This window comes from Loxodonta africana, chromosome 18 (assembly GCF_030014295.1).
Source record: "Loxodonta africana isolate mLoxAfr1 chromosome 18, mLoxAfr1.hap2, whole genome shotgun sequence".
NCBI classification, from domain to species: Eukaryota; Metazoa; Chordata; class Mammalia; order Proboscidea; family Elephantidae; genus Loxodonta; species Loxodonta africana.
Genome location: NC_087359.1, coordinates 48554531 through 48626619, shown reverse-complemented (window position 1 = coordinate 48626619; position 72089 = coordinate 48554531). Strand labels below are relative to the sequence as shown.

The 72089-nt window shown below is 38.7% G+C and overlaps 1 long non-coding RNA gene and 1 other non-coding gene across 2 annotated transcripts; one reads left to right on the top strand and one right to left on the bottom strand.

Moving 5' to 3' along the window:
- Positions 1–23170: 23170 nt before the first annotated feature.
- LOC111751767 (uncharacterized) lies at positions 23171–71619 on the bottom strand. Its single transcript, XR_010318374.1, has 7 exons — positions 67908–71619; positions 60709–60811; positions 47831–47994; positions 34216–34354; positions 27185–27413; positions 24397–24467; positions 23171–23778 (listed from the first exon to the last, which is right to left on the bottom strand). It is a non-coding gene; the product is annotated as an uncharacterized LOC111751767 (long non-coding RNA).
- LOC111751807 (U6 spliceosomal RNA) lies at positions 23755–23861 on the top strand. Its single transcript, XR_002786889.1, has one exon. It is a non-coding gene; the product is annotated as a U6 spliceosomal RNA (small nuclear RNA).
- Positions 71620–72089: the final 470 nt, after the last annotated feature.

The following is a 72089-nucleotide window of genomic DNA, read 5'->3' as shown; positions in this document are numbered from 1 at the left end:
CCTTGTAACCATCAAAGATTGTTTCTTTTTGTGTGTAAACCTTTGAAAGAAGCAATGTTTGACTAAACAATCACTGAACCCAAGACAGGAAAAGTTAAAAATCATACACACCTAAACAAAGTGAAACGCAACCCAAAGGAAAGAGAAAATCTTAAAAGAATCAGGATAAAAAAGACTTCAAGCAAACAAACTACAATACACCATCAGCAGATATCTCATATACAACTCATAATCAGTCAAGGTGAGTTCACACTGGACTAGGGTGGGCCCTAATCCAATACGACTGGTGGTAACTTTCCTTTCTGTTCCAGGTGGAGGGTGGCACTGAAGGAAGAAAGAACAGTTAGACGCTTGTGTCTTGAGCACCCTTCTCCAGGGCAACTTTCTGAAGAAGGAAGATAGATAGCATGAGGAGAAAATAAAAGGGCTCATGCCCTGCTTCCATTTGGCTTGGTGCCACATCCAGTATTATGACTGTTCAGCAGTGACAGACAGAAGTGGGAAGATTGACGAGCCTGACGCAGCGGTCCTGGCTCCCTGCTAGCTGTGTGGCCTGCAGGGGATCCTGATGAAGGAACACAGAAAAGCAGAAGGTTCTAGTAGAAACAAAGAGGTTGCAGCACGCAGAGCAAATGGCTAAAACCACAGACTTCAGTGAGGATGCCGGCATACTGCCCAAAAGGCCAGGTAAGAGTTGCCATACCTCATTGGGGCCCTCCATGGCCACCAGTCCATAGAGATGCCACTCTGCCACAGAGACAGGTGAGCATCCTGAGACCCCACACGGATTTGTGGCCCATCCTCTCCTAGCCACCATGAGGTCACAAATTCTTCTCTACAGGCAGACGCTATTTTAAAGAGGAACAAGGGGAAGAGCAGGGAAATGTGAAACATTTTAACCACCCCAAAAGAAAATTTATTACTCAAAAGTGACTATTTAAACTGAAAGAGGGTGTTACCTTGAATTGGCAAGTTTAAAGTTGGTTTTATTCCCCCTCCCACTGTGGAGCAAGGTGGGAGCTTACAAGGAAAATGAGATCCATCATAGAAAATAACCGTGCTTTCTGTGCATTGGAAACCCTGGTGGCGTAGTGGTTAAGTGCTATGGCTGTTAACGAAAGGGTCGGCAGTTTGAATCCTCCAGGCGCTCCTTGGAAACTCTATAGTACAGTTCTACTCTGTCCTATAGGGTCGCCATGAGTCAGAATCGACTCGACAGCGCTGGGTTTGGTTTTGTTTTGGTTTCTGTGCATATTGGAATTATAGTATGGATAAATTTTTAACTATGCAAGTTCTTAAAAAATATTTTTAATTGCTCTTTATTTGCATTATAAACACCTGTTTTTCTCTGTTCATGCCTTCTTGTTTCTCTATAATTAGGCCCCTTTCCTCCAAAATGAGCGATGTAATTCTTTGAGGTGTCTTAGGAACATTAAGTGGTGACTACAGAAAATAGATTGTTGCTGCTGGTCTTTAAGCTGTATAATGGAGAGTGAGCTTTGTAGCAGGTGGCCAGTGCCATAGTAATCAGCAGTGTTCTCAGCTTAACCCGCTCCCACTATATCACTATGCAAACACAATTGGCATTATTTTTGTGATTACCTCTCCTTTTGTCAATAGTCAAAATATGTTTGCTCACCCTTGAGCATACATTATTACCCTAGATTCTAATCAATTCATCCAAATGCTAGCAGTTGTAGCTACAAGATCTACAAAACATTTTTACATAAACAGAGGAAAATAGTTCGTTTTTTCTTTTTGGATAACACGTACTGCTTTGTTTATTTTATTTACTTTTTTGTAGAGTGGAATGTGAATACCTTTGGGTGTATTGGGATTTCTCTGGACACAATTTTGGAATAAAGAAACTACTGAATACATCAAAAGAATACAAGGGAAAAAAGGACAGGATATTTGCTGCTCAACTGTCTTCAAATTTTACTTAAAAACTCCACCCAGAAACATAGAGGCAATTGAGTAGAGGGACTTGTTGTTAGATGCCGTCCAGTCAGTTGCAACTCATAGCAACCCTATGTGCAACAGAATAAAACACTGCCTGGTCCTGTGCCATCCTCACAATTGTCGTTATGGTTGAGCCCATTGTTGCAGCCACAGTGTCAGCCTATCTCATTGCTGACCCTCTACTTTACCAAACATGATGTCCTTTTCCAGCGACTGGTTCCTCCTGATAAAACTTATCCAAAGTATGTGAGACGAAGCCCCACCGTCCTTGCTTCAAGGAGCATTCTCGTTGTACTTCTTCCAAGACAGATTTGTTTGTTCTTCTGGCAGTCCATCGTATATTGAATATTCTTTGCCAACACCATAATTTAAAGGTGTCAATTCTTCTTCAGTCTTCCTTATTCATTGTCCAGCTTTTGCATGCATATGAGACAATTGAAAATACCATGGCTTGGGTCAGGCACACCTTAGTCCTCAAAGTGACATCTTTGCTTTTTAACACTAAAGAGATCTTTTGCAGCACATCTGCCCAATGCAATACGTCATTTGATTTCTTGACTGCTGCTTCCCTGGGCATTGATTGTGGATCCAAGTAAAATGAAATTCTTGACAATTTCAATCTTTTCTTGGTTTATCATGATGGTGCTTATTGGTCCATTTGTAACAATTTTTGTTTTCTTTATGCAGAGATGTAATCCATACTGAAGGCTGTAGTCTTTGATCTTCATCAGCAAGTACGTGAAGTCCTCTTCACTTTCAGCAAGGAAGGTAGTGTCGTCTGCATATCACAGGTTGTTTATGAGTCATTCTCCAATCCTGATGCCTTATTCTTCATATAGTTCAGCTTCTCGGAATATTGGCTCAGCATACAGATTAAATAAGTATGTGAAAGGAAATAACCCTGATGCACACTTTTCCTAATTTTAAATCATGCGGTATCCGCTCGTTCTGTTCAAACGACTGCCTCTTGGTCTATGTACAGATTCCTCATGAGCACAATTAAGTGACCTGGAATTCCCGTTCTTCAGAGTGTTACCCATAATTTGTCATGATCCACGCAGTCGAATGCCTCTGCATAGTCAATAAAACACAAGTAAACATCCTTTATGATATTCTCTGCTTTCAGCCAAGATCTATCTGACATCAGTAATGATATCCCTCATTCCACATCCTCCGCTGAATTCGGCTTGAATTTCTGGCAGTTCCCTCTCGACATACTGCTGCAACTGCTTTTGAATGATTTTCAGTACAACTTTACTGGCTAATGATATTGTTAGATGATTTCCACATTCTGTTGGGTCACCTTTCTCTGGAATGGGCACAAATATGGATCTCTTCCAGTCAGTGGACCAGGACGTGTCCTTCAAATTTCTTGACATAGAGGAGTGAGCACCTCCAGCGCTGCATCTGTTTGTTGAAACATCTCAATTGGTATTCTGTCAAATTTTTTTTTTTCTTCTTCTCAGTTCAGCTTGGACTTCTTCCTTCAGTACCGTTTGTTCTTGATTATATGATGCCTCCTGAAATGGTTGAACATAGACCAATTCTTTTTGGTACAGTGACTCTGTGTATTCCTTCCATCTTCTTTTGATACTTTCTGCTTTGATCAATATTTTCCCCGTAGAATATTTTAATATTGCTACTTGAGGCTTCAATTTGTTCTTCAGTTCTTTCAGTTTGAGAAATGCTGAACATGTTATTCCCATTTGGTTTTCTAACTCCAGGTCTTCGCACATTACATTATAATACTTTCCTTCATCTACTTGAGCCACCCTTTGAAATCTCCTGTTCAGCTCTTTTACTTTATCGTTTCTTCCTTTCCCTTTAGCTACTCTACTTCAGGAGCAAGTTTCAGAGTCTCTTCTGACATCATTTTGGTCTTTTCTTTCCTGTCTTTTTAATGACATCTTGCTTTCTTCCCGTATAATGTCCTTGATGTCGTTACACAACTTGTCTGGTCTTCAGTCATTAGTGTTCAATACGGGAAATCTACTCCTGAGATGTTCTCTAAATTCAGGTGGGATATACTAAAGGTCATATTTTGTCTCTTGTGGACTTGCTCTAATTTTCTTCAGCTTCATCTTGAACTTGCTTATGACCAACTGATAGTCTTTTCTGCAGTCCACCCCTGACCTTATTCTGACTGATGATATTGAGCCTCTCCATCATCTCTTTCCACAAGTGTAGTTGATTTGATTCCTGTGTATTCCATCTGGCGAGGTCCACGTATGTAATTGCCATTTATGTTGTTTAAAAAAGGTATTTTCAATGAAGAACTCGTTGATCTTGCAAAATTCTATCATGCAATCTTTGGCGTTGTTTCTATCACCAAGGCCAAGCCCTATTTTCCAACTACTGATCCTTCTTCTTTGTTTCCAACTTTCGCGTTCCAGTCACCAGTAATTATCAATGAATCTTGATTGCATGTTTGATCAATTTCAGACTGCAGAAGTTGGTAAAAATCTTCAGCTTGTTCATATTTGGCCTTAGTGGTTTGTGTATAAATTTGAATAGTAGTCATATTAACTGGTCTTCTTTGTAGGTGTATAGATGTTGTCATGCAATGGATCACTTTTATGTGGCCTTTCTAGCCATGGCATTATAATTCCCACCCAAAGGATTGGGCAGGACTGTGTGATAGGGTAATTGTGGCCCACCGAAGTGATTGGTCAGTTTTGCCATTCCACTGGGCTTAAAATGAGCCATTTCAGAGGCAGGAAAGAGAGGATCCCACCACCAGCAAGGAAGAGCAGCCAGGAGTGGAGAACGCATCCTTTGGACCAGGGACCCCTGCACTGAGAAGTTCCGGGACCCAGGAGACAGAGAATGAACTGTAACTTTGAAGATGTAACTTCCCAGCCCATGGAGTGAGAAAGTTGAGTGCCTTTGGGCATAGGCAGAGGACCAGGGACAGGCAAGCCTGTGAGCACAGCTAGGAAAAGGCTGTCCTGATAGAAGAACTGTGTCCCAAATGTTCCTGAACCTGAATTGTAACCTGTTACTTACCTAATAGACCCCATAATTGTGAGTATTGTCTGTGAATCCTGTGTGGTTATTGCAATGAATTATCGAATCCAGCAGAGAAGTAGAGAGTGCTGTGGGAGGGACAGTTAGTGTCAGAACTGGTAAAGGTAACGGAGAAAGGAGGCATGTCTGACCTCCGCCTCATAGGAATCAGCCTTGAGTTGTTGATCTTGATTCTCCTTCCCTCTTGTGAAGTTAGAGGAGGTCAGATACCTTCCCCATGCCATTTTTACAGATATTATCCTATCACTGACAGTTTTTTTGTTTTGTTTTTTTGACAGTGTTGTACTTCAGGATAGATTTTGAAATGTTCTTTTTGACAATGAATGCAATGCCATTCCTCTTCAATTTGTCATTCCTGACAGTAATCCATATGATTGTCGTATTCAAAATGACTAATAGTGGTCCATTTCAGTTCGCTAATGCCTAGGATATCAATGTTTATTCATTCCATTTCATTTTTTCTGACTTCCAATTTTCCTAGATTTATACTTTATACATTCCACGTTCCGATTATTAATGGATGTTTGCAGCTGTCTTTTCTCATTTTGAGTCATGCCGCATCAGCAAATGAAAATTCCTAAAGCTTGACTCCATCCACGTCATTAAGGTCGACTCCACTTTGGGGAGACAGCTCTTCCCCAGTCATCTTTTGAGTGCCTTCCAGCCTGAGTAGCTCATTTTCTGGCGCTGTATCAGACAATGTTCTGCTGCTATTCACACAGTTTTCACTGGCCAGTTTTCTCCAAAGCAGACTGCCAGGTCTTTCTTAGCCTGTCTTAGTCGGGAAGCTCTGCTGAAACCTGTCCACCAAGGGTGACCCTGCTGGTATTTGAAATATTGCTGGCAAAGCTTCCAGTATCACAGCAACATGCAAGTCACCACAGTACAACAAACTGACAAACGCATGGTGGAGAGGGACTAGAGCAAACAATTAAAAGATAATAAATGTGTATTTCAAAGTAGGCTACTATAGCAAGTTGGTAAGTGGGACTTTTTCTGTTCTTTCTGATTTTGGGTTGATGTCCGAAGCTGAGAACAAAGCTGAAGATTCTAAAGAGGGATGCCACCCCATCTGTGTGGAACTTGCTATGGCCACAGCCCTTATCAAGGAAGCATTTCTAGACAACTCCTTGCATATAGTGGTTCTGTACAGTGCCATGTGACTCTCCTAACTTGGCTAGCTGATTGGTGATCATTGGGTACGGTGCTCCCCCATTCCAATATGTAGCCTTGCCAATGGCCTATGAGATACTGCCATGAATATGCTCTCCATTAGAGGCAATAGCCTTGTCATGAATTGACCTGTGTCCCCCAGAAATATGTGTCAACTTGGTTAGGCCATGATTCCCAGTATTGTGTTGTTGTCCTCCATTTTGTGATAGATATAATTTTCTTATGTGTTGTAAATCCTAATCTTTGCCTGTGGTTCGTGAGACAAGATTAGATTATGTTAAAAAGGGTTAGGGTGGGATGTAACACCTTTGCTCAGGTCACATCCCTGATCCAATGTAAAAGGAGTTTCCCTGGGGTGTGGCCTGCACCACCTTTTATCTTATAAGAGATAAAAGGAAAGGGAAGTTGAGCAGAGAGTTGGGGGACCTCATACCATCCAGAAAGCAGCACCGAAAGCAGGACATGTCCTTTGGACCTGGCTCCTGCACAGAGAAGCTGATATCCAGGGGAAGATTGATGAGAAGGACCTTCCTCCAGAGCCAATAGAGACAGAAAGTTTTCCCCTGGAGCTGATGCCGTGAATTTGAACTGCTAGTCTACTAAAAAAAAAAAAACTAGACTGTAAGAAAATGAATTCTTCTTTGTTAAAGCCATGCACGTGTGATATTTCTGTTATAGCAGCCCTAGATGATGACTAAGACAAACCTTAGGCTGTGCAATGAGATTTTTTTTCTTGAGGGCTTTTTGTTGTTATTTTTTTGTTTCTAAATTTTATTTATTTTGTCGTTGAGAATATACATAGAAAACATACACCAATTCAACACTTTTTCGACGTGTACAATTTAGTGACATAGACTGAATTCCTCGAGCTGTACGACCATGCTCACCCTTGTTTTCTGAATTGTTCCTCCCTCAGTAATATAAACTCACTGCCACCTAAGGCTCCTATCTAATCTTTCAAGTTGCTTTGGTCAGTTTGATCCCATATGGATAGTTCTTAAAAGGGCATAATGCTCAAGGCAGACCTTTTACACTAGTTAAACTAAACGGTACAAATTTTATGGAATTATTTCTCCAGATTATTTTTTCTCCTGATGTTAACACCCTTCCTCAATTTGCATGTATTGCTCCTTTTGAAATTAACTGTAGTCCCCATTATATTGAACAAGGAGGCTCCAAATGCAAATACTAGCTTTGTCTGTTCTGGAAATGGCAGGTATAAAGCATAAAGCGAGGGGCAGTAAGGTTCAGAATAGATTTAAGTTCTTTGTAATCACAAAGAAAAACCCACCCAGCTGTTGTGCTCGTCTTTTTAATTTGTTCCTCTTCTGTAGTCTAAATACACTTACAATTAGAGCCAGAGAAAGCCACGTGCACCATGACCACCATTACTCAATAACTGACCATTACCCTGGGTAAAGTAAAACATTTAATAGGCCTGTCCCAGCATCTAATGACAAAAGAAAAAACACATGGCAGATCACGGTAATGATTTTGTGTCTTTCTGTAATAATGAAAGAAAAACGTGATCCTGCATAATAATCACTTTGTTATTCATGGAACTTGGCTGACATTTCCTCATGAATTTTAATGTGCCATCCGTTTTCTCACTATTTATCCCCACAATTCTGTAGGAGCCTTTGCAGAGCATTGTTCTCGTATGTCTTTCTTTCTTTCCATGATGCAGTTATTCTATTTAAACCAAAAAGCTTTAGAATGTTGCCTTTTTACTGTATTGGTCAGAGAGCTGGTCTAGGTTGACATTAAATAACCTGGAATGACCGAGTTGTACGCTTATGATTTCTACGTATTATACCGTGTGTTATTTAATTTTGAAAAGAGTTTACTTTTTAAAAGTCATCTGGAACATCTTGCAATCATAAATCTGTGCCTTTTAAAAGAAATAATAATTACTGGCATTCGTGAAGGTACATTATTGATTTTGTTCAGCATTCTAAAAGTTGGTTTGGGAAGCATTTGCTATTACTTTTCTTATTGCTCTTTAGTAGGCATAATTCATATTGAAATTCAGCCCCATGTTATTTGTAGACAGAGTAATCTCAACATTACATAAAACTAGACTAAATTTTAAGTTATTTAAGGACACAGACTGAGTCTTACTCATCTTTGTATTCTGTGAAGTACCTAGCTCAAGGTCTTCCAAATAGAAGGCCACCGTACATGTTCGCTTAATGAATAAAAAGCATTTTTGGCAGAAAGCAAACCAGTGGTTGCCAGGAACCAGGGGTGGAAGGAGGAGCTTTACTGTGGTGAGGTATGAGGGAACTTTTTAGGATTATGGAAATATTCTACATATTGACTGTGGTGATCATTACACAACTGTGTACATTTGTCAGAACTCATTAAATCATACACTTAAAATTGGTGGATTTTATTGCCTGTAAATTAGACCTCAATACAGCTGATTAAAGAAAGGATCTTGTGACAATATCAGGTTTCCTTATAGGAAATAAATTATAACAAATGCCATTAACAAATAACTAGCACATTTTTTAAATTAAATAACCTGATTTTAGATCAGCCTTGAAAATCTCTAATTTCTTAACTGAATGACCAGTGATTTATTACATACCTTCCCTGTGTGACCAAAGAAGAATTGATGCCTTTGAATTACGATGTTGGTGAAGAATATTGAAAATACTGTGGAATGCTAGAAGAACAAACAGATCTGTCTTGGACGAAGTACAGTCAGGATGCTCCTTACGAGGCCAGGATGGTGAGACTTCATCTCACATACTTTGGACATGTGAGGGACAAGTCCCTGGAGAAGGACATCATGTTTGGTAAAGCAGAGGGTCGGTGAAAGAGAGGAAGTCCCTCAACGAGATGGACTGATACAGTGGCTGCAACAGTGAGCTCAAGTATAGCAACGATTGTGAGGACGGCGCAGGACCAGGCAATGTTTTGTTCTGTTGTACATAGCGTTGCTGTGAGTCAGAACTGACTTCATGGCACCTAACAGCAACAACAACCATGTGGCTGGTCCTGCACTATATTCTTTTTAAAATCCTTGCATCAACAAATACTATCAAATAAAAATTGCTATTCCTGATTTAGAGATGGGGACACTGAAGCTCAGAGAGGTTAAGTAAATTGTCCAAGACCAGATATTTTTATTTGTAAAAACTCAGTGCATGCATAAAAATAGTTTCAAAGAGGCTGAACTAAACAGTTATTTGTGATTTAGGAATTGAGGAGTCAGATGATTTTATCCAAAAAGAGCCTCTGGTAATAAACATAAAAATTTCAGTTCAGCAAAAAATTACTTGGTTACTCTGTGACAAGCACTGTGCTAAATACTTCAGGGAATACAATGCTGAAAATATATAGACTTTGCTTTCAAAATGTATGTCATATTAAATGGGATATGAGATGCTAGATAAATAGCAATAATACTAGGCAAAGTATGGAATTAGAATAAGATTAGAAACATGCATTGAAGAGGGAAGTACCTTAAGCTTCAGCTAAACCAAGGAAATAAAACAAACCCATTGCTGTCGAGGCAATTCCTACTCATAGTGACTCTACAGAACAGAGTAGAACTGCCCCAGAGGGTTTCCGAGGTACAGCTGGTAGATTCAAACTGCCGACCTTTTGGTTAGCAGCTGAACTCTCAACCACTGCATCACCAGGGCTCCAGCTAAGTAGATTTAAAAAACACAACCAGCCACTAAGAAGGATTTAGGAGAGCTTCAGACTTTGAAAACTTAGATGATTTTGAGATGAAAAGGCAAACAGTTGTTCCTTCTCTTGCTCTATTTATTTATTCTCAGATTAAAAGTTATCTAACAAACTATCAGTACATATGGTAGGGTGCTATTCCTCAGACTCTCACATGGATTCCTCTTTGACCTCATTCAGGTCTTGCATAGATTTCCTTTGCAGAGAAACCTTTCCTGACCATGCTATCTCAAAGAGTATCCTATCACTATCTTTTCCCTCCTCTTTATTTTTCTTCATATCATTTATCACTGCCTGACATTATATTAAGTATTCATTATTTCTTTATCATTTGTCTCCCCCATTAGTACTTAAGTTCCTTGGGTAAGGGACCCGTATATCTTGTTCATTACTATGACTCCATCACCTAGGTTACTGCTTTACACTCTTGTTAAATAAATGAATGAAATTTACATGGATCTTTCTGACTATAGTAACTCACCTCCAGGTCTTTCAGTCTTGAAGTTCTACCAGTTTTTCATCTTATAATTATTTAACTTTTCCTAGATATTAATATTTTAACTACAGGTAATCCCCAACTTACAACAGGGTTCCATTCTGAGAACTATTCCATCGTAAGTTGGTTCTGATGTAAGTAGAATTCCTCTTTTTTTTTTTTTAGTTTTCATTATTATTGCCTTTTATTATCAGTGTCTATAAATCCAATCTTTATTTGTCTTTAGGGTTTGGAAACATTACATCTGAGAATGCTGATATCAACAAATTATGCATTGCACATTGTATGTAGTACATATTACTATCAATAAAATGTACCAAAACAAAAAAAATAGTTACAAGTGCGCTTCCCCATAACTCGAGTACGTTGTAATCTGGGAACTACCTGTATTTTGAAATGGAAACGGTTTTTTACTTGATATCACCTTGACTTCCTTTCCATTTGAAAGTTCTGTACTTACACTGCTTATTCCCTTTTATTGTTGTGATGTTGTCATTTACAGATTGATGTCTCTGTTTCCCTGTTTTAAGTCTTTTCGCTTTGTTTTATTATTGAGAGTTCTTTATCTAGGGTGGTTTCTGGCTAATGCTGTCCTGTGTCTTAGACTCTGGTTGTTGTCTGATGTTGTTGATTCTCTAACCAGAGGGCTCCCTTTAATGTTTCTTGTAAGTTTGGTTTGGTTTTTGGGAATTCCCTTAATTTCTGTTTATCTGGAAATATCCTAATTTTGCTATCATGTTTGAGAGAGGGTTTTGCAGGATATATTGTTCTTGGTTGGCAGTTTTTTCTTTCAAGGTGTTAATGTATGTCATCCCACTACCTTCTGGCTTACATAGTTTCTGCTGAGTAATCAGTTTTGTCTTATTGTTTGCCCTTTGTAAGGACTTTTTGTTTTTCTTGAACTGCTTTCGGGACTCTTTCTTTGTCTTCTGTTTTGGCAAGTGTGTTTATGATGTATCTTGGTGACTTTCTTTTAGATTCTATCGTATATGGGGTTTGTCGGGCTTCTTGGATGGTCAGCTTTTCATCTTTCATAATATTTGGGAAGTTTTCTGTTAGCAAATCTTTAACAATCTTCCCTGCATTTTCCATTTTGCTCTCCTATTCTGGAATTCAGATCATGCACAGATTTTTGCTCTTGATTGCGTCTCACATAATTCTCCATTTTCTTCATTATTTTCACTGATTTTTCCTCAAACAAAGTGGTGAACATGGATTTGTCTTCAATATCACTGATTCTGTCTTTCATTGTTTCAAATTTGCTTCTAAAACTTTCTATTAAGTTGTCAATTTCCGAGATTTTGTTGTTTATCTTTTGGATTTCTAGTTGCTGTTGCTGTGTGACTTTTAAGTGTTCATTTATTTTAACATTTTGTTCTTGTATTATTTTCCTGAATTCTTCTATTGCTTTGGCTGTGTTTTTCTTGGTCTATTTTTTCCTAGGTTTTGTCTCTGCTTTCCTTGATATTTTTCCTTGTCTCAATGGAGAACCCTAAATATTAGTCTTTTGAATTCCATATCAGGCAGTTCCACTGCCTTTCATCTATAGGAAGGTCCTCTGATTCTTTATTTTGGTCATTTTCTGGAGCCATATTGTCCTGCTTTTTTATATGTTTTGATACTGTCTGCTGTCCCTGAGACATTGTAGTTGTTAGGTGCCATTGAGTCAGTTCCAACTCATAGCAACCCCGTGTGAAACAAAATGAAACACTGCCTGGTTCTGTGCCATCGTCATAATTGTTGTTTTGCTTGAGCCCATTGTTGCAGCCACTGTGTCAATCCATCTTGTTGAGGGTTTTCTTTTTTTGCTGACCATATCCTTTACCAAGCATGATGTCCTTCTCCAGGGGCTGATCTCTCCTGATAATATGTCCAAAGTACATGAGATGAAGTCTTGTCATCTTTTCTTCTAAGGAGCATTCTGACTGTACTTCTTCCAAGACAGATTTGTTCATTCTTCTGGTAGTCCATGGTATAGTCAATATTCTCCAACAGCACCATAATTCAAAGGCATAAATTCTTTGGTCTTCCTTATTCATTGTCCAGCTTTCACATGCATATGAGGTAATTGAAAACACCATGGCTTAAGTCAGGTGCACCTTCGTTCTTAAAGTGACATCTTTCCTTTTTAATACTTTAAAGAAGTCTTTTGCAGTAGATTTGCCCAATGCAAGGCATTGTTTGATTTCTTGATTCTGCTTTCACAGGCGTTGATTGTGGATCCAAGTAAAATGCAATCTTTGACAACTTCAGTCTTTTCTCCATTTATCATGATGTTGCTTATTGGTCCAGTTGTGAGCATTTTTGTTTTCTTTATGTTTAGATATAATACATACTGAAAGCTGTAGTCTTTGGTCTTCATCAGTAAGTGTTTCAAGTCCTCTTCATTTTCAGCAAACAAGGTTGTGTCATTTGCATATCTCAGGTTACTCTTAGACCACTGAGCAAATAATTCTGTCCCCCCTGAAGGGGCTCTTTTGTTTATTTACTGAAATAATTATAAGTGCTTAAAATGTACCAAGTACTTTCCTAAATGTTGGAGGTACAGAGGTGAACAAAAATTGACATGGGTCTTACCCTAATAGAGTTTATAGTTATAACTGTAACTCTAACAAGGGCTATTAAGAAAAGCTTCATGTTATGCTGAGAGCTTGTGGTCAGGGAAATGAGGCTTGGGCTGAGATCTGCAGGCTGGAAAGGTAGGCAGGAGACTGAGCATTCAAGGCTTTGTAGGTTGTTAGAGATTTTGATCTTTACTAGAAATTAACGGAAAACTGTTGCAGGCTCTTAAAGAGAACATTTGAATTTTGAAAAAGATCACTCTGCATACTGGTGGAGAGCAAATTGCAGATGGACAAAAGAGGATTCATAGACACTGCTTAGGAGGCTATTTGCAGGAGCTACAGGCAAGAGATGATCATAGCTGTGACCAGGGAATTGCTTTTTTAAGTGAATTTTATAATAAGCCTTTGTCCTTCAGTCTCCATCTCCTTTTTTTCCCCATCTGCTTTTAAAAGCCTTATTTACAAGGACATCCAGCCTTTATGTCTGGTCACAACCCCCAAAATGCAGATTACTGTTTTAAATGTCTTTCCCTTAATTGTTACTGATTCCAACAGATGATCTCTACAAGCATCCAAGCAATCAATGAGGTCATCACAGGCTAATGTGTTGTCCTTGAACAGCAATTTGTTGCTCTAAATAAAATAATTGAGAAAGTACACCACAATATAACAGATTTTGTAAGAACTTAAATGTAAGGTGGGTCACCCTTCTTGAGAGATTCATTTAGGAAAATCTTGCTTTTTATTCAGAAATATACAGCACCTGTTTGCTATGGACACTGCAAGGGCGGGGGGTGCAATGGTGAAAAATACACAGTCCCTGCTCTCACAGAGCTTTTTCGAAAAGGAGGTCAATTAGAATAAAATGCAATAAGTACCATAATAAAAGTACAAGAAGACTAAGGAGACAGGATGACTAAATAGAATATGGTGTCCTGCATTGAATCCTGAAACAGAACAAGGCCGTTAATAGAAAAATAGTTGTTAGGTGCTATTGAGTCATTTCCAACTCATAGCAATCTTATGTGCAACAGAACAAAACACTGCCCAGTCCTGCACCATCCTCACAATCGTTGCTATACCTGAGCTCATTTTAGCCACTGTGTTGATCCATCTCGTTGAGGATCTTCATCTCTTCATTGACCCTCTACTTTACCAAACATGATGTTCTTCCCCAGGGCCTGATCTCCCCTGGTAACACGACCAAGGTACGTGAGGAAGTCTTGCCATCCTTGCTTCTAAGGAGCATTCTCGCTGTACTTCTTCCAAGATATATTTGTTTGTTCTTCTGGCAGTCCATGGTGTATTTAATATTCTTCTGCAACACCATAATTCAAAGGCATCAGTTCTTCTTCAGTCTTCCTTACTCATTGTCCAGCTTTCACATGCATATGAGGCAATTAAAAATACCATTGCTTGCGTCAGGCGCACCTTAGTCTTCAAAGTGACATCTTTGCTTTTTAACACATTAAAGAGATCTCTTATAGTAGATTCGCCCAATGTAATGCATCGTCTGATTTCTTGACTGCTGCTTCCATGGGTGTTGATTGTGGATCCAAATGAAATGAAATCCTTGACAACTTCAACCTTTTCTCCATTTATCATGATGTTGCTTATTGGTCCAGTTGTAAGCATTTTTATTTTCTTTACGTTGAGGTGTAATCCATACTGAAGGCTGTGGCCCTTGATCTTCATCAGTAAGAGCTTCAGGTCCTCTTCACTTTCAACAAGTAAAGTTGCGTCATGTGCATACCACAGATAGTTAATGAGTCTTCTTCCAATCCTGGTGCCACGTTCTTCTTCATATATTCCAGCTTCTCAGATTATATGCTCAGCATACAAATTGAATAAGTATGGTGACAGGATATAACCCTGATGCACACCTTCCTGATTATAAACTGCACAGTATCCCTTGTTCTGTTTGAGTGACTCCCTGTTGGTCTATGTACAGGTTCCTCATGAGCACTATTAAGTGTTCTAGAAGTCCCATTCTTAGAAATGTTGTCCACAATTGGTTATGATCCACACAGTTGAATACCTTTGCATAGTTAATAAAGCACAGGTAAACGTCTTTCTGGTACTCTCTGCTTTCAGCCAGGATCCATCTGACATCAGCAATGATATCCCTTATTCCATGCCCTCTTCTGAATCCAGCTTGAGTTTCTGGCAATTCCCCATCAATGTACTGCTGCAATCATTTTTTAATTATCTTCAGCAAAATTTTACTTTTGTATAATATTGTTTGATAATATCTGTATCCTGTAGGATCACCTTTCTGTGGAATGGGCACAAATATGGATCTCTTCGAGTCGGTTGCCCAGTTAGCTGTCTTCCAAATTTCTTGGTATAGACAAGTGAGCACCTCTGCATCGGTTTGTTGAAACATCTCGATTGGTATTCCATCAATTCCTGGAGCCTTGTTTTTTGCCAGTGTCTTCAGTGCAGTATGGACTTCTTTCAATACCCTCAGTTCTTGATCATATGCTACCTCCTGAAATGGTCGATCATCAACCAATTCTTTTTAGTACAATGATTTTGTGTATTCCTTCCATCTTTTAATGCTTCCTGTGGCATTCAGTATTTTGCCCACAGAATCCTTCAATATTGCAACTCAAGGGTTGAATTTTTTTCTTCAGTTCTTTCAGCTTGAAAAACGCCAAGTGTGTTCTTCCCTTTTGGTTTTCTAACTCCAGGTCTTTGCACATTTCATTATAATACTTCGCTGTGTCTTCTCAAGCCACCCTTTGAAATATTCTGTTCAGCTCTTTTACCTCATTGTTTCTTCCATTCACTTTAGCTAACTTCAGAGTACTTCTGACATTCAATTTGGTATTTTCTTTCTTTCCTGTCTTTTTAATGAACTTCTGCTTTCTTTATGTACGATGTCCTTAATGTCATCCCACAACTCATCTGTTCTTTGGTCATTAGGGTTCAATGCATCATATCTATTCTTGAGTAGAAAAATTAGTGAAATCCAGGTATTTGTAGTTAATACTGTTGTGACTGTGTTAATGTCTTAGTTTTGATACACATACCATGGTTATACAAGATGTTAATATTAGGGGAAGTTGAATGAAGGATATGTGAGAGCTCTCTGTACAATCTTTGCAACTTTTCTGTAAATCTAAAATTACTCCAAAATAAAAAGTTTATTAAAAAAGAAAAAGAAGAAATACAGTATGATTTGGGAACCCCTGGCAGGGGCACCTAACATAGTCTGGAAATCAAGGAAGGCTTTCAGGGGAAGTGATGTTTACGTTGAGAACTGAAGGACAAATAGAAGTTAACTACACAAAGAGATGTAGGAAGAGATGTTTTGAAACAGTATACAGGATGTTTAAAGGACAAGAAGCCAGAGAATGCATGGCAAATTCTAGTAACTGAATCAAATTCATATGGATGGCACTTAGAATGGTTGAGGGCAGGGGCATGGGAAAGAGAGTTATGTTGGGAGATAAAGCTAGAGTGACAGGACACAAGCCTGTTAAAAGTTGCCATTGAGTAGATTTGGACTCATAGCGACCCTATGGGACAAAATAGAACTGCCCCGCAGGGTTTCCAAGGCTATAAATATTTTTGGAAGCTGACTGCCACATCTTTTCTCCCGAGGAGCGGCTGGTAGGTTTGAATTGCCACCTTTTGGTTAGTAGCCCATCACTTAACCACTGTGCCACCAGGGCTCTTTGATAGGACACAAAAGGCCCTAAAAATCACATTGAGAAGTTTAGATTCTGAAAGCAATTCTAAGGGGGTATAAAAATGCCTAATAAATACAGGAAAAATAACCTCCTTTACTAAAATAGTAAAAGAAATGGAAATTAAAATATTAGATAATTTTTTAACTTAATTCAATTACCAAATATTTTCTAATATAATGTTATTTTCTATTGAAGGTATAAAGAGGAGGTTTCTTAAACTTTACTGGTGATAGTAATCTTTCTGGAAAACTATTTGACAATTTAAATACAAAGGTACAAAAAAATGTTCATATCCCTTTCTCTTTTCAATTTTACTTCTTCATGTTATTTTAGGGAAATAATAAAAAATACATTTAAAAATAATATAAAACAATATTCCTCAGTATTTATAACAGTATGAAATTTTAAACAATCTAGATGCCAAAAATAGGGTCGAGATTAAATAAGTGATTGTTTTCCATATGATGAAATATTATGCAAGTATTAAAAATAACATTTGCTGATACAGAAAAATGCCTACAATTAAATATTAGGCAAAAAAAGTAGGATATAAAACTGTATGAACTGTATTATCTTAATATAAATTTTACTTATCTATATATTTACGTGTGTGTGTGTACACCAGTAGATGTGTTTACGTGGACATCTGTGAATGGGACCAGTTACATAACTTGTGGGGCCCAGTGTAAAATAAAAATATGTGGTTCCTTGTTCAAAAATTATTGAGAATTCCAACATGGCAACAGCAGAGCATTGAAACAAGCATGGGGCCCTTCTGAGTGCGACCCTGTGTGACTGCACAGGTCATGTGATCCTGAAGCTGGACCATCTATAGAAAAAAGACTAAACAGAAATGATTATCTTTGGGTTTGGACATTGCTAATGATTTGTATTTCACATGTTTTCAAAAATTTCAGCAATGGACGTATATTACTTTTATAATCAGTGAAGAAAACAGTATGTGTCTTAAAAAAAGAAAAAGACCCAAATTATACTGAAAGCAGCACTACAGTGAATTGCATTATATTTTGCTTTGGGGATCTTTTAACTATCCATTTTGGGCCACTGGGAATATCATATACTCTTTTTAAAGTTTCAATACTGTATTTTTAAGTCACTATAGAGAATAAAAGCAGGATATAAAAATGAAATAATCTCTTAGCCAAGTCAAAAAAAGCTTGCTAAGCTGAACTACAAATAACATATTTCCGTCTATTTTTTGTCCCATATGGAATGAGCTGTTTGGTTGGACATTGAACATTTGCTTGGATGGTGCAATGCTGACAGTTTCTTCTCCCCCAGCCTTAGACCTACATTCATGTAATTAGCAGCCCACACTACAAAAGGAAGGCTTTCAGGAGGCCTATTACATCTTGAGCACTTAGTAGTCCAGTCAAGGATTTAGCAATACGTTTTTTTTAAGGAGAAAGTTCATATCTGGAATTAAAAAAACAAAACAAAACAAGTGTCATCAAAAGTTACAGCATCAATCTGAAAATCGAGAAATAAGGGCCCCATCCGTTCCATATTGTTATTGTTAATTGCTGTTGAGACAGTTTCAACTCATGGTGACCACATTCCATATTGGATTTTAAATAAAAAGAGACTTTTTTTGAAACATATAGAGAAAGAAGGGAGTTAACAGACACATATGAGCCCTATATATTTCCTCTTATGTATTTGGATGGTTTGTTTGGATTGGTGATGTGTGATTGAGTTCATGGGAGAGGGACTAATTGATAAAAACAAGGCAGAGCCTCCAGGCTTAGAGAAAGTATGGTTCTTGGCAGATTTCTTAAGTCTACAGCACAGGAACAGACAGGTATGTAGTTATGAGGAAGAACAAGTTACCAGAAAGTGTGATCTTGGAGACAAGCCAGAAGTCCAGTATTGGACCATGAGGTCAGAACTGTTCTATCAATGAATATAACTTTGTGCATCAGGTCTCTAAGTGATGGGTATGACCTCCTTCTAGAGGCTGAGATTCAGTTTAGGGACCAGGATAGGAATCTGTCTCCAGATGGAATCTGTGGGGAGACGTAGGATATAGAAGTTGGGAATCAGGTTCTGGCAGATAGAAGAAAGATTTTACTACTCACGTTGAATAGAATTTGTTTTGATCAGATCAAGTCCCAGAGCTGTACTGAAGTACAAGGGAGATGTTAAAAAAAGAAGAACGTGAGGCGATTCCTGGAGACCACCTTTCGGCAATAGACAGGTCTATACAGAAACAGTAACACCGGAGGGGAACGTGCTCCTTGAAACCATCAATTATGCCAGATTAAAAAGGCAACATTTGCCCAAAAGCAAATATGAGAAGGCAGCAAAAGGTAGAAAATCTGGACGAAAAGGAACAGGGAAACCAGGGCAGGCATTGGGAGAGTGCTGACACATTGTGAGGAACACAGCCAATGTCATGGAACATGTTATGTACAAACTATTAAATGGGAAACTAATTTGCTCTGTAAACTTTCACCTAAATCACAATAAAAGAAATTTTTTTTTAAATAAGATGAAAAATAAGAAGAGTCCACATCTCTTTTGAAGCACCCAGGGCTGTGGGAATATCATGACCAGCAAATTAGGTACAATGTTGGGGTATGATTGGATAAAAATAACTTGAGGAGATTTGTATTCATCTCTAAGATGTGCCTCTTTATGAAGTTGTTCTATGGATAAAGAAGTGGCTTCAACACAAAACTGGAAACCTGGCACCATTTACTAACAAATTAAAAATACGAGTGAGTCATTTACATATCTCCTAGAAACCAAGGAGTTTGCATGTTATACCTCTAGTAATTTAGATAATGCTGTGGGTTGTGTTTATTTTATTTTATTTTTATTCCAAATTAAACCATCCATCACTGCAAGGTGACAATTTTCTGAAGTATGTTCCTAAAGTCATTGAACTTTATTTGGTTTCCTGTAGCCTGAAGAATTTTGACTCCAAGGGAAAGTGGTCTCACGTAAGTGGTCATGTGTTACTAGTTTTGGGGGAGGTGGGGAGAGAGTCATTTCTGATCCTTTGCTTCTGAAAGCTATCACTGTCTCGTTCCATGGGATTCTTAAGGGTCTGCCAATTACACAGACCTCCTTTCTCTGACTCAGGGGTGGGCTTATGAACCAGGCTGCCCAATCAGAGTATCTGCTTCCTCCAGACACAGTGATGTAACCTAACTCCTTTTCAAAAAATGATGCAAATGCTGGGTCAGCAAGAGTTACATTCTTTTTTCTGGAATTGCTAGCTGTGAAGATAACATAAGACTGTAGTCGTTAAGAGCTATGGGTGCTAACCAAAAAGGTTGGCAGTTTGAATCCACCAGCCACTCCTTGGAAACCCTATGGGGCAGTTCTACTCTGTCTTATAGGGTCACTATGAGTCGGAATCAACGCGACGGTAATAGGTTTAGTGTTTTGGGTAGCTGTTTGGTGGCCATCTTTGCTTCAGGAGAGCCTGCCTGGAACTGGAGCCACACAGAGAAAAGCAGGAGCAAGAAAAAGAGACAAACAGAAAGGCAAAATACAAGATCCAGTTATGCTTGAAGCAGGATCCACTCCTTGGATTTCTTGTTTCTGGGAGCCTGATCATTCTCTTTGTTGCTTAAACTAGATTGTTTAGTTTCTGTCATTACAACTGAAAGGGCCCAGACATATAAAAATCAATAATCCAGCTGCCGTGAGCTTTCTCACACTACCACTAACCCTGGTCACCACAGGAATACTAACCAGAGGCCGACATTATCTGTTTTTAGTTTGCTGGAGGGACATTGGAGAATCCATTTTTTTTAGTTTCATAATATCCACTTTTTGCAACGTGCAATTGCATGCAATGAGAACACATCAAATAGATTGAATAGTAAATAGGTTTCATTTTAATTTAGCACCAGGGAGTTTATATCAGGCCACAAAACTTTAGATATAAGCTAGCTTTTCTAATCATCTTTGATAGCAATGTTTGAAATAATTTATGTCATATACAAGGAGCCTGGATGGTGGTGCAAGTGGTTTGAGATGTGCTACTAATGATTCAGACTCACCCAGCAGCTCCGTGGAAGAAAGGCCTGGCAAACTGCTTCCATAAAGATTACAGCCCAAAAAACCCTGTGGAGCAGTTCTACTCTGTAATACATGGGGTCACCATGAGTTGAGGCCAGCTCAATATCAGCTAACAACAAGGTTGTGTATGTGCTTGTAAACAGTGACTAGCCTTGCATGATATTAAAACAGTTTGCTATCATTGGGCATGAATAAATTAGATTTCTATCATTGGGCACTTGAAAAAAATGTATAAAAATCACATAATAAGGTCTCTTAACTGTTTGGTGTCTAACAGCTTACCAGCTTTGCTATTGGGAAATTCAAATCCACTCTGACCCTTGGTCCTTTATACGTGACCTGTTCTGTTTTCCCAGAAGCTTATAAGATCTTGTCTTTATCTCTGGCATTCTGAAGCTTCCCAATAATGTGCTTTGATGTGGACTTTCCTCATTCCTTATGCCGAGTGGATCCTTTCACTCTGGAAATTAATTTCCTTTAGTGCTGAGGAATTTCCTTGTGTTATTTGTTTGATAATTTGCTCGTTTCTGTTTTTCTCGTTTTTTCATTCTTCAACTCCATTCATTAAAAAAGTATTTATTAAAGATCTACTATATGTCTGGTTTTGTTCTAGGCAATGAATGAAACACACAAAAATCCTTGCCTTGAGACATTCACTAACATTTTAGGTAGATGGGGATATTCTATAGTAATCCTCTAAATTTTCTCTCTCACACTCCAGTTTCCAACTTTTTGTCTTTTTGCTCTTCTTTCTGGAAGACTTCTCAACTTCATCTTCTAATTCGTTCATTAAAGTTTTTACTCTGAATTCTGAATTCAAAGTTTTTACTTTGAATTATGGTATTGGCAAAGAATATTGGATATACCACAGACTGCCAGAAAAACAAACAAATCTGTCTTGGAAGAAGTACAGCCAAAATGCTCCTTAGAAGCAAGGATGACGAGGCTGTGTCTCACGTACATTGGACATGTTATCAAGAGAGACCAGTCCCTGAAGAAGGACATCATGTTTGGTAAAGTAGAGGGTCATTGAAAGAGAGGAAAACCCTCAACAAGATGGATTGACACAGTGGCTGCAAAAATGGGTTCAAACATAGCAATGATTGTGAGGGTAGCACAGGACCGGGCAGTATTTTGTTCTGTTGTATGTGGGGTCACTATGAGTCAGAACTGACTCTGTGGCCCCTAACAATAACAGCAGCTCCTGGTATAATATTTTCCGTTTCCAAGAGCTCTTTATTCTTTCATGAGTTCCTATCTTCCCTTATCTCTCTGAGGATTGTTTTTAATGTAGTTATATTTTTGATATTTTCTTTTGCTCCTTGCATTGTCTTTATGCCTCTGGATTTCTTTGTCCTGTTTGTTTTTGTGTATGTCTTTTGTGCTGAGAACTTTCTTTCTCACCTATTTATGTTTAAGGGGCACAGAACTAAGAAGGCAGCTGGCAGCTCTGTCTGAGAATATGGGACTTGCCAATCCTTGGGCTTCACTTGTAAGGTGACCAGACCAAAAGCCTAAGTTTAATTGGGTATTTCCCCACTCCAAAATGTCATCATCTATAGTTAGGTTCCCAGGGTTTACATCTGATGCTTCAGCCTCAGGGTGGGTTTATCCTAAAGCTAATTATACTTAAGCATCATACAAAATGCTATAAATGTTTATTCTGCATGATAAAGTCAAATTAGTCAGCAGCTGCCTGACACAATTTGTATCAGAAAAATACTCATAGTAGGAGAGTCTTAAAACTAGACTTGATTGCAGAGCTGCCCAACAGGTGTACCACAAATGAGCTATAAATGTGCTGAGGTGTGGATCCCCTCAGTCAACAGGGTGCAGGTTAATGTTTAGTAGCCAGCTCTCTAGAAAAAAAGCATTGATTTCTAGCATTTTCCAATTACTGATTTCCATGGTGCAAATACTCCCACCATTGACGATTTCAAGCTACCAGTGAGATGTCACTGAAAATTGGGAAGAGACGTACACAGTCGGTTCTCAGGAGCTGGTAGCAGCTGGCTCCAGCACACCCTTGCAGGCTTCAGCCCTTGAGGTTGCTGGGGAAGGCATCAGGTGCTTAGTGCAGCCTTGTCCATTTACCCCATTGTGCTGCTCAACTATTGTCATTTTCTTTGCATGCTATCCCATGAAAAAATTGGGAAGTCCTGCTTTACTGGAATCGTTTTATTTCTAAAATATTATACGTGTGTGTGTGTGTGTGTGTGTGTGTGTGTGTGTGTGTGTAAACCCACTGCTGTCGAGTCAATTCTGACTTATGGCAACCCCATGTGTTACAGAGTAAAACTGCTCCATAGGGTTTTCTTGGCTGTAATCTTTACAAAAGTAGATTTCCAGGCCTTTCTTCCACAGCACTGCTAGGTAGGTTCAAACCACAAACCTGTACCACCCAGGGACCTGTGTGTATGTGTATTATTTATACATATATATGTAGTATGGCACTAGTTTTTTTTTTTATGTAGTATGGAGCCCTGGTGGCACAGTGGTTAAGAAGTACAGTGAGCTACGGCTGCTAACCAAAATGTTCGGCAGTTCAAACCCACCAGTCACTCCCTGGAAACCCTATGGGGCAGTTCTACTCTGTCCTGTAGGGTTGCTGTGAGTCGGAACCAACTCCACAGCACCTAAAAACAATATATGTAGTATAGTACATCAATTCTTTCCAATATATTAATCTTGTCTTGCAACTTTTATAAATGATGTTCCTTTCGAGGCTGTAAAAAAAAATTGCCTTTTCTATCATAATCTCTCCTACCAAAAATATCAAAAAACATACGATATAGAAAATATTGCGCAACTCTGGCTTTCTGGACAATATTTGATACACTGGAGAAAAAAATAAGACACCGTCTTACCTTAACGAGCTCACAGTTGTCTAGAGGAAATGACTCAATTTGGAACAATATAAACACATTTTTAAGCATAGTAGTTCCATCAGTGTTTAGTAACAGCAAGCAATAGATCACAACCCTTTAATATTTTTCTTTTTTAAAGTTTCACTTTTAAAGTTTAGGCATTTCCCCTTACCTTTAGTCAGTAATACACTTTAAAAGTTCAGGAGGGTGTGCTCGCTTCGGCAGCACATATACTAAAATTGGAACAATACAGAGAAGATTAGCATGGCCCATGCACAAGGATGACACGCAAATTCATGAAGCATTCCATATTTTAAAAAAAGAAAAGGTTCAGGAGGGTGAATGTCTTTCACCCTCTCTTGAGAAAGGAAAACAATTGAAACATTGGTTTTCATTTTTAAAGCAATTACATGCAATGATAGCTTGCTTCTGATGGTATGGCATTTAACAGACGGCTATCCTTATTTTAGATGGAATTGCATTTTTAAAAGAAACAATTCTAGTGTATACTTTCATCTGCTAAATAGGAAAGCCAATTTGAGGGTTGATTATCTGGTGAGTTCTAGAGAGCCAATTAAGATAATTCAGGTCAATAGAAAAAAATAATTTAATATATGTTTCTCACTTAGCTAATTCACAAAGTCTACAATCACTCCTACCCCCCAATAGCTACACCAAAAAAGCCCACAAAGAACTCAACCTTCTTCTCAGAGGAAAAATTGCTATGGATTTTATTAGGAACCCACATTTTAAAACTTCGTTAATTATACAAAATTCTGAGGTGCCTTTATAGATTTCAAGATTATCTTAGGGTAAATGAAGATTTATTACGTTTTATCATGTCTACTCACCTACTGTATGAAAAATTAATATATTCACAGCATTGTCTCTCAGGCAGTAGTTCAAAAAGATGTTTCAGTAGCTAGAATAAATAATAAAAGACTCTGTTACAGCAACCAGAGTTCATCTTTTCATAAATATAGATTTGTTTGGGTAGTGTTCCCTCCGGAGAAGATTTTTTAAATTAAATTAACATTTAAATATGTGAGTTGAACTTGCTTGTGTATAAAGCCCACTGCCGTAGAGTCAGTTCCGACCCATAGCGATCCCATAGCGTTTCCAAGGCTGTAAAATCTCTAAGGAAGCAGGCTGCCGCATCTTTCTCCCGTGGAGCCACTGGGTGGTTTCTATCCGACCTTTTGGTTAGTTTAGCAGTCGATTGCTTTAACCACATGGGGGCTTAAATTTTAATGGCGAGATAAAATTATTACTGTCCGTTGCATTTATAATTAGAATTTTGTTGATTAGAAATATAGATGATAATAGCTAATGTTTTTAGGGTGCTTAATACATGCCAGGAACTCTTCCAAACACTTTACACATTTATCTCATTTAATCCTCACAATCCTTTGAGGGCAGTACTATTATTATCCCATTTTAAAGACGAGAAACTAGTAAGTGGTTGCTGTTGAGCTTTAGAGCCAGTACTTCCAGTAGGACTAAGTCCTTGCCATATTTAAGCACTAGCACAGTGAAGGGAGATTAAAAAAGTAGTAGACATCCTCCCTGACTTCCAACAGTATCTGTTAGGGTTCTTTGGTTGCAAGAAACAAAAACGAATTCTGGCAACTGAAGCACAAGGGAATTTGTTGGAAAGAGATCATGAACTCAGAGAATCCAGGGAACGGCTGGAAAAGCAGCCTTGGATTCAAGTTGGAAGCACAGCAGATCTAGTTGGTCAAGGCCAAGAACTACATGAAAAGCTTGTGGCACAGTTAACCTGGTCGGGACACTGTCTCTACTGGGATACACAGACTCCAAATATTTGCAGTCTTTTTTTCTCCCCCCTTTCACTTAAGACACAAATTACACAAAGAGAATGCTCAATTGGCCTTGTTGTTGTGTGCTGTCGAGTCGATTCTGACCCATAGGGATCCTAGCTTGGGTTATATGCCCACTTTGGGGCTAGGGGAGGGTGAAGAACTGATTGCTATCTCAGAAGTAAACAAGTAGAGAAGAGGTTAACTTCTATGAAAGTCAGACTTCTCAGGTTCAGATATTAGCTTTGCCACTTAGTTGTGTGACTGATAATATATTAATCTCTCTGCAGCTCAGTTTCTACATTTGTGAAAAAGGATAAAAAGTAATGTTTATATCATAGGTGTAAGGAATAAACAGTGACGTCACTAGGGTTGGTGTCACCCAGTGCAGTAACTCATGGTGTCACACACCCCCCATGCTAATTACCACAATATTGTAGCTAAAACACCAGAAAATTTGACAAAGTTAGCAACTACAAAAAACCCGCAGTAAAGAAAACAACAGCTCGTGCTTGTAGCACGTGCAGATGAAACCACGTGATTTGTAGCATCACTGTAATTGGGTAATAATGACAGCTCTGACTGGAGCGCTTTAGACAGTTCAAAAAGTAAATTACCATAAAGTTTTAGCCATGTAGGTATACTGGTACATGTAAGCTGAGCTTACAAAAAATGTTTTTGTTGTTATAACTAACTACAGGGATATTTTTATAAAAAATAACAAATTTCTGCTGAAACACCGTGCAAAAATTTTATAGAGAGTCATTTTGGTGTCACCCCCTCTGAGAGTGTCACCCAGTGTGGTCCCCACCCCCTGCACTCCCCTAGGGATGCCACTGGGAATAAATGAATCAATACGCATGAAACTCTTACAAGAGGGATGGCACATAAAAAGCTAGAAATAAGTGTTCACTGTTAGTGTACATAGATATAGTGATTATCAGTTAAATATAAAGAAAAGGTAAAACTTTCTTTTTCCTTCCTCTACCTCTCAAAAGACATGGAGGCCTTTTGATCAAAATAAAGATATCCCCCAGGAGTGCAATAATGCACTGAGAACACTGATCTTATTTCCCATAGGAAATTATTAATATTTTTCCATTTGTGTTCGCAGTTTTTTACTTACAATAATTTAGCTTTCTTTGAACTTGTAAAATTTTTCATCTGGTCCTCAATACTGAGAGGACTGGTAAGCTTTTCAGGAATAAAAAAAAAATCTGATTTCAGTCAGAGCATGAAGATATGAGAAACAGAACTGTTGCTGATGGTCACACTGTACAGGGGAAATGGAGTTCTGGCTGAAAATGAAAATGGTTCCCATATGTTCTTCTGAGGAAACATATTTTTCAGAACAAAAATTAGACAATTTATAAAAGCTTCAATTCAGCTTTATTTAGAAAAACATAAAAAGGAGATGTTTAGTTGTGAGATATAACTCTGAAATATTAATTGTGGTTTTAAGTACTCTATAAAATCTCATTGGTTGAGATTAATTGAGGGGAAAGTTTCTCTGAATAAGTAAAATTTCTGAATTAAAAGACATTTCAAAGAGAAAAACAATTTATTATATACTGGCTTCATTATATCTGGTAAGATAGACCTGTTTGTAATTAGCAGCATTTCTTACGTGTGGCTAATTATAATGAATAATTTAGAGAACAAGAAAAATGAACAGGTTTGTTCTCCTAATAGTTTAAATAGTGCCCTTCCAATACCATTTTTTTTAAAAGACAGCCCAAGAGTAAGTATTATCTCAGTCTCAGTAAAGGGATTACTAATTGTGAATGGAGAGAATCTGAGTTTTGAGATTGTTACTTACGCAGGAAATGATAAACCATTTTCATCTAGAAGGTCAACCCCAGTGGGTCAGTTGTAGCTGCCAGGAGCGCTGTGTTTAGAAGCATTTTGAGGTCCCATTCAGGATCAGCGGGAAGGAGAGCCATGATCAAATAGTGATTCCAGCCAAGAACGGGTGCTGGTGTGGTCTGATCTGCCTTTTCTGCCAGAAGTTGGCATCCATTTGCGAGTTCACAGGCCCTACAATAGAACTTACAGAAGGAAAAATGGAAGAATATAAGAATGGAATAAAAGAAGTGAAAATATGTGGATGAACCAGGAAAACAAGCATATTTTGAGGGTAGCAGAGGTAGGAACAGTGAAAGGGTAGAAAAGTTATAAAAAAAAAAAAAAAAAAAAGAAAAGCTACAGAAGTTAATTTTGATGTATAAAGCAAGGAGAAAGTTAGGGGGATGTTCAAAGTTTTCCTACCAATGGAGTAGTAGGCAAGAATGTGTATTTTTAGGTACTGTTATTTTTAAGGTCTAATTCTTTTCTGTGTTATAAAAGTAATTCATATTCATTATAAATTTTTAGAAGATACAAAAAACAAAGAAAAAATTATTGTCACATAAAATCCAGCAACCCTGGAGGCATCACTTTGCATGAGAATATTTTTGAGAAGGAGGGGGATGAAGGCAATGAGGAAGAATAAAGGTCAGGATAGGTATGACAGCATGATGTCTCCATCATATCATAGCTTGCCAGCCAAAGGCCACCAGGAATACAACTGCTGTCAAATAAAGTTGGGCTTATAAGATTACTTCAGCAAGGGAGAATGTACAGTAGGAGGACTGGGGGTTGTCCGAGTACAAAGGAGTTGAGAGGGGCTTATTATAAGATTTGGACTTGTGCTGGTTGATTTTGGGAGTAGCAAGGATTTGTTGTGGATTGAGTTCTGTCAAGAAACTAGGCAATTCAATAATTGTGTATCTTAATTTTTACCTAGGAAACAGGAGGAACATAGGGCTAGAGTCAATCATATACCTAGAATGGGGAACGTTAGGTGATTTAATATCATTGTTTCTGTTGGTGTGCAGATACGATTTTGTTCACCATGGTCACAAAGTGACCTTGTCTGATTTTTGTATTGTTGTTATTAGGTGCCATCGAGTTGGCTCTGACTCATAGCGACCCTATGTACCACAGAACGAAACATTGCCTGGTCTTGCACCATCCTCACAATCGTTTTTATGCTTGAGCCCATTGTTGGAGCCACTGTGTCAATCCATCTTGTTGAGGGTCTTCCTCTTTTCCGCTGACCCTGTATTTTACCAAGCATGATGTCCTTCTCCAGGGACTGATGCCTCCTGACAACATGTCCAAAGTTTGTAAGACGCAGTCTTGCCACCCTCGTGTCTAAGGAGCATTCTAGTTGTACTTCTTCCAGGACAGGTTTGTTCGTTCTTTTGGCAGTTCACGGTATATTCAATATTCTTCACCAGCACCACAATTCAAAGGCATCAGTTCTTCGGTCTTCCTTATTCATTGTCCAGCTTTCACATGCATATGATGCAATTGAAAATACCATGGCCTGGGTGGGGTGCACCCAAAACCTGGTGGCGTGGTGTTGAGGAGCTACAGCTCTTAACCAAAAGGTTGGCGGTTTGAATCTACCAGGCGCTCCTTGGAAACCCTATGGGGCAGTTCTACTCTGTGCTGTAGGGTCACTATGAGTCAGAATCGACTCTATGGCAACGGGCTTTTTGTTGTTACTCTGTGAAAATTGTTTATTTTCAGTGGGGACCACTATGGCCTATGTCAGGTTCATTTTTGTTTTTTCTTTTTTCACTGTCTCAGTCAGCTGTTAGTCTTGGACTTGGAATTGTGCTTGAGTTGCCACATAGAATCCTATGTAGCCAGGTGATCAAGTGTGACTAAGAGTATGGAAGAGGGAGAGGGATAGCCCCTCTCTCTATCTCGTTGTCATGTGGTACTTTGAGGGTTTGCCGCTTCGGAATGCACCTGGCCTGACAGCAGCATCCCCTCCAAGAGCATCCTCTGCAGCCAGGGCTGGGGTCAGAGGGTGAGATGGAGCTGCTGCCCTCTCGTGGTTTCCCAGGCAATTACATCAGTGACTTAACCATCTCACACAGGGATTTCTGGAGGACAGGAGTAAGAAAGATATGCAGCTGGAAACAAAAGCCAGTAAAATTTAAGAAAGTACCGTTAATGTGACTTGATTAATACTGTCAAGTTGGTGAATCTTGGAGAAATGTGGATTACAGGAATTTTAGACCTTCGATGAGAATGTATTGCTTTTATAATCAGAGATGTTGCATGTGTAAGATAGAAGAATAAGAATTTAAACATTTTTATTGGGCTGAGAAAGGACCATGCAACCTAGAAATGCAGAAAAAATGAGGGAGTTAGAAAACGTTTTTAAAATTGACAGTTATATAAGGAAAGGTTAAATTTTTACTTAAGTAAAAAGGATTTTTTTTCCTTAAAGAAATAATGTTCCTGTCATCTGCTTTTTTTTAAAAAAAAATTATTGTGCTAAAATATATCTTACAAAAATTTTGCCATTTTAACCATATAATCTTGTGACATCAATTACGTTCATCATGTTGTGTAACCACCACTGCTATCCATTTCCAAAAGTTCTTCTTGACCTCAAACAGATATTTAACACCCCTTTATCAATAATGTGGAAACCCTGGTGGCATAATGGTTAAGTGCTGCGGCTGCTAACCAAAGGATCGGCAGTTCGAATCTGCCATGCGCTCCTTGGAAACTCTATGGAACAGGTCTACTCTGTCCTATAGGGTCGCTATGAGTCGGAATCGACTCGATGACACTGGGTTTGGTTTTTTTTTTTTTTTTTGGATCAATAATGTCCCATTTCCCCCTTCCCCTCAGCCCCTGGTAACCTAAGAAACATTTGTCTCTATGCATTTAAAAAAAAAACCTATTCTAAATTCTAGATATTCCTTATAAATGGAATCATACAGTATTTGTCCTTTTATGTCTGATTTATTTTACTCAGTATAATGTTTTAAAGGTTCATCCATGTTGTAACATGTATCAGAACTTCATATCTCTTTATAGCTGTAATCCTAGTGGTGTCAGAAGCCATCTAAATTCACAATGGGGAAGAAGAAGAAGAATCACCATCAGCGTAAAGCTGATTCCTATGAGGTTGAGGTCAGACATACTTCCACTCTACAACCTTTTTACCAGTTCTGACACTGTTACAGGGTAGGGCTTTCCAGCTCAGAACTAAGCCCTGCTTGGGTTCTTACCTTCTTCTGACCAAGAATGACCAGGAGAAGCTCAGAGGTTCCACATGAACAAAGGTTCATTGGGACAGAAAGAAAGTAAAAAGGCTCACGAGGGAGAGAGAAAGGGGCATTTCTACCTATGCTAGCCTCCAGTCTCTCACTGAATAAAGGATTTCTTAGGGCTTATAAAAGTTCTTAGGCGGGAAAAAGGCATTATCTCTATTCATTAGATGGGTGGAGATTTCTAGAAGGGGAGGAATTGTGAAAATCAAATGTGTGCACAGTTAGAATTCAAGATGGACTTTCTTGCAGAGGTTGCTGGAACCAAGATGGGGTCTGTCACAAACGCTGCTGGGATGTCTAACAGGACTTATTTTGGGATGTTGTGCATGCGTGATGCCTCTGGGTCTTGGTGTGAGCTCCGGCAAGGGGTTCCTGTTCATGTTTGTCTCATGTGGAAGGTCATTCATAGGCCACATTGATCTTTACTGTGCATGCTGTGCACCTGGTGAGGCCTTGAAAAACAACTCAGGAGGATTATCAGTAATTTATAGCTGGTCAAGCACACAGGGCCTTGAAACATAGCCTTATTTAATTCAGCCAGCCCTGTCTCTTCTCTATCTCAACACCAGTTGTCCTCCACCAGCACTCTCTACTTCTCTGATGGGTTTGGTAATTCATTGCGATAGCCACACAGAACTCACAGACCATACTCACAATTATGGTCTGTCTTAGTTACCTTCGTGCTACTGTAACAGAAATACTGCAAGTGGATGGCTTTAACAAAGAGAAATGTATTTTCTCACAGCCTAGTAGACTAGAAGTCCGAATTCAGGGTGCCAGCTCTAGAGGAAGGCTTTCTCTGTTGGCTCTGGAGGAAGATCCTTGTCATCAATCTTCTCTTGGTCTAGGAGCTTCTTCGTGCAGTAATCTCAGATCCAAAGGGTGCGCTCTGCTCCCATGCTGCTTTCTTGGTGGTGTGAGGTCCCCATGCCTCTCTGCTTGCTTCTCTCTTTTATATCTCAAAAGACATTGGTTTAAAACACAACTTAATCTTGTAGATTGAGTCCTGCCTCATTAACATAAGTGCCAGAAATCTCACCTCATTAACATCATAGAGGTAGGATTTACAATACATAGGAAAATCACATCAGATGACAAAATGGTGGATAGTCACACAATACTGGGAATCATGGACTAGCCAAGTTGACATACATTTTGGGGGGACGCAGTTCAATCCTTAACGGGGTATATTAGGGAAGTAACAGGTTACAATTCAGGATCAGGGTCAACTTGGAAATAACAGGAACAACTCAGGTAATAGGGTACAGTTCCTCAATCAGGACAGCTTCCAAACAAAACAGCGCTCAGCATCTTCACAGCCATACGTGCAAGCAGGCCATGCTTGGGCCTCTGCCACTGGTCCTTGCTTGGGCAGTTTTACAGCTCTTTTGGCTCCACCATGAAGTGCCCAAAGCCACCCCACTCTACCAGCAAGCCTACTCTCTGAAGATGCTCAGCTCTCTTGCTCCATGGGCCAGGAAGCCCACTGCAACTGGTTTAGCGCTGGTCTCCGGGTTCTCAACACCTGTGCTATCTTGCATCGTCTTGTGCTGTCTCATGCTGTCTCCAGTGTTACAGCTCTCTGTCTCCTGGGTCTAGGAGATTCTCACCTGGGTCCAAAGGACACGTTCTACCCCAGGTTCTTCTTCTTGATGGTATTGAGGTCCCCCTTAACCTCAGTAGGCCACAGGCAGCTAATTTGCATAGTAAACTGCCCAATCCTTTTGCAAGATTGGGGCCTAGCAAATCATTTTAGCAGAACTACAAACCCAGGATCAGAAAGGCCATACATAAAGAGAAAACTGTTATGCTACAATGGCTGAATAACATTCCATTTTATTGATATTCCACATTTTGCTTATCTATTCATCAGTTGATGGACACTTGGGTTGTTCCCACCTTTTGAATATTGTGAATAATGCTGCAAAGAACATTGCTGTACAAGTATCTATTCAAGTCTTTTGGGTATGTACCTAAGAGTGGAATTGCTGGGTCATTCATTTGCTTTTTAAACAAAGAATTGTTTAATACAATTTGTTAAAAAGTAAACATCTCCATCTCTAAAGGAATTAATTAAGGGATAGGCTCAGTAGAGGGAGAAAGAAACAGATAAGAGGGTAGAGCAAAGGAGAGATAGAGGTATTGTTCTCTATACAGAGATAAAAGAAATATTAAATATGTCCAGCTTATCTTCCACCACTAAATGCTTCCACATTTATAGTCAGTTGATATCAAACCGTGTACTTTTGCCTTTATGCTTTAGTGCATGTTGTTAGTCCTTGGAACATATTCAAGACTGCTCTGGTATCTCGCCCTGGACTAAGAGGCTCCTGACTCCCCAGGCTGGACTAAGGGTTGCTGGGTGTGCTCCACAGGTCTTCATTCACACTTTCAACATGTACTTGCCACTTTGTATTAAAATGATCAATTAGTGTGATCGTTTCACAAATACACGTGATTTATTAGGGATTTTTCCCACTAGACCCTAAGTTTCTTCAGGACAAGTTTTCTACAACATGCTATTCCCGTTTTTTCTCCAATGCCTGATGCAGTCTAATTCCACGCCAGTGTTTGTGGCACTGAACTGTGGTTTCCTAGAGTAACACAGCTATCTTGAGGGCATTGCTATTATATACTTTAAAATAAGGTTATAATTTCATGGCCTTAGGCACAAATGCTTTGGATTTGTCCCACAGCTGCATGAAATTAAGTTAAATAAAAGCTGCAGTTTCTCCACCTATCTTTTAGACAAATAGCATTTTAAGGCTCTTCTGCTATTTTTTATTCACCAGGTAGTTCTTAGTATTGAAAGGAATCCTGGTGGTGCAGTTGTTAATGCTGGGCTGCTAACCGAAAGTTCGGTGGCTTGAACCCACCAGCTGCTCCTCAGGAGAAAGAAGTAGCAGTCTGCTTCCATAAAAATTCACAGCCTTGGAAACCCTATGGGGCAATTCTACTGTCCTACATGATCGCTATGAGCTAGAATGGACTCCACTGCAATGAGTCTTGGTATTGAGGATAATCTTAAAGATACTGTAAGTCAACTATTTCCAACTAAATTAATAATTTGGCTTGATTCATGATTACTATATTTTACTTCAATTATAATTAGAGAAAATAAAGTGATACTAAATAGAAGTCTAAATAAAAGCATATTAAAAATTGTTCCCAAAATAGCCTCAGAGTGGGAAATACTATTTTACTGCAGTTGTGGTTTGCGGTTTTCAAACACAAGGAAAAGGGTGTATTACAACAGGGGAGGCTGTGAAGCTGCTTGAGGAGTTCTAATCAAGAGACCTGAGTTCCAGTTTACTCAGTCTTGTGTGAGCCCAACTGTGCATAGCACCGTGCCTGGAACATGGTAGGCAGGCAAGAAATACATGCTGAATGAGTGAAGGATAAGTGAAATGTCACTTCCTGTCCCTCAACCTCAGTTTTCTCAAATGAATAATGAGGGTTGGATCAGGTGAGTGATTATCAGCCCTGGCTGCGCATTAGAATCACCTGGGAACTTTTGAAAATACAGATACCCAGAGGCGGAGCCAAGATGGCGGAATAGACAGACCCTTCCTTGGAGCCCTCTTTACAACAAAGACCGGAAAAAACAAGTGAAACGAGTATATTTGGGACAAGTTGGGAGCCGTGAGCATCAAAGGCAAGCTTAGACAAGGAACTGAGGGGCAGGGGGAGGAAGAGGCAGTTCAGAGGTGGAGAGGAGTTACCGGACCTGAATCGCGGGGAGCCCTCAGGCACCATTCCTGGAGCGATGACGGTGGAGGTAGTGGCAGCAGACTGGTCCTAGCGTTCAGCTACAGTTTCCTCAGGAAGAAGCAGCCAGCCACACAGCCCACTCACACCTCCGGAACCTGAGAAGAACGGCACTCTCGGCAAAAGCTAAGTACTTACGTATATTTTACCATGCCCCCGCCCCCCAACCACAAGCTGGCTTCAGCTGCTGAATCCCTGGGCCTGAGATAGACCCTGGTGAGCACCTAGAGCAATCCTCCCGGCCGTGGGGAAGGAAAAAATTTGCAACTGGGGGGAAAAGATAATTTGCTAGCTCCATTAACTGGGGGAGCTCAGGACAGAAGCGGCTCCTGTCCAGGCATAAACCCTCCATGGACCTTGAACACTTTTCCCTTCTGCATGGACCTGTGTGGGCCTATTTCGGGAGAATAGGCCCTTGTTGGCAAACTCTAACCATTTCGGCTGTGCAGTGGAGAGGTGGGTGTTTGATGTTTGACATGGCTTTGCCTATTAAACAAGTCCTCACCTACCCACATCAGGGACCTAAGGACTGGTAGCTCCACTCAAGTCACCCAGCCACCTGTGGCAGGGGTCCAAAGATAACTGGTACCTCCCAGTCCTTACAACCAAAAACTTTGGGTGCCCATGGCCCATTTGCAGAGCCCACCCACCAGCACGCTGTAGGGAACAGAGACACGTTTTCCTCAGAGACACTTGGGGGTCGGTTCTCAGCCCCCTGCCTTTTTCAGAGCATGACCCCCAGCTGCAATCAGATACTGGTATATATGCCAATCACCCCTGCCCCTCTAAGACTGTAGGACAGAGACTATACCATGCACTTGATATCAGCTACCTGGAAACCTGAGCTGAATTCATACAAGTAAACTGAATGGACTCCTAGACTGATATACCTGATAACGGCTCTAGCCAGCTGGGGACAGGACACCAGAGCTCCAAAGGTGAAAATAATCAAGCTAGCTCACTCAAGCAACCCATAGGGGCATACCAAAACAAAACAGAGCAAGCAGCTATGACACAGAAAGCAAGCATGAACTAATACAATAACTTATAGGTGGCTTGGAGACAACAGTCAATATCAAGTCAGATAAAGAAACAGACCATGATCACCTCAACAGGCTCTCAAAACAAAGAATCCAGGGATCTTCTAGATGAAAGTGCATTCCTGGAATTACCAGATGCAGAATACAAATTTAGTTTAATTGGGTTTTTTTTTTTTTTTTAATATACAGAACCCTTCAAAACATCAGGAAGGAAATGAGGCAATACACAGAACAAGCCAAGGAACACACAGGTAAAGCAACTGAAGAAATTAAAAAGATTATTCAGGAACATAATGAAAAGTTTAATAAGCTGAAAAAATCCATAGGTAGACAGCAATCAGAAATTCAGAAGATTAACAATAAAATTGCAGAATTAGACAACTCAATAGAAAGTCAGAGGAGCAGAATTGAGCAAGTAGAAGCTAGAATTTCGAAACTCAAAGATAAATCACTTGGCACTAATATATTTGAAGAAAAATCAGATAAAAGAATTTTAAAAAATGAAGAAACCTTAAGAATCATGTGAGACTCTATCAAGAGAAATAACGTATGAGTGACTGGAGTACCAGAACAGGGAGGGATAACAGAAAATACAGAGAAAGTTGTTGAAGATTTGTTTGCAGAAAACTTCCCTGATATTGTGAAAGATGAGAAGATATCTATCTAAGATGCTCATCGAACTCCACATAAGGTAGATCTTAAAAGAAAGTCACCAAGACATATTATAATCAAGCTTGCCAAAACCAAAGATAAAGAGAGAATTATAAGAACAGCGAGGGATAAATGAAAAGTCACCTATAGAGGAGAGCCAATAAGAACAAGCTCAGACTACTCGGCAGAAACCGTGCAGGCAAGAAGGCAATGGGATGACATATTTAAAAAATTGAAGGAAAAAAACTGCCTGCCAAGAATCATATATCCAGCAAAACTGTGTCTTAAATATGAAGGTGAAGTTAAGACATTTCCAGATAAACACAAGTTGAGGGAATTCGTAAAAACCAAACCAAAACTACAAGAAATACTAAAGGGAGCTGTTTGGTTAGAAAATCAATAATATCAGGTATCAACCCAAGACTAGAACACTGGGCAGAGCAATCAGAAGTCAACCCAGACAGGGAAATCCAAAAAAAACGAAGCAAAATTTAAAAAAAAAAAAAGAAAAAGCCCAACAGAGGGTAATGGCGATCTTATTATATAAAAGAACACAACATTAAAATAATAAAGAGGGACTAAGAAATGTAATCATACACCTTCTATATGGAGAGGAAGATATGGCGATACAAAGAAATAAAAGTTTTAAATTTAGAAAAATAGGGGTAGATAATAAGGTAACCACAAAGGAGACAAACTATCCTACTCATTAAAATAAAATACAAGGGGAAAATACAGACTCAGCAGAAACAAAATCAACAGCAACAAATATGAGGAAAGGACAACATATAAAGAAAATCTACTCAAGCACATAAAATCAAGTGGGAAAAAGAAACTGTCAACACAAAAAAAAGACATCAAAATGATAGGACTAAATTCATACCTATCCATAATTACCCTGAATGTAAATGGACTAAATGCACCAATAAAGAGACAGAGAGTGGCAGAATGGATTAAAAAACAAGATCCATCTATATGCTGCCTACAAGAGACACACCTTAGACTCAGAGACACAAACAAACTAAAACTCCAAGGATGGAAAAAAATATATCAAGCAAACAATCAAAAAAGAGCAGGAGTGGCAATATTAATTTCTGACAAAATAGACTTTAAAGTTAGATCCATCATAAAGGATAAGGAAGGACACTATATAATGATTAAAGGGACAAAACACCAAGAAGATATAACCATATTAAATATTTATGCCCCCAATGCCAGGGCTGCAAGATACATAAAACAAACTCTATCAGCATTGAAAAGTGAGATACACAGCTCCACAATAATAGTAGGAGACTTCAACACACCACTTTCGGTGAAGGACAGGACATCTAGAGAGAAGCTTAGTAAAGACACGGAAGATCTAAATGCCACAATCAACCAACTTGACCTCATAGATATATACAGAACACTCCACCCAACAGCAACCAAGTATACTTTCTTTTCTAGCGCACATGGAACATTCTCTAGACTAGACCACATATTATTTCATAAAGCAAGCCTTAGCAGAATCCAAAACATTGAAATATTACAAAGCATCATCTCTGACCATAAGGCCATAAAAGTGGAAATCAACAGGAAAAGCAGAGAAAAGAAATCAAAGACTTGGAAACTGAACAATACCGTGCTCCAAAAAGACTGGATTATAGAAGATAGTAAAGATGGAATAAAGAAATTCAGAGAATCCAATGAGCATGAAAACACTTCCTATCAGAACATTTGGGACACAGCAAAAGCGGTGCTCAGAGGCCATTTTATATCAATAAATGCACACATCCAAGAAGAAGAAAGGGCCAAAATCAAAGAATTATCCCTACAACTTGAACAAATAGAGAGCAACAAAAGAAACCCTCAGGCACCAGAAGAAAACAAATAATAAAAATTACAGCTGAACTAAATGAAATAGAAAACAGAAGAACAATTGAAAGAATTAACAAGACCAAAAGCTGGTTTTTTTGAAAAAATCAACAAAATTGATAAACCACTGGCCAAACTGACAAAAGAAAAACAGGAGAGGAAGCAAAATAACCCGAATAAGAAATGAGATGGGCGATATTACAACAGACCCAACTGAAATTAAAAGAATCATATCAGATTACTATGAAAAACTATACTCAAACAGATTTGAAAATGTAGAAGAAATGGATGAATTCCTAGAAACACACTACCTACCTAAACTAACACAAACAGAGGTAGAACAACTAAATAGACCCATAACAAAAGAAGAGATTGAAAAGGTAATAAAAAAAAACCTCCCAACAAAAAAAAGCCCAGGTCCAGATGACTTCACTGCAGAATTCTACCAAACATTCAGAGAAGAGTTAACAGCACTACTACTAAAGGTATTTCAGAGCATAGAAAAGGGTGGAATACTACCAAACTCATTCTATGAAGCCACCATATCCCTGATACCAAAACTAGGTAAAGATACCACAAGAAAAGAAAATTATAGACCTATATCCCTCATGAACGTAGATGCAAAAATCCTCAACAAAATTCTAGCCAATAGAATTAAACAACGTATCAAAAAAATAATTCACCATGACCAGCTGGGATTCATACCAGGTATGCAGGGATGGTTCAACATTAGGAAAACAATTAATGTAATCTACCACATAAAACAAAAAACAAGAATCACATGATTTTATCAGTTGATGCAGAAAAGGCATTTGACAAAGTTTAACACTCATTCATGATAAAAACTCTCAGCCAAATAGGAATACAAGGAAAATTTCTCAACATAATAAAGGGCATTTATACAAAGCCGACAACCAACATCACCCTATATAGAGAAAAAAAAAAAAATATGGAGAGAGCCTGAAAACATTTCCATTGAGATCGGGAACCAGACAAGGATGCCCTTTATCACCACCCTTATTCAACATTGTACTGGAAGTCCTAGCCAGAGCAATTAGGCTAGATAAAGAAATAAAGGGCATCCAGATCGGCAAGGAAGAAGTAAAAGTATCTCCATTTGCAGGTTACATGATCTTATACGCAGGAAACCCTAAGGAATCCTCCAGAAAACTACTGAAACTAATAGAAGAGTTCAGCAGAGTATTGGGATACAAGATAAACATACAAAAATCAGTTGGATTCCTCTACACCAACAAAAAGAACATCTAAGAGGAAATCACCAAATCAAGGCCATTTACAGTAGCCCCCAAGAAGATAAAATACTTAGGAATAAATCTTACCAGAGATGTAAAAGACTTATACAAAGACAACTATAGTACACTTCTGCAAGAAACCAAAAGAGACTTACATAAGTGGAAGAACATACCTTGATCGTGGATAGGAAGACTTAACATTGTGAAAATGTCTATTCTACCAAAAGGGATCTACACAATTAATGCAATCCTCATCCAAATCCCAAGGACATTCTTTAATGAGATGGAGAAACAAATCACCAACTTCATATGGAAGGGAAAGAGGCCCAGGATAAATAAGGCATTACTGAAAAAGAAGAACAAAGTGGGAGGCCTTACTTTCTTGATTTTAGAACCTATTATACCGCCACAGTAGTCAGAACAGCCTGGTACTGTTACAACAACAGACACATGGACCAATGGAACAGAATTGAGAATCCAGACATAAATCCATCCACATATGAGTGATTGATATTTGACAAAGGCCCCAAAACAGTTAAATCGTGAAAAGACAGTCTTTCTAACAAATGGTGCTGGCATAACTGGATATCCATCTGCAAAAAAATGAAACAAGACCCATACCTCACTCCATGCACAAAAACTGACTCAAAATGGATCAAAGATCTAAATATAAAATCTAAAATGATAAAAATCATGGAAGAAAAAATAGGGGCAACGTTAGGAGCCCTAATACATGGCATAAACAGTATACAGAACATTATAAAGAATGCAGGAGAAAAACTAGATAACTGGGAGCTCCTAAAAATCAAACACCTATGCTCATCCAAAGACTTCACCAAAACAGTAAAAAGACTATGTACAGGACACAGCAAAAGCAGTGCTCAGAGGCCAATTTGTATCGATAAATGCACACATACAAAAAGGAGAAAGAGCCAAAATCAGAGAACTGTCCCTACAACTTGAACAAATAGAAAGTGAGCAACAAAAGAATCCATCAGGCACCAGAAGAAAACAAATGATAAAAATTAGAGCTGAACTAAATGAATTAGAGAACAGAAAAACAGTTGAAAGAATTAACAAAGCCAAAAGCTGGTTCTTTGAAAAAATTAACAAAATTGATAACCCATTGGCCAGACTGACTAAAGAAATACAGGAAAGGAAACAAATAACCCGAATAAGAAACGAGAGGGGCCACATCACAACAGACCCAACTGAAATTAAAAGAATCATATCAGATTATTACGAAAAATTGTACTCTAACAAATTTGCAAACCTAGAAGAAATGGGTGAATTCCTAGAAAAACACTACCTACCTAAACTAACACAATCAGAAGTAGAACAACTAAATAGACCCATAACAAAAAAAGAGATTGAAACGGTAATCAAAAAACTCCCAACAAAAAAAAAGCCCTGGCCCAGACGGCTTTACTGCAGAGTTCTACCAAACTTTCAGAGAAGAGTTAACACCACTACTACTAAAGGTATTTCAAAGCATAGAAAATGACGGAATACTACCTAACTCATTCTATGAAGCCACCATTTCCCTGATACAAAAACCGGGTAAAGACATCACAAAAAAAGAAAATTACAGACCTATATCCCTCATGAACATAGATGCAAAAATCCTCAACAAAATTCTAGCCAATAGAATTCAACAACATATCAAAAAATTAATCCACCATGACCAAGTGGGATTTATACCAGGTATGCAAGGCTGGTTTAATATTAGAAAAACCATTAATGTAATCCACCATATAAATAAAACAAAAGACAAAAACCACATGATCTTATCAATTGATGCAGAAAAGGCATTTGACAAAGTCCAACGCCTATTTCTGATAAAAACTCTCACCAAAATAGGAATTGAAGGAAAATTCCTCAACATAATAAAGGGCATCTATACAAAGCCAACAGCCAACATCACTCTAAATGGAGAGAGCCTGAAAGCATTTCCCCTGAGAACGGGAACCAGACAAGGATGCCCTTTATCACCGCTCTTATTCAACATTGTGCTAGAAGTCCTAGCCAGAGCAATTAGGCTAGACAAAGAAATAAAGGGCATCCGGATTGGCAAGGAGGAAGTAAAATTATCTCTATTTGCAGATGACATGATCTTATACACAGAAAACCCTAAGGAATCCTCCAGAAAACTACTGAAACTAATAGAAGAGTTTGGCAGAGTCTCAGGTTATAAGATAAACATACAAAAATCACTTGGATTCCTCTACATTAACAAAAAGAACATCGAAGAGGAAATCACCAAATCAATACCATTCACAGTAGCCCCCAAGAAGATAAAATACTTAGGAATAAATCTTACCAAAGCTGTAAAAGACCTATACAAAGAAAACTACAAAGTACTACCACAAGAAACTAAAAAGGAGCTACTTAAGTGGAAAAACATACCTCGCTCATGGATAGGAAGACTTAACATAGTAAAAATGTCTATTCTACCAAAAGCCATCTATACATACAATGCATTTCTGATCCAAATTCCAATGTCATTTTTTAATGTGATGGACAAACAAATCACCAACTTCATATGGAAGGGAAAGAAGCCTCAGATAAGCAAAGCATTACTGAAAAAGAAGAAGAAAGTGGGAGGCCTCACTCTACCTGATTTCAGAACCTATTATACAGCCACAGTAGTCAAAACAGCCTGGTACTGGTACAACAACAGGCACATAGACCAATGGAACAGAATTGAGAACCCAGATATAAATCCATCCACATATGAGCAGCTGATATTTGACAAAGGCCCAGTGTCAGTTAATTGGGGAAAAGATAGTCTTTTTAACAAATGGTGCTGGCATAACTAGATATCCATTTGCAAAAAAATGAAACAGGACCCATACCTCACACCATGCACAAAAACTAACTCCAAGTGGATCAAAGACCTAAACATAAAGACTAAAACGATAAAGATCATGGAAGAAAAAATAGGGGCAACGTTAGGAGCCCTAATACAAGGCATAAACAGAATACAAAACATTACCAAAAATAACGAAGAGAAACCAGATAACTGGGAGCTCCTAAAAATCAAACACCTATCCTCATCTAAAGACTTCACCAAAAGAGTAGAAAGACCACCTACAGACTGGGAAAGAATTTTCAGCTATGACATCTCCGACCAGTGCCTGATCTCTAAAATCTATATGATTCTGTCAAAACTCAACCACAAAAAGACAAACAACCCAATCAAGAAGTGGGCAAATGATATGAACACACACTTCACTAAAGAAGATATTCAGGCAGCTAACAGATACATGAGAAAATGCTCTCGATCATTAGCCATTAGAGAAATGCAAATTAAAACTACGATGAGATTCCATCTCACTCCAACAAGGCTGGCATTAATTCAAAAAACACAAAATAATAAATGTTGGAGAGGCTGCGGAGAGATTGGAACTCTCATACACTGCTGGTGGGAATGTAAAATGGTACAACCACTTTGGAAATCTATCTGGCGTTATCTTAAACAGTTAGAAATAGAACTACCATACAACCCAGAAATCCCACTCCTCGGAATATACCCTGGAGAAATAAGAGCCTTCACACAAACAGATATATGCACACCCATGTTTATTGCAGCTCTGTACAATAGCAAAACGCTGGAAGCAACCAAGGTGTCCATCAACGGATGAATGGTTAAATAAATTGCGGTATATTCACACAATGGAATACTACGCATCGATAAAGAACAGTGACGAATCTGTGAAACATTTCATAACATGGAGGAACCTGGAAGACATTATGCTGAGCGAAATTAGTCAGAGGCAAAAGGACAAATATTGTATAAGACCACTATTATAAGATCTTGAGAAATAGTATAAACTGAGAAGAACACACACTTTTGTGGTTACGAGGGGGGAGGGAAGGAGGTTCGGAGAGGGTTTTTTACTGATTAGTTAGGAGATAAGAACTGCTTTAGGTGAAGGGAAGGACAATACTCAATACATGAAAGGTCAGCTCAACTGGACTGGACCAAAAGCAAAGAAGTTTCCGGGATAAACTGAATGCTTCAAAGGTCAGCGGAGCAAGGGTGGGGGTTTGGGGACCATGGTTTAAGGGGACTTCTAAGTCAATTGGCAAAATAATTCTATTATGAAAACATTCTGCATCCCACTTTGAAATGTGGCGTCTGGGGTCTTAAATGCTAACAATCGGCCATCTAAGATGCATCAATTGGTCTCAACCCACCTAGATCAAAGGAGAATGAAGAACACCAAGGTCACACAATAACTAAGAGCCCAAGAGACAGAAAGGTCCACATGAACCAGAGACCTACATCATCCTGAGACCAGAAGAACTAGTTGGTGCCCGGCCACAATCGATGACTGCCCTGACAGGGAGCACAACAGAGAACCCCTGAGGGAGCAGGAGAATAGTGGGATGCAGACCCCAAATTCTCATAAAAAGCCCAGACTTAATGGTCTGACTGAGACCAGAGGAATCCCAGCGGTCATGGTCCCCAAACCTTCTGTTGGCTCAGGACAGGAACCATTCTCGAAGACAACTCATCAGACATGAAAGGGACTGGACAGTGGGTAGGAGAGAGATGCTGATGAAGAGTGAGCTATTTGTATCAGGTGGACACTTGAGACTGTGTTGGCATCTCCTTTCTGGAGGCGGGATGGGAGGATAGAGAGAGTCGGAAGCTGGCAAAATTGTCACGAGAGGCTGGAAGGGCTGACTCATTAGGGGGAGAGCAAGTGGGAGTACGGAGTAAGGTTTATATAAACTTATATGTGACAGTTTGATTTGATTTGTAAACGTTCACATGAAGCTCAATAAAAGTTAACAAAAAAAAAAAAAGACTACAGACTGGGAAAAAGTTTTTAGCTATGACATTTCTGATCAGCACTTGATCTCTAAAATCTAAATGATACTGTAAAAACTCAACTGCAAAAAGACAAATAACCCAATTAAAAAATGGGCAGAGGATATGAATAGACACTTCACTAAAGAAGACATTCAGGTAACTAACAGATATATGAGGAAATGTTCACGATCATTAGCCATTAGAGAAATGCAGATCAAAACTACAATGAGATTTCATCTCACTCCAACAAGGCTGGCATTAATCCAAAAAACACAAAATAATAAATGCTGGAGAGGCTGTGGAGAGATTGGAACACTAATACACTGCTGGTGGAAATGTAAAATGGTACAACCACTTTGGAAACTGACCTGGTGTTTCCTTAAAAAGCTAGAAATAGAACTACCATATAACCCAGAAATCCCACTCCTTGGAATATATCCTAGAGAAATAAGAGGCTTTACACGAACAGATATATGTACACCCATGTTCATTGCAGCACTGTTTACAATAGCAAAAAGATGGAAGCAACCAAGGTGCCCATCAATGGATGAATGGTTAAATAAATTATGGTATATTCACACAATGGAATACTACGCGTCGATAAAGAACAGTGAGGAATCTGTGAAACATTTCATAAGATGGAGGAACCTGGAAGGCATTATGCTGAGTGAAATTAGTCAGTTGCAAAAGGACAAATATTGTATAAGACCACTATTATAAGAACTTGAGAAATAGTTTAAACCGAGAAGAAAACATTCTTTTGTCTTATGAGAGCGGGGAGGGAGGAAGGCGGGGAGAGGGGCATTCACTAATTAGATAGTAGATAAGAACTACTTTAGGTGAAGGGAAAGACAGCACACAATACAGGGAAGGTCAGCACAATTGGACTAAACCAAAAGCAAAGATGTTTCCTGAATAAACCGAATGCTTCAAAGGCCAGCATAGCAGGGGCAGGGGTCTGGGAACGATGGTTTCAGGGGACATCTAAGTCAATTGGCAAAACAAAATCTATTAAGAAAACATTCTGCATCCCACTTTGAAGAGTGGCGTCTGGGGTCTTAAATGCTAGCAAGTGGCCATCTAAGATGCACCAATGAGTCTCAACCCACCTAGATCAAAGGAGAATGAAGAACACCAAGGATACAAGGCGATTACGAGCCCAAGAGACAGAAAGGGCCACATGAACCAGAGACTACATCATCCTGAGACCAGAAGAACTAGATGGTGCCCGGCTACAAACGATGACTGCCCTGACAGTGAACACAACAGAGAACCCCTGAGGGAGCAGGAGATCAGTGGGATGCAGACCCCAAATTCTCATAAAAAGGCCAGACTTAATGGTCTGACTGAGACTAGAAGGACCCCGGTGGTCACGGCCCCCAGACCTTCTGTTGGCCCAGGACAAGAACCATTCCCAAATCCAACTCTTCAGACATGGATTGGACTGCACAATGGGTTGGAGAGGGATGCTGGTGAGGAGTGAGCTTCTTGGATCAGGGGGACACTTGAGATATGTTGGCATCTGCTCCCTGGAGGGTAGATGAGAGGGTGGAGGGGGTTAGGAGCTGGCAAAATGGACAAGAAAAGAGAGAGTGGAGGGAGAGAGTGGCCTGTCTCATTAAGGGGAGAGTAACTGGGAGTGTGTAGCAAGGTGTATATGGGTTTTTGTGTGAGAGACTGACTTGATTTGTAAACTTTCACTTAAAGCACAATAAAAATTATAATAAAAAAGAAAATACAGATGCCCAGGCCCCACGCCAAACCATTTGAGTCAAAATCTCAGAGCTGGGCAGAGGGCTGAATATGGGCTTTTTAAAAAAAACCTCCTCGGGTGATTCTGATATACAATGAGGGTTGAGAACCCATGACCAGGTCATGTCTAAGATTACTTTTTTTTCAGCAACCATCCATAATTCTAAGTAAGCTGACCACAAACAGAAAACAAAAGACTGCCAACATTTTGCCCCAATTTCGTAAATACAAATTAACCTTTAAAAACAAAAATGCTTCCTTGGATAAATTGCCTGAATATAAATTGCTCATGGACTTACACTAATATTTTTGTCTGAATTATACTTTTCTGTTTAGTAATCTTGTTTCCCTAAAATGAATTAATCTTTTCATAAAACTTCACATGATAGACGTACAGTTCTCCACTCAATTAAGGCTTTTATAGATCACAACAGTCTCTAATATAAATTGATCTTATAGAGAACACTATATGTCCACGTTTAGCAAGCTATTTCTTTGCTAATGCCAAACTTTTTAGAGTCTGACATTTCTGGTTCTTGTGTCATGCATACACAAATAAGTTTTTAACTCAGGACTTTATTTTAAAGTAATACTTATGGAATAGTTGCCTTTATCTAGATAAAATTATTTTTTAAATAATAGATTTTTAACTATTAAAGACGATTAGAAAGTTTTCTATAATGAAAATTTGAAGCAGTACAACTAAGGAAAAATGTGGGCTATTTTTCCAGAAATCTAATTGTTTTATGAAATAAAGTAATTTTGAAATATTTCATTGTCTTGAATTAATATCACAGAATATTGAGCCGGCCTACAAAATCAGGGCAAAATCAAATTAAAGATAAAATGGAGAATATTTTAAAATGTTTTCTATCTTAAATGAGAAAATTGATGCATCTGAAATAGAAAGCGATAGCTATTTGTTCTAGGAAGTTTTTCAAAAATATATATGTTATACATATAAATCTAAGAATGGGTTTTGAGTGAAAAATTGTTCTTAACAAAACAAGCTGAGTTAAAGCTTCTAAAAAAAAAAAGCTTCTAGAAGTAGTCAATATTAAAAAATTTTTGCCCTTTTGTATTTTAGAACTTCTGATTTGAAATTTCCTCTTTTAAAACATACATGATAACATTGTAAATTCTCAGTGAACAGTGTGGATTAAATGGTGTTGTATACGAACTGTAGCTATGAATTATTAAACCAATTTTCACTAAGAGGACCAGTTTGAATACCTGTATAAAGCACTTAGCACAATGCCTAATATTGCTGTTGATTTGTGCAGTTGAGTCAATTCTGACTCCTAGCAGCCCTATAGGACAGAGTAGAACTGCCCCATAGGATTTCCCAGGCTGTAACCTACACAGAAGCAGACTGCCACATCTGTCTTTTATGGAGCCACTGGTGAGTTTGAACCACCGACCTTTCCATTCGCAGCCAAGCGCTTAACCACTGCGACACCAGGGCTCCTTTGCCTAATATTTCAAAAAACCAAAACCAAACCTATTGCCATCAAGTCGATTCCAACTCATAGCGACCCTATAGGGCAGAGTAGAACTGCCGCATTGAGTTTTGAATTCAAACCTCTGACCATTTGCTTAGCAGCTGAGCTCTTAACCGCTTCCTTTTTTTTTTTTTTTTAAGCCAAGTACTAAATAATAATGTTGATGACAAAGGCCATTCAGACTTACTTGAGAGATGTTATCACCTTTGTGAAGCCAAAATACAAAAGGAGTCTTTGAGCCATTTCGAAGTGTACATTTTTATTAAGACATAATGAAAGTCACAAAACTCTTCTCCTGCTGCCACATTTCAACATCTTTTCTGATTCAGCCTCTCTTCCCCCATCACTATAACAACCCACATTTCATTGCCCCAGAAAAGTAGTATTATCAAGAGAGGCAGGAAGAGCCAGCAAGCCAGGGCCGAATCACTCAATAAGCAAGGTACACATGGGCCCAGTTGTGCCTTGCACAATTTCACCTGTCCCGCACTACAGCACTGATGTGGTAAAACCCACATGAAATTGCCCTCCACAGATTAGCAAGTCAATACAATTAAGCCCCTGAATACCTTGCTTACTGGTTAATCCACCCCTGCAGCAAGCTATGGCAACATTTGTCCCTATTTAGAAAAGTTTATCCTTGGGTATTTCCTCTGAATATTTGTCTTTCAAGTTCTTAGCATTTTTTAATGGCCAGTACCTGCCCGTGAACACTGATTTCCAAAGAATCAGGACTTCAGTCACCATCTTAGCATCTCCTCATGGTGCTCAGCATCAATACTAGAACGTCATAGATTCTGCACATTTACTAAGGGAACGATGATGACCAAATATCCTGGTTCCAAAAAGACTGGAGGTTATCACCTGTTAATTGCAAAAAATGACAGAAAGTTGTGTCGTTGCCTAATCCTAACAAAGGAGAAGCAATATAAATTGAGAAATTTGGCTGCATAGCCAGGCTACTTAAATGATAATCTGGACTAACTCTTAACCCCAACTGGCTATCCCATCCTCCTTTTAAGCTTCTTCACTCAGCATATTTTTCTCCTGTTAAAAGCCAGTTTCCTTTAAGACATAATAATCTCTACCTTCTTTAAACCTAAAAGATCCTTTAGGAGCACCCCAGTTAACCTTTTGAAGCTAACGCTTGTATCACAACAGGTTGTCAGAATCTTTCCAAACTTAGCATCTTCTCCCCCCAACTCTGGAGGCTTCTGTAGGATTCAGGTCAGTCCCCTCCAACCTAGGGGAAGGTGCAGGTCTCTCGTGAGCTGTTTCCCACCCTTATCTATAGTGTATTCATGTTAGGTCTGTAATATAATGATACTTGAACCATAATATCTACAATAAGAACCCAAATACATTACATTTTAATGTGAACCACCACAATAGCAACACTGATCTTAATATGTTATGGCTCTTATCCCATCCTGAGACACACTCAAGTGTTTTTTGTTGGCAATTCAACCTACTAGCCACTTTTCCTTTTTTCCAACTCATTTCTCAAATAAATGAAACTATCCGTGTTAAATGACATATTTATCTGGAATATATTTACATGCCACTGTGTGATCTGGAGAGGTCCCTGGGTGGCTTTTGCACTTGATTACTAACTATAAACCCACCCAGCGGCACCATGGGAAAAAGGCCTGGCAATCTGCTCCCATAAAGATTACAGTCAAGAAAACCTATGGAGCACTTCTACTCTGTAACACATGGAGTGTCATGAGTTGGAATCAACTCCTCAGCAGCGGTTTGGTTTTTTAGTTTTTGTGTGATCTGGTTCACGTGACCCCTTCAGATATAATTTTCAAAAAAAAAAATTTTATGGATAGGAGGGGAACAGTTCAGTGAGTTAAATCCCTTGCCAAAGTTTGCACCTAATTTAAAATCCAGTGATACACCATTACTTCCTTTGCCAAAATATAAAAAAACAAGATATCTTCGTACAAAGAATTGAGAAATTTTCTCTTAATTTTTCACAATTTTTTATTCAAGGAATATTTATTGAGTTATATTGAGAAATATTTACTGAGCACTTACTATATATGCTGTTCAGCACTTGCCTCCTTTACTCAACAACCAAATCGATTAAAGTGTAAATTAGCCCATGTCTCTCCTTTTCTTAAACTCTCCAGTTGATTCCCATCCGACACTGAGTAAAAGCTACAAAACTCCAGGGACCTGGATGGTTTATACTGGCTTCTTCTCTGACCTCATCTTTTATCCACACCTACTTGCTCACTTCACTCTTCCTGTTCTGCAAGTACACACCCACTTCAGGGCCTTTGAACTTGCTATTCCTTCTTCCTGGAACCCTCCTACCACTTATGGCACACTCCCTCTCATCTTTTAGGTCTCTGCTCAAAGGCACCTTGTCAAGTGAGACCTTCCCTGAGTACCCTGTGACACTTCCTTCCCCTTACCAGCTTTGTTTTTCCCCACAGAACTTCTCACCCACTGATATATAATGTCTACGTATTTACTTTTTGCCTTCTTCTTTTTACTCTGCTCATTAGGATGTGAGTTCCAGTCTAGGGATGTGGCAGGATCCTCACAAGGTGCCTCACACTATGTGAAATTTCAGAATGTGAGGACAAAAATGGAATATCCAGGTGGATGCTAATAAGTTATTACAACTTTGAGGATAAAATAATTTCAAGCTTTAGTTTTTGCCTCAGAAAAAAGCAAATGATAATACCTATGTCAGAGGGTTATTTTGAAGATTAAAGGAGGTATCATAAGAAAGGAGCCCTGGTGGGGCAGTGGTTGGAGCCCTGGTGGTACAGTGGTTAGGAGTTCAGCTGCTAACCAAAAGGTCAGCAGTTCGAATCCACTAGGCACTTCTTGGAAACCCTATGGTGTAGTTCTCCTCTGTCCTATATGGTCGATAAGATTTGGAATCGACTCGATGGCAACACGTTTGGGTTATTTTTTATCATAAGAAAATAGATATTATAGTGCCTAGCAGAGAGCAGTCACCTGATAAAAGTTTCCTTTCCTTGGACTTAAATACTCAGCTATGTTTTTATATAATATATGTTAGTCGTGTGCTTATGATATACTCAACAGCTAATAGTTATAGAACACTCACTAAGTGCTAGTCCTTTGTCTAAGTCGCCATGAGGTAAAATCAACAGCAACTAACAACAATAGCACTTCACTTAAGTCTTCCAGTAACCCACTGAGGCAGTTAATATTATCTACATTTAAAGAAATAATTTATTTTGTTGTTGAGAATATACACAACAGAACATACACCAATACAACAATTTCTGCTTGTACAGTTCAGTGACACTGATTACATTCTTCAGGTTGTGCAACCATTTTCACCCTCCGTTTCCAAATTGTTCCTCCCCCATTAACATACACTCACTGCCCTGGAAGTGTCCTACCTACTCTTTCAAGTTGCTTTTGTCACTTTGATCCTATATAGATAATTCGTTAATGTAACACAATGCTCAAGGCAGACATACTTTACTAATTAAGCTAATCTATTGTTTGGTTTAAAGAAGACTTCAGGGGATACTTTTGGTTTAAAGATTATCTCAGGGCAATAGTTTTGGAAGTTCACCCAGCCTCAATGGCTCCAGAAAGTCTGGATTCCATGAGCATTTGAAATTCTCTTTTGCAATATTATCCTCAATTTACAGATGAAGCACAGAAAGGTTAAGTAACTTGCCCAAGGTCTCACAGCTAGTTAATGGTAGAACTAGATATTGAAGACAGGCATTCTGGCTCCAGGGATGATACTATAAACCACTGCCACATACAACCCCTTCCTGAGACAATCTATTTTATCTGCTTCTCCTGGCTGGTACAATGATTCAGCCTTTTGAAAAGTACAGAAGCGGGGATGGGGAAAATTCCTGTGAGCACAGCCAACTGGCTGGTTATTATTGAATTGCATTGATGCTGTATGGGGGAATAATGAAAAGCTAAGGGCTATTAACGTTTGAAAACTAAGCATAAACATCAGAGGGCCTCTTTGCTAGCTTACAAAGATGCCCTCATTCCTGCAGTGAGAGAGTGGAAAAAGCTGAAGGCCAAATTCTAGATTTAATAATTAGAGTTCCGGAGCTTGAAAGATGATTGAATGCTCAGCTAAGGCAAGTCAGGTATGCCATGGGCAGGACCCTGGTAGGTAAAACCTGATACATGGGGTAGGGCAACCTGGGTGGTTGCCTCTCACTATTTTGGCTCCCTAGACTCCTCTGAACTTTCAAAACCTGCAAAGATGCCCTCCACTCCCTATCAAGAGCTAGCATTCATCGGTGTGAAAAGACACTGTAGATGCCTCAGCCTCACAAGACAACAGTGAGCCTCCATCAGAATCTTCTTCCGTTCCCTGTCCTGGCTGCTAGGTCAACAACTAGGTTAAGTTGCAGCATAATCCAGTTGAGGATGTACTGGGTCTGATAAGGGAGGAAAGGGACTATACCCCCAAAGAAGCATATGGACTAATACAGATGGGTAGCCAATGAGGGTACTGCTTAATATATATAATCAAAAGACAGCAAGAATAGAGGAACAGGAGGCTGAGAGCAGTTGCCCCAATAAAAAGTCATGACCAGTGACAGCAAGAGTTCCATTTGAACTACAAGGTATGGCCACTGCCTAGACACTTTGAATGCTCTGTGGCCAGAGACAAGGAGGCAAGGGGAGGAATCCACATCTTGGCAAAAGTAATTGGCCCTTATTAGGAGGAAGAGTTGGGGCTACCATTATACAAGGAGGGCAAGGAGGAATATGTATGGAACTGAGGTGATCCACTTGGGTGCCTCATGGTACTCTCTCACCCAACTTTGACCATATATGGACAAGTGTAGCAACCCCAGCCTGTGAAAGGTATGACTACCAGTGGCTCAGACGCCTGAGGAATAAGAGTTGTGTCACACCACTAGGGAGATCCAAGTGGTACTCCCCAAGTATGAGTGGAAATGTGGAGCTGCATGGTGCAAGAGGTGGACCGTGGCAGTCATGAAGCTATACCACTTGGATCTCTCTTCAAGAAAGAACGTGCCATTCAGCTGTTAGGAGAGCAATTAGCTGGCAGCCTTCAGCTTCAGCATCTTCAAACTCCACTCAGCTTTCCAGCTGAAACCACACTCTTCATGAAATCCCCCAGACAAATAACTCAACATTGTGGAATTGCTAGCTATTTCTGCCCAATGTGAGTCTTCTCAAACTGGCAGTCTTTGCTCCAGAGCTTCCTGTGGAGTATGCCAAAATTTGTCAGATCTGCATTGTGTTCTGAGGCACTTCCTTGTTCAATGCTACTTTCTCTTCCACTTTTCTTTCACAGGTATCAGATCAACATCATGATCTGAAGGCTTTCCCTGACCAATTATGCTTCCTCCCCCTTTTTTCTTTCAGAGACATTTCACCGTATCAACTGCCCACACACTTAATTCCATCTCAGTGTCTGCTACTTGGACGACCCAGTTCCCACTGCTAGTTACAAGAGATGACTTCCTCCCTGTGTGACCACAGGTGTAACTTAAACTCTCTAAGCTTCAGTTTTCTCAGCTATAAAATGAGGACATTATTACCTCCTTCATTGGGCTGTTGGGGGTGGGGGGGACTTAAATATATAAGATATTTAAGATTTTTATGAGGATTAAATGAGAGAATGCATGTAAAGTGCTGAGCAAGCCACCTTGCACATAATAAATGTTTAGTAAATGCTAGCTGTTTTCTTATGGAAGAAATAAGGCCAACTGTGGGTGGGAATTCTTTGGCCTTCTTCCAGCCTGATAGATTTGTTTATTTGCCTGTCATCAGAGAGATGTTATTATTTTTTTCATTACTATTAACATCTTCATCTGCAGTGAGAAAAGGAGTATTGGTCGTGCCAGACCAGGAAGATAAAAATTGATCCCAAGTACAAGTAATTATAGTGGTTTCTTTTTATCAATATAATAATGATAATCAAACTTTGAGATGGAAATTGAATTATGATTATGTATCCGAATGTGTATTTACATATTAAAACATGAAGAATAGTACACTTTTTCCATATCTAAAAAGTCTATTATGAGGGTGGGTAATTTATTCTTCCGCAATGAATTTCAATGTAGCCTTCACAAGCCCACTACTATGGTACGTTTAGGTTTTCAGTAATATGTGCTCTCCTTTTTTTTCTTTTTAAATCAGAAGTTTTCATTTGGTTTTATTTTTATTTGTAAACATGTACGCATCTATTTGGGCTAAACTGTGCACAAAGGTAGAAAGAGGAATACTGTTAGGAACTTTATCCAAAAGGTTAAAAGAGCCTGAATCAACAGCAGCAACAAAATTTACCAATCTGGTGCCCATAAATCACCTGTGATGAGGTTTGTGCTTATTTTAAGTCACACTGAACTAAATTTGTGGTATGAGACATTTTCAAAATACCTATTACTTCCGCTGTTGAGTCCTTCAGCTAGTGGAATTTTAAAGACACATAACCTGGAGGATTTACTTAATTACATCCTGCATTTGATTTTAATGGAGAAACCAATCATGACAGTGCACTAAGCCATGAGATAGAAATAACCATCCTTTGCAGAGAAGCTGACACCTTTTATGTTTAACCTGGTAATCTGACAGCCATGCATTTTTTCTGCATCTGTTGCTTTTTAAATTAATTTTGAAGAAATTTCTTTACTATAGATGAACAGTTTGAAGATGAAAAATTCTCACCCCATGGAAGTACCCAAAGTACTTTATTTAACCTTTCCACCAAGGATCTCCCTCCCCCCTCAACTCAGAATAATGAATTTATGAGTTTGAATGCACATAATTTTTCTTTAAAAAAAAAAAAACTTTTTTTTTTTTTTTTTTACCCCTGCTGGTCTAGTTAATTAGAACAAAAATTTTTGCCTTTGCTGTTTCTTAGAATCTTGAATTTCTGTTTTAATCGTTGTCCTAATAACCTCTCTGGTTATCAGTTTGTCATAAAGACACACTTGGTTCAAAATAACAATTAAACACGTTGTCCCCTACCCTTCTACTTTAAAACAGACATTAAACCTTAAAATTATAGAGTCTAGATATTCCATAGCTAGTCAGTTTTATTTCACAAAATTAAAGCCAGCAGCATGTCATGTAACATTTCTTTCTCACTGCTCCTGACTGCAACCATTTAGAAGCTCTTCCAATCCCTATATTTGCTTCCAGCATCATACACATTTTCTTCTCAAGCTTAAAAATAAATGTCAAGTTCCTGATCTTTTGTTAAAAATTCATTGCCGAAGATGGTTTCACAGCAGGAGCCTTCCTAGGGAGAGACTTGGCCCACATTCCTGCTAAGAACGTAACCTGGGAATGATGGAAAAATAATTACAATCAATGTCAGAGAGCATATGGGTTTCTACTGAGGAGACTGCCAAACGGACTTGCACTAATCCTTTCCATCCTCTATTAGTCCGTTGACTCTAGCAGACAAATCCTTCATATTTGGATAAACGAAAGCCCAAATTTCACACATATTTCTCCCGTATCTGAGAAATTTCTGAGTGAAACCAGTAAATGCCTTGCGTTCTTAATCTTAGTTTCTGTAAAATTACAGTTATTGTGTTTTCATGTCTAAAAATGTGGAAATGCCTTATTTCTATGGCATCCTTTAATCTGGGTGACCCATTAAGGTCGGTCCACAAATAATGAAAGAAATGAGGCCATTTTAATATGTACATCAAAAAAAAAAAAAAAACTCACACATTTTAAAAGCATTGCCCTTTATGCTGATGTGTGTTTCAGCTGGATACACCCCAAAAGTATGTGTTGTTTCTAAAAAAAGGAATAATTCTGAGCTAATTAAATGGAAGCAGAAACACCTGGTGCATATCATAATGAACTAAGGTCCTGGGTGATTTAATTAAGATCTTTATTGTTAGGAAGTGGCTTTCCAAGTATTTTTCCACTGAGCTTATATTTCACTTTACTATCCATTCTGCTTCTCTTGGAATATGTGCCAGGAGGTATATAATTCTTTTAGGAGCGAATTTTCTGTCTGTAGAATCTTACAACCCAGGAAAATCAGAGGCAGGTTTGAATTTTCCTTACAAGTCTGTGTGTTTCAAACATTTGAAGTCTTGGAGCAATTTGCCTCTTTTCTACACTGTGGAAAGATAAAATCCAGTCTCTCCTAAACCAACATTCTATTATCTTCTAAGCATAAATTAATAAGCATAAATATGTTATATGCTTTCTTTTTACATAATACAGGGAGTAGACAAAGAGTGGGAATTCTAATTAAATATTGGTAGTTCTTACTTCCAAGGAAACCTTGGTGGCATAGTGGTTAAAAGCTATGGCGGCTATCCAAAAGGTCAGAGGTTTGAATCCACTAGGAGCTCCTTGGAAACCCTATGGGGCATTTCTACTCTGTCCTATAGGGTGGCCATGAGTCAGAATTGACTCTACAGCAATGGGTTTGGTTTTTTTGGTTTTCTTATTTCCAATGCTTAGAACATTTTAAGCTAACGGAAAAATGAATTGGAAATGTAGTTGCTATTTACCGGGGCTTTTTAGAACTGGTTCATTTTGTTTGAAACCTCTGCTGAGAATTTGCATTTTTAACAAGTTCCTTGCTGATAATTTACATTTCTAACAAGTTCCCTGGAAGTTACACAGAAGAATCACCTGAGAATCTTGTTTAAATGTAGATTCTGATCCAGTGTATCTGGGGTGGAAATGCAACGTATCGGCTGGAACTTGTTAGAAATGCAAATTCTCTGCAGGGGTTCAAACTGAAACAAACCAGTTTGAAGCCCTGCTATTTACTACTGTGAAGCTCCATTCACATAACTAAAAGATAAAGTAAATTGGGCAGCTGCCTCTGTCCTTAGGACCCTCTGCTCCTAGTGAAATATTCAATATAGCTGTCTGAGATTTCAAGTAATATTCTGAAACAACAATTTTTACAGAGAGCCGTGTACTGATAATTGTGATTCTGATTGCTCCAAGCTATGCAACCCAGCATCAGCCCCCACGGCTAAAGTTAAAAAGATGAAATAATTCTTTTCTTCAAGTTGTATCATCAGCTTCTAGAAAGACATTTCACTTCGTATTTTTCACCTGGCATGTGTCTGTAAAACCTGATTAAAAACTCCAAGATGACCAATATCCTTGAAATAAACTGGAGTGTAACTGTATTTGTAGAGTGAAACTGGTCAGAGATGGACATTCTCACAGAGCGACTCTTCAGAACAGCATGAAAACTAGAGCTCAAAGGCTTAAAGCATTTTGACTCGAAAAACCTCTAGCTGTATTTCCTCTATAACTCGTTTGAAGGAACTTAGAAATCAAATTTGCCAGATACTGGTCTCATGTATTTTGTGAGAATAACTATGTATATCATCAAAATGCTCCATAATTGGGTTATGAGGTGGTCAAATAAGATTACACTACAGGCATTTTCTTTTTCTTGGGTAGGATATGCTATGTCTATTAATAATAAAAATGGCTACACCCACTCATTCACTGTAAAGCCAAGCTCAAAGTCCCAGAAAATTGTGTTCCCAAGTTTATCAGTCAGGTGGTTGTTTAGAAATCAGAATGGGTTTTTCCTTAGAGACAAATGATGTAAATGGTAGCTAAATTCCAAACATAAACACCAAAATCTGATTGTCATAGGAGCAGGACCAGCCTGAGTTCCAGCTGCTGGGAGTGAACACCTGTGCTGGGTGTTCTCCATTTGCCACTCCTGCTCTGAACTGGAAAAGGCTGGCCTTCTCTAAACTGGTTCATTCACTTGGGCTCTCCTGCTGGCTGGCTTTCAGTTGGCTTCATCATCAGAGAGGCATGAACTGGAGATCAAACAGTGGGAGGAGAGAGAGGATGGGGTATTTCTTCAGCTGCTCCTGCCCGACTTAAATGCCACCAATCTGGCAGCGACTGTGACCCTCTGAGACTACAGTTCCAGCAGCCCCTCCACAGCTCCAGCTCTTACTAGACTCTGGGAACACTGTTCCTTCCGCTTGGCCCACAGGCTTGGGGGTCCAACAACTTCCTGCTCTTGCTAATCTCTGGGCATCTTAACATCCTGTGTTGATTCTCTTAACCCTCACTACACCCTCAGAAAATAATCTTATTATTAAAATCCCTTCATTTGTACCATCTGAGCAGAATTCCATCTGTCAAGACCCTAAGGGAGGGTGAAGGAAGAAGAGAAAAAAGTTTTTTGGCCCTTTCCTGGGTGCAGAGTTTGGGGCAGATACCTAACATATTTATTGTGTTCCTCCTGTGTGCCATTCATTGGGAATGAAACAGATCTGCCCTCATAGAATTTATTTTCCTAGCTGGGGAGACATCAGTAAACACACAAATGAATAAACAAAATAGTTACATGTTGTGAAAAATATTGTGCAGGAAATAAATGGTGCACTGATAGAGAATCATTGTCGGGGGTGGGGGTGATTTGCAGTTTTGGATAGGGCCAGGGAAGGCCTCACTAAGGAGGTGACATTTAATTGAGACTTCAAGGTTGAGAAGGAACCAGCCATGCAGAGCTGGCAAAGGGCAGGGGAAATGTGTTCCAGGCAGAAGGAGCTGAAAGTGTAAAACTTGGAGGTAGAAACAGGGCTTGGTGGAAAAACCAGGACCTATGGCAGCTGTTTGATTTTGGAGGAAATTAAAGACAGATACTTGCAAGCCACATGGACAGCTGAAGGAAGACAAGTGTGACCAGAGTAAGAACTAGGTGAAAAGTGGTACAAGATGAGGCTGGACAGAGAGATTAGAGGGCTCAGGGCCCTTATAGGCCAGGGTGAAGATTATGGATTTTATTCCAAGGATAATGGGAAGCCATGAAGAGTTGTAAGCAGCAGAGTGATTTGATCGATTTATCTTTTTAAAAGATAACTCTAGCTGATCTGTGGAAAAGGACTTTAGGGAGCAACAAGTGGAATCAGGAAGAACCATCAGAAGGCTATTAAAATAACCCAGGCAAAAGATGACTATGTTTTGTTCTGAAGTGATGGGAGTGGAGATGAGGAAGTAGAACTCTTTGAATTTTATGTTGGAAGTAGAGCTGGCTACACTAGATAAGGATTAGGCATGGGAGGATGCAGGGAAAAGGGAAGAATCAAGGATGACTCCCAGGTTTGTAGCTTGAGCAACTGACTGAATGGTAGAGCTTTGTACTGAGAGGAAGACTAAGAGAAGAACAGGAAAGGTAAGATTGTTAAACTAGAGATGCCTATGAGGTGTCCAAGGGGAAATGTCAAGCAGGCAAATGGCTACCTGAATCTGGGGCCCAGTGGACAGGTTTGAGCTGGGAGTCATTTTACCTATCGCTTAGTGGTCAAGCCAGCTTCTCAGGCCAACCTAGCTTAGGCCAAAGGGGACCTCCACTAGACCTGGATGTACTCACTAAACCTTACCTGGGGTTTAGATGTTAAGTCTCAGTAAAATATCACGCCTATATCTTGCTTTGTCATTAGTGGTTTTTTTGTTTTTAATACAAAGTCCTCAGGACAAAGATGGCTAGTTGAAAGCAAAATTTGAGAATTCCTAGATGCCTGGAAATACCATCATAATCTTGCCTGTAGAGTTCCAATTTCGACGTGACTTATGGTGTATTTAAAGAACAGCCCCGAAGTCCAGTTTGGCTGATGTATAGTAGTGTCCTTATAGGGAAGCATGTACCCATAGTAAGAGATAAGGTTCCCAAGATTTTTCATTTCTGGTTGCAACAGCAGCAACAAGAGCAGCAAGAGCTCTGGAGGCAGGCGAGAGGACTGGGGAAATGAGGGGAGAAACCAGAAGCTGTGGTGGCTGTTAGTCTTTGGAAGATAATTGAATACAGATATTTGTAAGCTGCATGGAGAACACACCCTGTACATTCGATGCAGTTTTAAGTATACAGTTTGTAAGTGAACAATTTGTTCATTTGAGGACCAGCAATACACATGAAAGATTTTTCAGACTCTGGGGCTAGGAGTGCATTATGCATCTGTTTTTTTCCTTGTGTCCAGTGTACTGCCTGAGGCTCCATGTAGTTCAATGAGTGAGCAAATGAAGTCCCAAAAGAAGAGTCTCTACCCTACTTCTTCTATACGGGTCCTAAAATTGCTAGGTGGGCATATCCTTTGAGTAAATATTTTATTTTAAATCAAAACCATATTCATAGTGTGGCCAGGGTTAGAGTATGACAAGCCTGAAAGAAAGAATAATCCCCAAGCCAAAGACCTAGTCAGGAAGTCTCAACTCTTGTGGTTGGTGTTAAAAATTATTCACTAACCATCCATGGGGTATTATACAACTATATATATCCCATGAGAGTCCATCATATAATAGACTTTGGATTAGATTCTTGAGGTGATGAAGTATCACTGTAAACTGGGTCTCTCAATGTAATGCAGGCTATGGAAGTGAGGAAAGGTGATAGTGTGGTAAAGAATACTGACAAAATAGCAGAGATTCCTGTGAAACCTGAAAAACAAGGAGACTTGGGGAATGAAAATTTAAGGGAATGTAGCATATCTGGTGCTCACAAATTCCAGACATTTGAAAGGGAAACTCCTGAATGGTGTAGACCCTTTGGTAGCCTATATAAAAAATATCCCTCAAGACTTTTCATTTGTCTTTGTTCTAATTCTGTACTCACCAAGTGGTCAGTAAAATTTTAATTACTAATTCTGTTTCCTTTATATGCTGAAGAGGGTTTCTTGGATAAGAAACACATAAGATTCCAGGCAAGTCCCCAAGCTTTTCTCATTCCAATCAGATTGCTGTCCTGAGCTCTTCTGCCATCTCTGCACGTAGGAGTCAGACAGGAACAGCCCTCACTTGTCAAATGCCCAGGATGGGGCTTATGAAAGCAGCCCAGCTGAAAGTAAGGGTGCACAAAACAGGCACCAGTCAGGGCCAGCATTCAACAAGGTGGAAAAAACTGTTCAACGTTTTAAACATTGCCAGGCTGAGTAACATGAGACTGAACTTGTTATTTAGCTCAACTATATATAGTTTGCATCCTGGAATTCACTCCTACTATATATAGTAGAGTTTCACTCAGGCACTTGAACTGATTATGTGTGCTGGACTGTAGAGTTCCTGTGGTGCCAAAAAGAAAAAAAAATGGAAATTTCCCATGGACCTATGGGTGTGTTCCTTGCCATCATTGCCATTTTTACCTTACCCTCATTGCCACTTTTACAAGCGCATGCCATTTTTACAAAAGGCAGAAAGCCAATTGAGACCAGCCATGGAATAACAGGGTAGAACCTAGCCAAGGGAATACTTTCATTTGAGGCTGGAAAGAATGCCTTCTTTCAGTCTTTTCCTTGTGGAGTATTTATTTAAAGACTCGCTATGGTCATTCGGGAATTGTTATTGTTGTTGTTAGGTGCTGCCGAGTTGGTTCCAACTCATAGTGACTCTATGTACATCAGAATGAAACACCACCTGGTCCTGCACCATCCTCACAGTCCTTATTGCTATGTTTGAGCCCATTGTTGCAGCCACTATGTCAGTCTATCTCATTGACGGTTTTCCTCTTGTTCTCTGACCCTCTACTTTATCAGATATGATGTATTTCTCCAGGAACTGGTCCCTCCTGATAATATGTCCAAAGTACGTAAGACAAAGTCTCACCATCCTCGCTTGCTTCGAAGGAACATTCTGGCTGTACATCTTCCAAGACAGATTTGGTCATTCTTCCGGCACTTCATGGTATAGTCAATATTCTTTGCCAACACTATAATTCAAACATTCAGAAAGAGTACATATTAAATTAATTATCCAAATTTTATAACAAAAGAGAACAATTTTTATTGGTTTTCTGTTTTGTTTATTTTTCTAGTGTTTTATGCAAATATAATTAAACATGAATATATGTTTTTATTTTTCCCATTTTGTTAGGCAAAAGATAGTAGTATGCTTTGCTCTACTCTAAAAATAAAATTATTTCTAACAATATACATTCATTCAAAGAGTACCCTTCCTTGAAATTATATATAGAGTGCCTTGCCAAAAATAGTTTATTGTCTAACCCAAAAACCACAATTCTAATCTATTAAATTGGTCTTCACTAACCGGTTCATGAGAAACCCTAGTGGTGCAATGTTTAAGCTTGGTTGCTAACCAAGAGGTTGGTGGTTTGAACCCACCAGCAGAGTGGCAAGAGAAAAGACCTGGTATGCTCCTGTAAAGATTCAGCCTAGGAAGCCCTATAGGGCAGTTCTACTCTGTCATATAGGGTCATATGAGTCAGAATTTACTTGATGGCACACAACAACAACAACAAACTGGTTTATGAGCGTCAGTCTTCAGGATATAAACAATTTCTTTTTTTAACTTCTGGTCTTTCTTGATTAGAACAACAATTTTACTGATCTGCTTTGAAGAATAAAATGTTCTTTGAACAGCCTATTTCAGGCGAAGAAACTTTCATTATAATGCGGGAATCTCAAATCTCTTTTGAAAAGTTACTTTTCTAGTCTTCCCAGAACTTGAGATGTCTGGTGGTCCCTGAGGAGTGGGGGAGTCTTTCTGAAGAGGTGCTGTGGCAGACATTTAGTGTTTTTACTGTCCAATAATATCTAACGTTCCTTTCTGACAATATATCCCAGATTTACTTTGGGGGATTATTCTTTTCCTTCTCTCTACTTAGGCACATCAGATGATGTCACTCTAGCTTCCACAGTGGATCATGTGACCTAGATTAAGCCAATCATCACCCACCATCTCTTTGGCCACAGTGATTGGTTGGGAGATGGTCGCATGATTCAAAACAGGCCAATCAAAGTCCATAAGACTCAATTCTCAGTCTGTTATTGGAGCTATTAGAAGAAAAGGGGACCTTTCTTCTATAATTGGATGTGGTGATGATAACTTGTAGCTGCCAGTGACCACTGGTAGGGCCTAAGAATAGAACAGAACCAACTCTGAGGAAGTAGGACTCTTAATCCTAGTGTTCCCTAGTTTAATCCCTGAATCAAGCTGTGCCTGAAGCTCTATGTCAAGAATTTTCAGCTTACCCAGCCCAATAAATTCCCTTTTTCACTTAGGACAGTTTGAATTTTATTTTCTGACCCTTAAAAAAGGACTTAAAAGCATTTGACACAAGTGGAGCCTGCAGAAAATTTAGGACTTAAGCAAGGGAGGAGAATGGGTTGGAGATTAGTACTTACGCAAAGGCGGAGAGTGGGTTGAGTTTGGCGGGACCAATTGGCTTGAGAATTTACCTGGAAAGGCCTAAAGATTGTTTTATAATCCTGGCTGAGAATTCTGATCGTCCAAGCAATGTTTATGTAATTTTATATTTTATGATTAAAAAATCAAAACTAAACAGAAAGGTATACACACACACAAAAAAAAATCTACTTCTTTCCTAGCTCCCCCACTCTTTCCACTTCACCTCTTTCATTCCCTAGGTAACAACTTTTATTGTTTTTTGTTTTATTTTCCTAGTATTTCTTTATACAAATATAATTGAATACGAATATATGTATTTTTCCCCCATTTAGTTAGGCAAAAGATGGTAGTATGCTTTGCTCTACTTTATATACATTTTATTTCTTCAATATATGTTCATTCAAGGAGTACCCTTCCTTGAAATTATAGAACCCCTTTGATTATTCCTGGTCTCTTTCCACATAATATTTGAAGGGGCTCAGACCCTTATTTAGCACATTTTACCGCCTCTCTAAGGAGCTGTGTTGGCGCAGTGGTTAAAGAGCTCAGCTGGTAACTCAGAAAGCAGCAGTTCAAATCCACCAGCTGCTCCATGGGAGAAAGATGTGGCAGTCAACCTCTGTGAAGTTTACAGCCTTGAAACCCTATAGGGCAGTTCTCAGTCCTACAGAGTGGCTACGAGTCAGAATCAACTTGACAGGAATCCTATTTAAATGGAAGAGCTAAAATGCGTCTGACTCTAAGAAATAAACAAATCCAGAAAGTCTAATCTGAATAATAATAAACTATTGCAATGAGAGAAAATAGCTTTGAAAAATTAAAAATCTAAGAAGAGTAAATTTTTAGACTAAAAGGAGAGATTAGCATTGACAGATAGGTACCTAGCAAGTATCCCAGAAAGAAGAGTAGATCTTGCCACCAAATAATCCATGATTTTGAGTAAAATGTCAGATTGAGCCCTCACAGTTGGGCAAAAATCTCTGACTAGAGTAATAAATACCCTGATTAAGGTGCTCTTGACACTGACAGATTTCACTAACCCTTTCACAGACAATGGTTTAAATAGGGCTTTGATGAGTTTTGACAGCCTCAGACCCCAGACCTGAAAATAAGGGATAATTCACTTAGGGTAGGGTTGCTATGAGTCAGAATCGACTCGACGGCACTGGGTTTGGTTTTTTTTGTTAATGTGAAAGAGAACTTTTTCAAAGTGAGCCTATGCAGCAGAAGATGCAAAATTAACTTTTTTTCTGAAAAATTATGTTCAGCCTTCAATATGAGAGAAAATGTCTAAAAGAATACAAATTTCAATGAAACAATGGGCTGAAAATAAAAGGCAACCTAAAAATAAATTTATAATTTCACTGCAGAGAGACTTGATAATCCACTTCATTCTATTAGCTATTAAGCATTTGGCACTTGGGTGGACCCAACATAGTTATAGCACATACTGGATGCTGAATAACTATGGAACAAATGAAAATCTGTGAACAATGTGTTCATCATAGCTTTCTCCAAATACCTAGGGGCGCACCACCATCTGCAAATGTTAACTAAATTCATTTAGGTATTTAATGAAAAGGTTTCTTAGCTATATTTGACAAGGGAAAACTGTTTCAAAAAAAGAGAATTACCAAATGATCATATTTTCTGGTCAGTTTTCTTACATTACAAAATTGTATATTGACACACCCAGTGAGTATTGATGTTTCCTCTGAACTGGTTAGATTTTAAATGGGTTATATAAACACATTTCCATTTTTATAGTTTCAAACAGGTCTTAATTAGAAGTAAATGAGCCCGGCATTCTGTTTTTATCCTTTAAAAGTTACCATTTATTGCTTACTTCCTTTTTGATCATCTAGAATTATAATGGGGGGGGTTAGAAAACTCATAATATATATATATAATATATATTTAATTTTTAGATAAATGTATTTGTCATTTGTCATTTGCGAACCCCAGAGAATAAACAAAATTTCCAAGCAGATATTCTCAAAGAAAATAAGCCTTATAATAACATGTTATAATTTCTATAAAACATAGCCTTAATAATTAACGGTTAAAGTTCATCTTTTCAGCCTTAAAAATGAAATATTCATTTGCTGGACAGGTGATGTAGTGAGTGCATTTCCAGATGCTAGAATCTTAGAAAACAATTGTTGAACATACTTTTTTCTAAAATATGTGCTATTTTAAATTAAGATTGTTTTGTGCTATTGTCAAATTTCATAATTTCGGGTGCACCAAAATGACTAAAAAACACACATTTTGAAGCTAATGCTGTTATTCTAAGAAAGCACATTTTATAAGAGCTAATTCAGCATTAACTTATTCCAGTCATAAATCCTTAGACTCAAAATGTAATTTAGCTCATAGGTTTACACTTGTAAAATAAACAAGGTTTCAATTAAAAGTCAACAGGTTATGCCTAAGCATCAATTAATTTTTGCCCTGGGGCATACACCGTTTCTGTATTAAGTAGCCTAATAGAAAACACTTTACTTTCAAGGTTTTTTTTCTTCACTAATATACCATGTGTGAAAAATCCATTCTTGGCACAATATATTATACAATGGTGTTTGATTACTTACATGTGTTTCTGAAGTTTACAAAACCTGCATTGTCCTCAGAAGGTAGTACAGAATATATTAGACTATGGACTACAAACAACAGAAAAAGAAGTTGGTTCACAACCTGGATAGAATGGAATGTGTAACCAAGGAAAAATGGAGACACTTCTTTTTGTGGCTTTTAGAATGTAGTAAACAATGATCTTTCAAGGATGGGTCACAAAGCAAAAATTGTGACAAAACAAAATCTTAAGGAAGCCTTGTAGGAGAAAAACTTGTATATTAGATGGATAATCCAAAGGGAAAACTTAAATAGACAACGAAATCTATAAGATTTGGCAATCGAGAAATCTGAGCCTACATTTATTTATCTATACTAAGGGTCTTTGATTTGGTTATGACCCAGAGCTAAAGATCAGTGGAATTAAAAACAAGAACAATGATAACAATTGCAATCTTCCCCCTTTCTTTCTCCTAACAGCGAAATAGGGGGCTTTGAACTGGTTCTTTCACATTCTAACCCCTGCTGAGAATTTGCATTTCTACCCCAGGTACTCTGAATTAGAATGTACATTTTAACAAGATTCTCAGATGATTCTTATGAATAACTTCCTGGGAACTTGTTCTTAGGTGCCCTGGCATTGGTTCCAACTTATAGCAACCCTATGTACAACAGAGCAAAACATTGCCCAGTCCTGTGCCATCCTCACAATCATTGCTATGCTTGAGCCCGTTGTTGCAGCCACTGTGTCAGTCCATCTCATTGAGGGTCTTCCTCTCTTTCCCTGACCCTCTACTTTACCAGGCATAATGCCTTTCTCCGGGGACTGGTCCCCTCTGACAACACATCCAAACTATGTGAGATAAAGTCTTGCCATCCTTGCTTCTAAGGAACATTCTGGCTGTATTCCTTCCAAGACAGATTTGTTTGTTCTCTGGCAGTCCATGGTATATTCAATATTCATTGCCAACACCATAGTTTAAAGGCATCAATTCTTCTTTCTTCCTTATTCATTGCCCAGTTTTCACATGCATATGCATCGATTGAAAATACCATGGCTTGGGACAGGCACACGTTAGTCCTCAAAGTGACATCTTTGCTTTTTAATGCTTTAAAGAGGTCTTTTAGAGCATATTTGCCCAATGCAATATATCGTTTGATTTCTTGACTGCTGTTTCCGTGGGTATTGACTGTGGATCCAAATAAAATAAAATCTTTGAGAACTTCAGTCTTTTCTTAGTTTATCATGATGTTGCTTTTCGGTCCAGTCATGAGGATTTTTGTTTTCTTTATGTTGAGGTGCAGTCCACACTGAAGGCTGTAGTATTTGATCTTCATCAGTAAGTGCTTCAAGTCCTCTTCAATTTCAGCAAGCAAAGTTGTGTCATCTGCATATCACAGATTGTTAATGATGCCATGTACTTCTTCATATAGTCCAGCTTCTCAGATTATTTGCTTAGCATACAGGTTGAATAAGTATGGTGAAAGGATACAACCCTAATGCACACTTTTCCTAATTTTAAACCAAGCAGTATCCCTTTGTTGTGTTCGAATGACTGCCTCCTGGTTTAGGTTCCTCATGAGCACAATTAAGTGTTTTACAAGTCCCATTCTTCGAAATGCTATCCATAATTTGTTATTATCCACACAGTTGAATGCCTTTGCATAGTCAATAAAATACGGGTTAACATATTTCTGGTATTCTCTGCTTTCAGCCAAGAGCCATCTGACATTGGCAATGATATCCCTCATTCTACATCCTCTTCTGAATCCAGCTTGAATTTCTGGCAGTTCCCTGTCAATATACTGCAGCAACCGCTTTTGAATGGTCTTCAGGAAAATTTTACTTGCATGTGATATTAATGAGTTTGTTCGATAATTTCCGCATTCTGTTGGATCCACCTTTGTTTGGAATGGGCACAAATACGAATCTCTTTCAGTCGGTTGGCCAGATAGCCGTCTTGCAAATTTCTTGGCATAGATGAGTGAGCGCTTCCAGAGATGCATTTGTTTGTTGAAACATCTCAGTTGGTATTCCATCAATTCCTGGAGGCTTGTTTTTCACCAATGCCTTCAGTGCAGGTTGGACTTCTTCCTTCCATCGGTTATTGATCATATGCTACTTCCTGAAATAGTTGAACGTCGACCAATTCTTTTTGGTACAGTGACTCTGTGTATTCCTTCCATCTTCTTTTGATGCTTCCTGCATTGTTCAATATTTTGTTCATAGCATCCTTCAATATTGCTTGCTCAGCATTTCGCAAGCTGAAAGAACTGAAGAAAAAAGTCAAGCCTCAAGCTGCAATATTGAAGAGAATTTATTCAAAATGCAAACTCTCAGCAGGGGTTCGAACCAGACAGAACAGGTTCAAAGCCCTGGCTAAATATTCCATTACTGAGTTTACTCCTCATCATTCTTTGCTCATAAGGACCCTTGATTCACTTTTACACTTTACTAATTTAATTGACAATGATGCTGTTATAAATATCAAATTACTCTTCATGAAATTATCTATTTTGTAATGACTAAATGTCACCATTGAATTCTCAATCCACTTCCCTTATAAAAATGCCTTTATGAAATGAGTCATTTTTCTTTCAGGGTTTCTTAGCACTCAGAACCTTTTATCAGTCATAATTTTTAAAAATAGCACGGCATAGATTTTCTAGGCCTCAAGTCATTTTATTGGGTATTTAAATCTAATATATTTGTGTTTTTGTGGCATTTGTGCCAGTAGCTGTTGTTTGTATAGGACTTGTGGTTTTACAAAGTAGCCAATGAGGGATTGAATTTAATTTATGTCAGGGTTTTAGTCACTGGGCATCATAACATTATGTGAATGTTACTATGTATTTCCAGAATATCACGCTTTTTCTGCTACTTTGTAGAATTTGCAACCCCTCTGATATCTCAGGCACTTTTTTAAAATTCTTAAAACAAGATAAAATCACTTCTATTTTGGAAATATAATACATATATTTAAAAATAAATACATTATGCCATCTTTGGAGAGAAAAAGAATAACTCCAAACTAAATTCAAAGAGATGTGGAAATTTTTTTGCCCTAGATTCATTTACTTACCACAGAGAACTCTTTGTCTGTGTCTGGTGACAAGCGGGAAGTCATAATGATCAATATGCCACAGGATTCTATCCAACAAGCCTATATTTAGTTGCCTTTTTTGAATGTTGTTTGCATAGTTTAGGCAAAAAAGGAAATGTTCAGAAGGGAGCAATGGGGGAGGAAATAAATTCCTGTGATGTTAAGTTCATATATGTGCCCGCCAACAATTTAAACATTACTCAACACACGTGCTGGTCAGCTCAAGTTGCTAAGTGAGTATAGATCCCAGGAGATTAATAAGTATACCTATCACCTTTGGAGAACTCTAGTTACAGGTCAGCCATTTCCCCTTCCTGTCCCTGTCTCTCAATAAGTGACTTCTGTTTCACATTATCCAGAGTGACCAAGTCCAACTAAAGTAAAACATCATGGTTCTTAATGAGAAGAGTTTCAAATGCATTTTGCTTTCATAGCTTTCAGTGAACAACTAGGGCTAAAGAGCTGCTATTAAAAGAGCTGTATTTTTTTTATAGCCAGTTCTTGCCCTGGGACTTAAGCATGTTTGGTTAAGGATACTAAATTGAGACAGGCTCCTTCAAAAAAAAAAAAAAAATTAAGAACAGATTCTGCAATGTTTTTATAATAATTCAAAGTGAAAGCAAATGAATGTTCCACTTTTTAGACACACAAAAAAGAACAAGTATATGTTTCATTTTATTTATTTTTCAAGCTATTGCCAAGAAAAGGCAGCTCTTTGCACAAACCCTGTTTGGATTTAGTTTTTAGGGGTAAAAAAATGGATTAAATATTTGTCTTAAGACGGATGATGCCACAGACCCAGTAAGCAGGGACTAAGAGGAGCTGACAACATTATTCATCACTCACACTTGAAGGAACTATCCCCAATTTGAGATACTTTAGGTTATGTGCTTTAAAAAAAAAAAAAAAAAGAATGGGTAGTGTTTATCTTTCATATTTTCCTTCTTTGAACTGGAACTCTTAAATTCAAGTCTTATTTTTACTCTCACTCTTGTAACAGCTATAAATGCACCCCGGTGCTACTTTCCCTCCACTTCCATGTAGTGTATGACTTCCCAGCTCTTCCTTTGTCTCCTTGTTTTATCCCCTCTTCACTCTTTCTTCCCTTTTCTCCTGAAGGTTGTGTATTTACTAACCAGTGTTTACAGATTGGCTACCATGTTCCTACCACACTTCTCAAGCCTTTTCCTTTCATCTGTCCACCATGGGCAGCCTGTATACTTACCACCCAGTCCTGTTATTCCTGAATCCCTCTCGTCCTGTTCATTTATTTCTCAAAAGACAAAGCAAAGAATTCTAGTGATGAAAACATCCAACCAGAAGGAAAATGAAAACCAGCCAAAGAAAATGCCCCCATTTCCCCTTCTCGTGTTTATGAGGAAATATATGATGTGGGTCTACATCTGTGTTATCTCACTTAGTTTATACAGTCAGCGAGAGAAAGAGATTTGATCCCTGGCCCTGCCACTTAATTGTCTGGGTGATCTTGGATAACTTATTTAACCAGATGCCTGAAATCCTTTCTGGAACAAGACAATGATATAAATAAATAAATGACCTTGCTCAGACTTCATTTCCTAATTATAGAGGAAATATAGCATAGAGGTTAAAAGCACAGGCTCTGGATTTCAACATACTTGGATGAGAGTCCAGGACTTTCCACTGACTTGATATATGGCCTTAGCTTCCTCATTTGTGAAATAGGTCCAATAATAATATCAACCCTTTTAGGTTGTGGTGAGCATTGAATGAGATAATTCACAGAAAGCTTTTAACAGTGCCTGGCACTCCTTAAATGTTAACTATTATTACCACAAATGCTGTTGTTTTTAATAGAGTAGCATTATTCCATTAAAAAGTGAAGGCTATATCACAAAGTTAAAAGTGGAATATCATTTTATAGAAATTTTGTATATTGAAAGAATTCCAAGTGCATTTAAGTAATGTTGACTTTACCTTTACTTATTAAACACTCCCTTTTTAAATAGATTTCTTGCGTTTTCTGATTATAGAAATGAAAACACACTGCTTGCAAATGTTCCATGTGCTTTTAGACTTTTACAAATGCATATATGTAATTTCTTTTTTTTAACAAAACTAGGGTCATACCCTAAATACTGTTTGTAACCTGCTTCTTTCATTTAACAAAACATAATGAGCAGCCCTGGCGGTACAAACAGCTAAGTGCGCTAGTGCTAGCCAAAATGTTTGCAGTTTGAACCCACTCAGCGGTTCGATGGGAGAAAGACATGGTGATCTGCTCACATAAAAGATTACAACCAAGAAAACCCTGTGGGGCAGTTCTACTTTGTTACATGGGATCACCATGAGTCACAACCCACTTGACAACATCTAACAATAAATAACAGAGTAGAACTGCCTCATAGGATTTCCAAGGAGCCGCTGGTGAATTCGAACTGCTGACCTTTTTGTTAGGAGCCAAGCACTTTTTTTTTTTTTTGAGCACTTAACCCCTGTGCTACCAGGACCCATAGTTCATTAGGAATTTTTAAATGGTGATATTTTAATCCAAGAATTTTTTTTTCACTTGTTAGCTGGAAGAATTTCTTAAAGAGAAGCTCTTCACCTACTATTTGGTAAACCAAGGATACATTTAGAGTAGGAAAAACAGAGCAGTTTTCAAAATAGTGCATTGGTAGGTTCAAATAAGGATTTATTATACAAAATAATTTTAGAAGCATTGGTGGGTTCTTCGCTGTTGTTGTTGTTTGTTTTTTGCTTTTTCCTGGCACATAAAAATAAAAGGCCAGGAAGTTCCTGTGTGCAGTTGTGTGCGGACCGAAAGATGACCCTGGGTGGACAGAAACACAAAGGAGGACTGTGGGAAGGCAAACTGTAGGGAAAACTGTGGAAATGATACGTGTGAATATATAGAAGATACTGTTGATATTTAGATAACAAAGATATTAAGATGCTTAGGGAAATTTTAGATAGATTCATGGACAAATGGGCAAATTCAAAAAATGACCATTTTTAACACAGGAAAAATGAAGATTCTACAAGAAAGGAGGTATGGCTGAGCATGCTACTCGGCTTGGCTATAAACAGTATTTGCTTGGCAGAGAAGGGGAATGGGAAAGATTGTATGGAGGGGTGAGACCCTCATCTACCATGGTGCAAAGTCAAGATATTACGTCTAAAATCAATGAGCCAAGAAGTTGAGTAAGACCATATTACTTAGAAAATGGTGATAAATATTAGAAGAACCAGCTTAAAGAGCTGAGATGATTGCCTCTGGGGATTGAAACTGGGAGGTATACGTGGATTAAGCAGGTGACTGGTGGTTTTTATTTAAAATATTTAGGCAGAACCAGACAAGGATGCCCTTTATCACCACTTTTATTCAACATTGTGCTGGAAGTCCTAGCCAGAGCAATTAGGCTAGATAAAGAAATAAAGGGCATCCAGATTGGCAAGGAAGAAGTAAAAGTATCTCCATTTGCAGATTACATGATCTTATACGCAGGAAACCCTAAGGAATCCTCCAGAAAACTACGGAAACGAATAGAAGAGTTCAGCAGAGTATTGGGATACAAGATAAACATACAAAAATCAGTTGGATTCCTCTACACCAGCAAAAACAACATTGAAGAGGAAATCACCAAATCAATGCCATTTGCAGTAGCCCTCAAGAAGATAAAATACTTAGGAATAAATCTTACCAGAGATGTAAAAGACTTATACAAAGACAACTATAGTACACTTCTGCAAGAAACCAAAAGAGACTTACGTAAGTGGAAGAACATACCTTGCTCGTGGATAGGAAGACTTAACATTGTGAAAATATCTATTCTACCAAAAGGGATCTACACAATTAATGCAATTCTGATCCAAATCCCAAGGACATTCTTTAATGAGATGGGGAAACAAATCACCAACTTCATATGGAAGGGAAAGAGGCCCAGGATAAATAAGGCATTACTGAAAAAGAAGAACAAAGTGGGAGGCCTTACTTTCTTGATTTTAGAACCTATTATACCGCCACAGTAGTCAGAACAGCCTGGTACTGTTACAACAACAGACACATGGACCAATGGAACAGAATTGAGAATCCAGACATAAGTCCATCCACATATGAGTGATTGATATTTGACAAAGGCCCCAAAACAGTTAAATGGGGAAAAGACAGTCTTTTTAACA